The 72,089-nt window shown below is 45.7% G+C and overlaps 1 long non-coding RNA gene across 1 annotated transcript; it reads left to right on the forward strand.

Annotated features, from left to right (window-relative positions):
- The first annotated feature begins 9,653 nt into the window (after positions 1-9,653).
- Positions 9,654-36,316, forward strand: LOC117057032. Its single transcript, XR_004427782.1, has 3 exons — positions 9,654-9,845; positions 14,641-14,758; positions 36,188-36,316. It is a non-coding gene; the product is annotated as an uncharacterized LOC117057032 (long non-coding RNA).
- The last annotated feature ends 35,773 nt before the right edge of the window (positions 36,317-72,089 follow it).

The following is a 72,089-nucleotide window of genomic DNA, read 5'->3' on the forward strand; positions in this document are numbered from 1 at the left end:
TAAACGGCGTTTCCGTGTGCTGCTCTGGTTCGCCAGAAGTGGCTTAGTCATGCTGGCCACATGACCTGGAAAAACTGTCTGTGGACAAACGCCGGCTCCCTTGGCCAGTAAAGCGACATGAGCGCTGCAACCCCAGAGTCGTCCATGACTGGATTTAACTGTCAGGGGTCGTTTACCTTTAAAACGGTCATTTCCTGCATTAGGCAAACAGGATTAGAAATGCTTGTATTTGGAGATCTGCATGTGAAAATGCATACAGATTTCCATGCACGCTTTAAAACAAATGAATAATAAATGGATGCAGTAATGGGGCAAACTGAAGTTTGGTAAAAATGTGAAAATGAAATTGACAGATTTGGCCACCCCCACTTGCAGTGGCTATATGAAGGAGAAATCCCAAAAGAGTACATCCCATTTCCACAGGCCAAGCGCAATTCTGCACAGCAATCTGCTTGTCTATTTCCACTGTTCTGTACTTTTGTTCATGGCTATGCAGAGACGAGCTCTCATCCTCACAGATACCAGCAGATCTTTCATGTGGTGTCTCACCAAAAGAAGGCTGGGACTAGAATGAGGAGCCTGATCACTGGGAATGTTTGAAGAGGCTGCTGGGAGTTGTAGTCAAACAGTATCTGGGCTGGAGGTGGGAACATCTCCATACAAAGGATAATGTGGGGTTGGAAGGGGTTCAGTTAAGTCTGTCTCTCTCTCTCTCCCCTAGCTTATGGATATCCAATGAAGTTCAGTGTTGGAAGATTTAGGACAGATAAAATAAAGTACTTTCTCCATGTAGCTCATAGTCAAACTGTGGAATTTGCTCTCCGAGGAGGCAGTGATAGCTACCTGAATCGCTTTAAAAGGGGATTAGACAAATTCAAGAAGGATACTTTCTTCTTCTTTGGCAATCACTCATAGCTGAGTAACATTGTCTTCCATGAACACGGTCTTAACAAAGAATCTGTTTTAACAAAGAATCTGTAAGTGACTGTGGAGGCCAATTCTGGATCCACATGTCCTTCCACAGTGGGAACATGGGTTTCCAGGCAAGAATTGATCATAGAATCATAGAGCTGGAAGAGACCACAAGGGCCATCCAGTCCAACCCCCCTGCCAAGCAGGAAACACCATCAAAGCATTCCTGACAGATGGCCGTCAAGCCTCTGCTTAAAGGCCTCCAAAGAAGGAGACTCCACCACACTCCTTGGTAGCAAATTCCACTGCCGAACAGCTCTCACTGTCAGGAAGTTCTTCCTAATGTTTAGGTGGAATCTTCTTTCTTGTAGTTTGAATCCATTGCCCCGTGTCCGCTTCTCTGGAGCAGCAGAAAACAACCTTTCACCCTCCTCTATATGACATCCTTTTATATATTTGAACACGGCTATCATATCACCCCTTAACCTTCTCTTCTCCAGGCTAAACATACCCAGCTCCCTAAGCTGTTCCTCATAAGGCATTGTTTCCAGGCCTTTGACCATTTTGGTTGCCCTGTTCTGGACACGTTCAGAGCCGTCTCATCCATTGGGGCTGGTGGCGCGGCGCGCCAGGGCGCAATGGCCTGGAGGGCGCCTCCGTCCTCCAGCCCCGCTGGCAGCGCCTGCCGGCAGCGCCCTCTGCCTCCCGGCAAGGGAGCTGGCCGGCCACACCACGCCCTCTGGCTGCCCAGGAGAGCACAGGAGCTCTGCGCGCCCTTCCAGCGCTTCCGGGACGGGAGGCGAGGGCAGCCGGCTCGCGCCCCCGCGCGCAGCCAGATGGCGCGGCGCAGCCGGCCAGCTCGCGCCCCGCGCGCAGCCTCGCGCCCCGCGCGCAGCCGGCCAGCTCGCGCCCCGCGCGCAGCCGGCCGCCCGCCCGATGCAGCGCGAGCTGCCCAGCCGCGCCGCGCCGTCCGGCTGCGCGCGGGAGCGCGAGCCGGCCGCCCTCGCCTCCCATCCCGGAAGCGCTGGAAGGGCGCGCAGAGCCCCGCGCCGCTCCAGCGCCACGCCCCTCATCCCCCGCTCGCCCACCCCCCTCCCAAGGGGCGGCAAGCGTGGGAGGGAGGCGGCGGAGAGGCGGCATGGCGGGGGCGCCGGAGGGATAGCCGCGCCAGGGCGGCAGATCCCCTTGAGACGGCTCTGGACACGTTCCAGCTTTTCAGTATCCTTCTTGAACTGTGGTGCCCAGAACTGGACACAGTATTCCAGGTGAGGTCTGACCAGAGCAGAATATAGTGGTACTATTACCTCCCTCGTGGTGAGGGTTTGCCAAACATGACTTCCTCTTAGCACGTTTCTCCTTTTCGTCCTGAGTTCGTGTGTCTTCAAAGCCCATGACACCTTTGGTAAAGGCTGTTCTCCAATTGGAGCGCTCGCAGGCCAGTGTTTCCCAGTTGTTGGTGTTTATACTACATTTTTTTAAAGATTTGCCTTGAGAGAGTCTTTAAACTTCTTTTGTTGGCCACCAGCATCACACTTTCCATTTTTAAGTTCAGAATAGAGTAGTTGCTTTGGAAGACGGTAATCAGGCATCCGAACAACATGACCATCCAACAAAGTTGATGTTGAAGAATGGAGGAGAGGACTATCATTGGCTATTAGGCATGATGCCTATTCTCTACCTCCACAGTTGGAGGCAGAAATGCTTCTGAATATCCTATTCTTGTACTATTCTTTTACTATTACAAGACTAGGATAGCCGGCTCTCCTTATGTTCTCAGCAGGAAAGGGCACCTAATGCTGGCATGATCCTTCTCACTCAGCTTCAGGAGGCAAATGGCTAGTCTCAACAGGAAGGGTGAGATGAGGAGGAATTACTGTTAGGCCCATTATGAGTGAGGCCCATGTTATGTATGCATGAACCAGTTAAAGGGGAAACTAATGGTTAATTGTTAAAATGAAGAACAGCTCCTTATAAAGAACAAGGAGGGTTCTTACATGTATAGTAGAAATGGATTCAGTAAGTTGTATTTCATGGAGTGTGGCTGGGTGAGAGATGGTGAGCTGCTGAGGTGGCAGGTGGTGGCAGAGGATAAACAGCTAAGATTACATATATTTGCCTGTATAATGTGTGTCCTAGTGGACTCTGTCCTGTAATGCATTACTGAATAAAGTCTGACCATCTGGGAACTAACCAGCAAACACAAAGAACCTCTGGAACAAAAATCCCTCTTCTGGTACGCTCGGACTCAAGAAGCAAAAACAGATCGGGAGCTCAGGTTTTGCAAAGTGATCTGAACTAAAATTTCCAACACAGAGCACATCTAGAGTTCCTCTTCTTCTATGCTTAAAGAAAGCCAAAACAGAGAAGCAGTTCAGGTTTAGCAAAGCGATCTGAGCTAACTAGTCTCTTTAAAAAAAGGAGCAGAGAGGCAGAGGGAATGAAGTTAAGGCAGCAAAACGACTTTCAACTTAAAAAAAAAAAAAAAGCATAAGGGAAGAAGGGAAATACATTCCATATGATGAATAATAGAATCGCCTGGTGCTGGAAATGGTAAATTAAGCAGACTGGAGAGCGAGGCCTCTCGATTCTCCAGGCTGAAATTTTTTCGGGCATGTCAGTGTCACCTTCAGTCTTGATTAGAGGCGAAATGCCAGATGCCCAGCAAGTAAACAGGCCATGAGTGTAATTAACAATCAGCGCTGAAAATTCTGGTGGAGATGATGATCTCTTCAATCCGAGAAGGGGGCTGGGAGGAAAATCAATCAAACGAGTTAATCGAAGGATGCCCCGATAAGGAAATGAAAAAGCTCAGCACTGTGTGCCAAAGAACAAAGCATGGGGAGGCTTTGAAGGACAAGGCTGAAAAGATAATTTCCTGAAGGCTCTGAAGTTTCTGGAGACAGAGAGAGAGGAGACACTGCTCATATGAATCATCCCCCTGGGAAAAAAGATGCTTCAGCTCCAGAGTTCCCGCTTTTGTGTCCCGGAAGCAGGGGTGCATTGGGGCCGTTTTAGACTCTGGACTCAAGTGCCATCAAAATGAATGGGGCACTGCCCCACTGGCTATAGCACTCCCTTCACCTGCCTGCCGTCATTCTCCGATCCAGCCCAGAGGGTGGCCACGTCTTCCTTTGTAGTGTTATAAGAATTTTAAGGTCTCAAATATAGAATAAATATTCATAAATGCACACATATTTGAATATATGAACCATGTTTCTGAAATAGTATGGGAGAGCAATCCTGAAGCCATTTTGACTCCCCCAATGACCTCAAATATTCCTCTGGAGTAAGGGGAAAGCTTTCCCACTGTCTGTTTGCTTGCAAATCCTGTGTCAAGAGTGTACCTGTATTTGTGTATGAACAGGGTGAGCCTGTGACCTGGATTCAGGAACTAAAGTATTATCCATCACAAAAGAATGGCCAGGCTGCCCAGGTAATGCAATCAGTGACCATTATCAGGTATCCTGGCAGGCAGGATTTTTGCTGTAAACTGCTTCCTTCTGTGATGTATGTATGATGTTTTTGGGGGTGGTCTAGGCTACAGGGTGGGCAATTTCAAATGTCTATACAGTATAAGGTCTTGCACACCCTTGTTCAGGGTTCTCCTCCCTCCTGTGTGTGGTGAGTGGGTTCCCTGTTGCAACAGTTCCTTGAAGAAAGATCAGGCTTACTAGCTGCTTTGCTTCTCAATATACTCTGGTTGGCCTCTGTTACTTTCTCCTACCGACAGGGAACCCACTTAAGGATTCTGTACAGGCTCTTGGATACCCCATAAGGGAAAAGGAGCAGTTTTTCTTATAACAGTTGTTTGCATACACACTGTGCATTTAAAACACATGACTTGCCCTGAAGAACCCTGGGGGCTGCAGTTTGCCCCTCACTGAGTTACAATTCCCAGCACTCTTAGCAAACTACAGTTCCCAGAATTTTCTGGGGGGAACGACGTGCTTTAAATGGATGGTGTGTGTATGTGTCTTAGTCTCATCATTGCCCTTGTAGAACTCAGAAGGGAGGATGGTGAGGGCAAAACTAGAATCTAGGCTAAGTACAAAGTAGTGGCTTAAAATTGCATTTATACCCCTCCTTTTTCCTCCAAGGAGCTCAAGCAGGGTGTACATGGTTCTCCATTTAACCCCCACAACAACCCTGTGAGCTACTGTATATTCTGGCGTATAAGACTACTTTTTAATCCAGGAAAATCTCCTCAAAAGTCGGGGGTCGTCTTATACGCCAGGTAGAGAATCTGCGGTCAAATATATCTCAAACTCTATATTTTAACTGGAAAAGTTGGGGGTCGTCTTATACGCCCAGTCGTCTTATACGCCGGAAAATACGGTAGGTTAGGCTGAGAGGCAGTGATTGGCCCAAGGCCACCCCTTGAGCTTCATGGCCGAGTGGGGATTTGAACCCTGGTCTCCCAGGTCCCAGTCTGACACCCTCAGCACACTGGCTCTCTTGTACAGCTCAGATATGTAGCTCCGTACTAATATGCCTTCTTGAACGCCACTCGCAAAAAAATGCCCATTAATGACCTCATTTAAGAAAATTTGCCGCATGAAACACTCCCTGGCAGAGTAAGGGAATTGCATGAACTTTGTGGGCAGTGTGGTGTTTCAAAAAGCAACATACTCGAAAGCTTATGATAACACATGTAAATACATTTTGAAAGGGGAAAAATTGTAGCAGCTGTTTCTAAGCCAACCTTTTGAAAGTCCATCAAAGCAAATTGCTGACCACTGTGTATAGATGTAGAAGAGTGTGACTACTCTGTAAATGCTTTAAATATTGCAAAGATGATGGCGATTTTTTTTTTTAAGGGGAATGGGGAGAGAGAATCAGGATTGCTTTGTTTTTGATGTTGCAATTAATTCCCCCCCCCCCCACAGGGCAGCAACAGAACCGAGTTGCTCCTAAGGTTGTCAAAAATAGCATGACTGGTTATGATTTAGCAATTTCCTTTGAATTTTTGGGAACGTCTAAAGTGGTACTGAAGAAATTTGTTAGCATATTGTGCCTGCCAACTTAACGTGTGGCCAGTTTAAAAAAACAACAACTGTGGAAGGCTTAGAAAATGAGATCTTGGAAGGCTCTAAAATGCGGATTAAGGTTTCCACTTGTGCTAAATATTCATAAGAGTTATATAACGACGTGTGCAATTAAAATCACTGATCATCAAATGATTGGTCTACCCATTCTAACTACTCTGAAACAGCTGCATAGAGAACGTAGTAAGATATCCATCAATTGTGCAGCAACATCCGGGTTGTGTTTACGTATGTAGTTCCAGTATCCCAAACTTGAGACTTATGGGGTGGAGCGTAGTGATGTCATAGGGAGAGTGCCTTATGATGTCATAGGCTTGCCAGCTCTTGAAAGACAGGACTCTGACACCTAGGCAGCAACTACAGATGTGACTCAGTAGCAAGATGATAGAAAGTAAGGGTGGATAACCTATGGCCCTCCAGATGTTGTTGGACTCCAAATCCCATCAGCCCCAGTCAGCATGGCAGGGATGATGAGAGTTGTAGTTTAACAACAACTGCAGTGCCATGGGGAGCCCACTCCTGCAATACAAATAGAAATGTGAAAGCTTAAGAAAATTGGTAGATTCAGAGGGGGAAAACCGGTTGGGGAGGGTTTTCCCCAATATTTCCAGGTAGGGGAAATGGAAATGTTAGGAAATATTGTGTGTGTGTGTGGGGGGGGGGTGGAGCTCTCTTGTGCAATATTTTCTATTTAGGATGCAAGTTACCATTTCGTAAAATTAAGTAGAAATCTGATGTTCACTGATGGCCCTGAGATTTATACTTGGAACCCTGGGAATGGATCTAAAACCAATGTGTGTGGTCCAAAGCCAGAGACTTGGCAACCCCAGATGAGAATCCTGCCAAGTTGGACACAGGTGTTTGCAATTCACTAAGAAGACACCACAGATTTTAAACAGTCATAAATAACAGGCTAATGGAAACATCTCCTGGTAATAAATGTCTGATGAAATTAAACAATGCACTGACCACTGCTAGTAAGGTCTAACCAAAAGAAAAAGAGAAAGAAAAGAAATATACCATCCAGAAAAAAGCAAAAATAATGTACCCCCCAAACTGAATTTTGGCCCCTTGCCACCCAGCAACAACCTCTAAGCCAGGTCTGTGTGGAACCTTTAGCCCTCCAGATGTTTGTTGCTGATCTACAGCTCCTCCCAGCCCCAGCCAGCGATGCTGGGTGTTGTAATTCAGCAACATCTGGAGGGCCAAAGATTCCCCACACTTGGAAACAAAGCCCCATCCTGGTGATTCTGGGCAACCTGAACAGCTGCCAGGTGGGAAGAGGCTAGAAAAAGCCAGGAGCAGGTCTTGAAGGACCACAACAAGATGGTTTCTGACATTTGCATCATCATCATCATCATCATCTTCATCAGTTGAGTCAGTTGAGTTTCTGTCCCCCTGAGGCCACACACAGGGCCCAGTTTTACCACTCTTGATGCTGTGTTCTGGGCTCACCTGTTTGGCTACAACCTGAGCAGTTCAACAGTGCAGCTGGCAGCAGCGCTGGAATTTTGCTTCCTCTCTTAATTGAGATGCTCCCTGTACCTCCCTGTGCCACGTAGTACCTACTATATGGGTCTCCCTATGAAGCCCTGCATCTCACTTTGAGAGTTGTTGGCAGCCTGCCGGTTTGTTTAGTGAGTCTTCAACGTGACCTTTCCATCAAAAACTGAGGATGGTCTGGACCTTTTCAAAAGTGATGTATTGTAATAATTGAAATCTGGCCAGTGGCCATTTTAAAATTGCTTCGATTGTTGGTTCTTCGCTGAGATTTGGGTTTCTTTCAGGAAATTAGAGCTCTGTAGCCTGAGCAGGGTGCGACGATCACACACTGGTGTGCATTGCCTCCAAGCAATGCATCAGAAAGAGGGCTGGAGTTATAGATCGTAACTCTTAACAAAGTATATTGAAGAATCATTTGATTGCCAAATGCTCATTTCAAGAAATGACCTTCAAATCCAGCTTTTAAATATTGCAGCCACCCTTGTTTTTCTAACGTTGGGTCATTGCTTCAGATGTTTTATTAGCTAAAAATTCAAGCTTGTTGCGGCTGCTATTCCATTGTTTTAGGTACAGTGGTACCTTAGTAGTCAAATGCCTTAGTTGTCGAACAAATCGGCTCCCGAACATTGCAAACCCGGAAATGAGTGTTCTGGTCTGTGAACATTTTTTGGAAGCCGAACGTCCGATGTGGCTCCTGCAGCTCCTGCAGCCATTCGGAAGTCGCAGAAGCCCTGTCGGACGTTCGGGTTCCAAAGAATGTTTGCAAACTGGAACACTCACTTCAAGGTTTGCGGTATTCTGGGGATCCAAGGTATGACTGTAGAATGTTGGTATTTGAATCTGTTTTTTAGTTTAATGCTGATTTTATCTTTTTTGAATGTTTGAATGTTTTCCACCGCTGCGGTACATGAACCAGCCCTTCCACGTGGGGCCAATGCATGCAACTTCTATTGTTGCTTGTTTTATAGTTTCCAGAGTCCTCCTTAGCGTTGAATTACCAACCCTTTCCTTTCCAGCTCCTCTTTGACATAAGACAGGTAAACCAATGACATTCATAGCAGCCATGACACCCCTGCTAGACAAAGAACGGTGTGTTTATTTATGTTCATACAGCTTCTCAATAGTATAGGGCTGAATCTGTGCATTCTCTGAGCAGAGCTGAAAGGTTGCGCAGCAATGGCAACACTAGTTGTGTCTTATCCTTTTTGTGCAATCAGTTGCACAGTTGTTGCGTTTTCCTTTGCACAACAAGGTTCCACAAGTGCACCAGTTAGCCCTGGTGATCATTTGATGTTTACTGACTGGGTTCCCCTCCCCCCAAATGACCCCTGAATTTTTGAATTTTATTGACATTGATGCTGCATTTGTGATGTATTTTATGCTGTTTTTAAGTCGCGTTTTAATCAATGTTTTATATTTGCTGTTAGCTGCCCTGAGCCCAGTTTTTAAACCGGGAAGGGCAGGGTATGTATGTATGTATGTATGTATGTATGTATGTATGTATAAATAAATAAATAAATATTATCTTTTACAAGACTGTTTGATTATTGTTTTAAGGGGGAGAAAAGGGTAAAGTACGAGGACAATCTGAAGTCTCTTAAAGGCTAAGACTAGCCTATCTAAGCTTCCTTTTAAACTGCAAAGGGATGCACTCTGCTGAGCTCACAAACGTGAGGACGAAAGGATAATATCTAATAAATATATCCTCTCCTAGCATCTGTACATATCCCTACAGTATAAATGAAAACCTGAAGCTGAAAAGACCAGGCAAATCTCTTTGGGGAAGCTATTCCATCGTTGGGACACCACCACCGAAAAGGCTCTCTCCCTGCCTCACTTTGTTTGGCGAGGCACTTGTAGCAGAGCCTCTGATGAGGGGGCGGGCATATATGAGCGAGGGCAACCTTTCAGGTAACTGGCAAGCATCATGCCTTGAGTTTGCGACATCGCAGCCAATCAGCCAGTTCCCGCCGATTGATCCTCGCAGCCCGGGGGCTATGAGCATGTTCGGTCTTTGACGGAGACAATCTCCCTCTTGAAAACGGAAAGTTTCCCTCTTGGCGGAACTTGTGTGAGCTCTTTGTTTGCAACAGATGTTGTTCCTTTTATGCCATTCAGCACATTTCTGCTAGGGAATTGCTTTTGTGTGCCTCTCGCGAGCGCCTGGAACGGGCGAGATAAAGGCGTCGGGGATAAATGTTATCAAAGCCCTGCCAGGGCTGTGAGTAAACTGATTTACATGCAGCAGAGGTGGGGCGAAAGGAAACAGTAATTGACCTTGTTGCCCTCTTCTGATTATTCAAGGCACAGCAGCCTCCCGAAAAGCCCATTCATCTCTGCGCCACAGTCTTGGATGACTGAGGAATAATTACAGGAGGATGTAAGGTAAGGCTTGCAAAGATTTGTCACTGGCCACTGGATCTCATCGGGCTCAATAAAATCCAAGCAGTTTATAATTAGTCCAAGCTATCTAATAGTAACCTAATTTAAAAATGCAAATTATGAAAAACATCTATTCCTCCCCACTCTCCTGTCCCCCCCCCAAAAAGATTAAAACTATTAAGGATTCCAATCATAGCGTAGCTTGCGGTTCTTAAAGAGCTCGATGCCAATTATGTGCTTGGCTGCATTAAAATGAATCTCCACTTATTAATACAGACTCAAATGATCAAGTCTACATAAAGTCCAAGCATTTGTAACCTCCCATTTTCATTAGAAATGAACTTTTTCAATTAAGCAGTCTCTCGGCGTCCGGTGCTCCCCCCCCCCAAATGAAGACTTTTCAAACTGTGATTTGATGATAGCAGCTGAAGTTGGTGTTTCATTTTCTCCTGAATGGAAATGAGAGGTTCGCTGCATTCCAACTCCCCAAAGAGTGAAAGAGCTGTTAATTGCCAGCCGAGCCCTATGCTTCTGCTAGGAATGGAGAATTTGGTCCACATTTTAAAGGGAACTGACCTCATTTGCAGCACTTGGACTTATACGCAGCTCAGAACACAGTTATCAAGCAGATTGCACACTTCCCTGAAATTTGCAAGGTGGGTTCAGCTTTAAAAAAGTTCATGTGAGGATGTTTCTTGAGGGAAAGTGTGCATGGTTGTATCCACTGCTGCTGTTCTGCTCATGCCACGAACAATGGAACATCCCTGTCATTTCCTCCCTCCCACAGTCTCTTTTGCAACTTCAAAATGTGCTCAAGAGGGTTGGGGGACCCTGCAGAGCGGGCTTTTGGGGCACACAGAAGGGAGAAGAGGAGGAAGGGAAGGGGCTTTGGTGCAAGTGGAACTCTGTCCATGCAGTGTGGGATACAACCCTTGATTTTTTTTCATAGTCTTTTTAAAAAGCCCCTTCCGCCCATAGCAAAGGGGGGGGGGTTTGCAGGCGCCATGAGCCCTTCACATGCTCAGGGGATGGCTGCCATCCCCTGAGCCATTGGTTGAGCCCCGGGCACAGTGCTGCTCTGAGCGACCAACCTGGTCGCTCTGGTGGCGTTGCTTGCTGTGTTTAAGCAAGCCCGCGGCCGGGGCTCAATCTCTTGCTTCCTGCTCCCACCCACCCACCCACCCACCCTTTAGGCAGGTTTCTCCTGACCTTGCTATGGACCTTGGTTGGTCGCCAATGAAGGGCCTGGTAGGAATTTTCCCACTTGGCAAATTGGCTATGGCCTGGTGGTTTTCGCCTACCCCATAGCAATTCGTCACAACTTTGGTTTTGGCGGTTAGGCATTGGGTTATCTCTGGAAGGCTGAAGGTGGGGGGGGGAGGTTGGGCCATCACCCCCCCAAAATGCTGAAGGGTATTCCGTTAAAGGAGTTTGGGGGGGCGTGGCCCTGTCCGAAGCTGTGGAAGGTGAGGGCCTAAGGCACACCCCCATCGGTGGCCCCAGGGTGAGTTCCTAGTTGATGTGCAGCAACAGGGCTCCCCTGTCGGTGGTTAACCCTTCCCGGACTCCCAGCACAACGGACTGGAGTCAGATATAGTCGGTTGGATCCAATGACTGGGCCAATACCGCTCAACATCCGTAACCAATAAAGTTGTGGCCTTTCTACGCCCATTAACCTTACTTATTGTGTCCTGAGTCTTTATTTCACCACGGGAGGGGTGGGGTATTGCCATGCAACTATTCTGCAGAAAATGGGACCGTAGTCAGCAATTTGACAAATTTATTTATTTCCTTTAACTGTTTGTGGTTTTATTGTATGGTTTGATGTTTCTACTGCTGCAATCCGCTGTGTGTGCGTGTGTGTTAAATATTATAGCAGTACACAAATACTTCTATATTAAAAAATCGATATCCTTTTAACTTCACAGGACATAGCTAAAACTATGGGGCTCCCTCCCACAACAGGCAGTGATAGTCACCAACTTGGTTGGCTTTAAAAGAGGAAAAGACAAATTCATGGAGGATGCCAAGACATCAGTGCATACTAGCCACAATAATAACAATATCGTAATAATTTATTATTTATACCCCGCCCATCTGGCTGGGTTTCCCCAGCCACTCTGGATGGCTCCCAACAGAATATTAAAAACACAATAAAGCGTGTCCTCCATAAAACGCTGAACCTATTTAAGCCCATGTGAGGCTACTACTCTTTGGGGCTTTCACATAGGAACACCCGCCCTCCTCTCCCTATATTTAGGGCTTGCGCTTGACCTTGCTATGCCGCCGTGTGTCGTCTGCCGTTGGGGCAGGGGCATGGCAGGAATTTTCCCCATTTGGCTGATTGGCTGGTGCCATTTGGGTTTCGCCTGCCGCGTAGCAAATCGCCACAACTTGTAAGTTGTGGATAGGCTCTGGTTCAGGTGATAGGCATGGCATGTGATGTGGCCACACCTATGCAAATGCAGGATATTCCGGTAAAGGAATCCAGGGACTCATTGGTTTGGCGTTCCCTGAATGGGGTCCTGCCCCCACCCAAGTCCAGGGGACATCAGGGCAGCTGATTGGTACTCCTCCCAACAGCTGTCGCTGGTGTTCATCCTTGGCTGTCCTACGAACGTGGCTCCGGGACAGGTCTGCCTGCAACGGTGCAGGGAGCTAGTGGAACCAGAACCTATGCAACCACTCACTTGATTGTAATCAATAAAGTTGTGGCCTAATTTCTGCCAAAAACCAAACCAAATATTTGTCTCCCATCTGAATTTATTTGGGGAGGGTAAAAGGTCTAAACACACAAAACATCAAACATTAAAAACTTCCCCGAACAGGGCTGCCTTCAGATGTCTTCTAAAAGTCAGATGGTTGTTTATTTCCTTGACATCTGATGGGAGGGAGTTCCACAGGGCGGACACCACTACTGAGAAGGCCCTCTGCCTGGTTCCGTGTAACCTCACTTCTCGCAGTGAGGGAACCGCCAGAAGGCCCTTGGAGCTGGACCTCAGTGTCCGGGTTGAACAATGGGGGTGGAGACGCTCCACAATGGCTATGCTTTGCCTCTTTGGTTGGAGGCAATAACACACCTGTGCTCTTGTGCTCAGGTCCTGCTTGCTGGTTTCCCATGGGCATCTGGTTGGCCATTGTGAAAATAGGATGCTGGACTCGATGTGCCTTCAGCCTGATCCTGCAGGCTATTCTTACGTTCTTAGGCTCCTAGCCGTTTCTCAGTTGCTGGAAGCCACAGGGAGAGAGAGTGCTCTTGTGCTTGGCTCCTGACTTTGGGTTTCCCACAGGCATCTGGCTAGCTCCATTGGCCTGATCCAGTAGGCAACTTCTTAGGTTCTTACAACCCAAGTCGTATGCTTCATGTTGGTTTTCCCATTTATATACCTCTTCAGTACTCACAATAAGAAAAAAGTTGTCTGAAACCAGGTGTTAAGGACATTTTCTTTTCTCCGCCTCTCCTTCCGTCTGCAGATGATGAAGTCCTTGTTCTGGGATCTCTTTTCACGCTTGGTTGAGCCTCTCTCTTTTTCCGTCCCCCTTGACTTGGCATTTCAGTCCTGAAAAGTGCTCCAGCTGTGTACAAAACATCTTGAAGCAACAGCAGTCAATTCAACCTTCTTAGAACAGTAGATGCTAGTAACCATTTTTGACAGAATGGAGGTCTCGGTCGGATGTCAGGGGATTAGAAAGATATTCTCTGTCTTTAACCATGCCTGGATGTAACATCCAGCAATGGAGAGGGGAAGAGAGAGAGAGAGAGAGAGGGAGGGAGGGAGGGAGGGAGACAGGTGGGCATGTTCCATATTTAAGATGACAAGAGCAATACGGTCATGGAAAAAAATTAGAGGATTCTACTTCTTTTTCAAAAGGGATGAGGAGGACTCTTTGTTGTTTGCTCATGCCTAAGAAGCACTTCTAAGGATTTTCTGCTGCAGCAGAAGAGTCTGAGCAAAGAATGGCGCAGAAAAATAAGACCTTTAAGGATCAAGCGATTCTTTCTAGTTGAGGGACATGTCTGCACAGCAGCACCTGCAATATGGAAAAGAAGGGAGCATAAGAACATTAGAAGAACCTGCTGGATCAGGTCAACGACCCATCCAGTTGAGCATCCTGTTCTCACAATGGCCGACCACGGGGAATATCCTGTGCAACCGAAGCCTAGACGCATTTACTCAGAAGTTGGGATGGGGTAGAAAATTTATTTGGTTTGCTTTGTATTTAAAGGCCAACCAACCAACCAAATTGGCACTTCCTGAAACAATACGCCATCCTTCGACTATTGCACTTCTCCAGGTTGTGCAACAATGTGGTCCAGCCAAGTGACGTGTACAAAATGCATATCTACATCATTGCAAGCAACATGCAAAGATGAATTATATTAGGGGAATTGCTTTGCCCAAATGAATACATTGGGGAAGTTTCATACAAAGCTGTGTTTATTAGAAATTTGCACCAAAATTGTGATGCATTTCCAGGAGGACTGTGAAACTGATAATCAATTGTGCTTTGCATTGCAAGCAACTTTGAGGAAGCTCAAAGAACACCCTGCATCCCACCAGATCAATGGCTATTGCTCAGAGACAATACTGTGGGTGCCGTGGCTTGAGCCACACCAGCAACTAAAACCAATACCTATTGACCAGGTTGCCTGCTGCCATTTGTCTCATCTACACCTTTTAACAATCAGCCAACGTGTTCATTAATTCAGGTTATGTTCACTGCTCTTCCACTCCATTGATCTTTACTGTTCAGCTACTGTCATCTGAGTCTGAATGCATTTTCTTCTTGCTGTTAGGATATGTGAATTGCAAAACAGGAAAGGAGCCATTGGGCCGTGGCCTTCCCTTTCTCTCTCTGTTTATGTTGACAAGTGCGTTGTGTTTGGAAGAAGAACAGCCCCAAAGCAAACAGCGGTAACTTATCTTAAGTACGTTGTGCATGCAAATGTCGTGTCCCTCTAAACCACTGCTAGTTCTCTGGGTCATTAATGCTACAGAGATGAATTCTCCCTTTCCCGTGAATTTATGCTCCTGATATATTTCACCGCCTGCTTCTCGCACCCTTAAATAGTTCTTCTTTCAGCCCCCTCTACTGTTTTAATCATCTTGTTATTTTAGTCAATTGATTGGGGAGGGGAGAAAAAGCAGAGCAACACTTTTCGCTGCTTTAGCACTTGGAAACAGAGTTCAACACATCTGGGTTGCACCAAAGTAAAGGATGGATGGCACAATTGCCGCTTTCCCTCATACAAATTCCCACCTACAAAGAGGACATGTCTCGTAAACAAACAAGATAAATGCAGAGGTTGCCGTTGGGGATTTTTTGTCAGATTCGGATTGGTTTCAGCACAGCTGTCCTTTGCCTAATGGAGGGGCAAGTTTTGAGGGGTCAGCAGGGCCACCTACCTGTCAGTCACCTGATGTGACCCACTTTCTTTTGCCTGCCTGGTTTGGAGTCAGACCAGTCAGGCAAAGGCACAGAGCTTTGCAAGTGCCAATGACCCACTTGTACCATGCATATATTGTTAAGAGTTGGGGAGGCCAGTTTGGATGATGCCCCCGAGTCCCCTCCAGTTCTTGGGATCCTGTATCTGTGGGGATAGAATATATGAGAGCAAGCTTGCCTCCCCATTCCCTTTGTCTAGGCAACAGCTTTGGTGGACTAGTTAAGCACCATGATTAACACAACTCCCTAGTCCTGCGTGGAGTAACTGTGCCCCAGAAGGACCAGGTGTGCTGCCTGGGAGTCAGCTACCTCCCTTCACTGGCAGAGAATGGGAATGCTGGCAGGCAGGGAGAAGAGATAAGGCTGGAATGCAGAACCGAGGAGGAGGCAGGTTGCAGCCCTAACTTGATCTCTGAGCACAGAGATCAAAGAAGGGAGAGTAGGAGTGGAAAATAGAGCCTGTCAGCTCAAGCACTGACTCAGACTTGGGGAGACCGGATATAGCCTCTCCAAAGACTAGTAGGCTCTCCAGGCACAAAAAGGAAAGAAAGCGGAAGTGGAGGTTTTCTTGTTGGGGGGAAAGGGGGTGGAGCTCATTCCCGGCAACTGCTGCCTTGGATGACGATGCTGAGTAGCTGAGCTCCATCATGATGTGTTTGTTTGAGCAATAAATCTGAAATAATTGACTGCTGGAGTTGCCTCGCGTCTGTGGGAGAGACCAAGCCATTACACTGGGAGTCATTTTGGACTCACAGCTGCCCATGGAGGCACAAGTTAATTCTGCATCCAGGGTGGCTGTCTACCAGCTCCATCTGCTATGCCAGCTGAGACCCTATCTACCTGTGCATTGCCATGCCAGAGTGCATGCCCTGGTTATCTCCCGCTTGGACTACTGCTTTGCGCGCTACATGGGGCTACCTTTAAAGGTGACTTGAAAACTACAACTAATCCAGAATATGGCAGCTAGACTGGTGACTGAGAGCCAGGACCATATAACACTGGCCCTAAAGGATCTACCTTGGCTCCCAGTACGTTTCCAAGCACAATTCAAAGTGTTGGTGTTAACCTTTAAAGCCCTAAATGGCCCTTAAGGAGTGTCTCCCCATTATCATCCAGCCCAGACACTGCCATCCCTCTGCAAGGGCTGTCTGGTGGTTCCCTCACTGTGAGAAGTGAAGCTACAGGGAACCAAGCAGAGGGCCTTCTCAGTAGTGGAACATCTGTGGAACACCCTCCCATCAGATACCAAGGAGATAAGTAACTATATAATCTTTAGGAGAAATCGATGGACATAGGACTAATGGGTGTGCATGAATTTCAACAGGTTTACTCTGAGTAGAACTTAGCTAGATAAAACCCAAGGTTGCTCTGTCCACTGCATATGTCCTTCAGATCTCCAAGGATGTCCAATAAGACAGCTTGTGGGGCCGTTTCATCAGCCTACAATTCTCAACGCTGGCTTTGTAAAGAGGAACCTATGGACTCTTCTGTCTATACGTTTGCATTCTATAGACTGGGGAGAAAAGAGGCCGCTTCTTAACGGAAGCCTATTCCCTTTTTTCTTTCTCTTTTTTCTTTAAAAGAACACAGAAACCCTGATATAAATCATTAAGAATTTAATCTGCAACCTTGTCACTTCTGATTTTGCTGGCATATGTTGGCTATGCAAATGTTGCATAGCGATCCAGTATCTCTGGGGAAGCTCGTGGTCCCGTGGGAAGTGAATGAATAAAGTTAGACTAATCACATGGAAAGTAGGTACTTCTGCAAATTGAACCATGGCCTCCGGGGCTTCAAAATCAAGTGCATTTGTTGTTGGTAAATATTCATCACCGCTTAAAAGGAGGTACCATCGTGGTAAGGATATAAATCAAAAAATCAAAGCTACATCGGGCAACTTGAAGGGTAGTCACTTTCCCACCTATCCAGAAATGGCATTCTCAACCTGAGTGCCTTATGATCTTAGCCTGGGGGTGGAGGATCCTCATCAGCCCAAGGGCCACATTTCTGTCTCGTCAACCTTCCAAGGGCCAGTGGTGGGCCTAGTTTGATGCATAAATGTTTAGCTTTGCACAGTAGCTTCTCTGCTCTCCATCCAGGCCAGCAAGGTTCAAGGGCACATTTCAAGCCAGGCAAAAACATTCAAGGAGGGTACAAAGCAGGGCTGGTGAGGGTGTGGCCTGGAGAGAGGCCAAGTAGGCCCCTGGGGCCTAAGGTTTCCCAACCCCACTTTGGTCATGGTTCATGACATTCTGTAGACATTAAGTAGGCGAGCGGGTGGCGCTGTGGTTTAAACCACTGAGCCTCTTGGGCTAGCTGATCAGAAGGTTGGTGGTTCAATTCCTCATGATGGGATGAGCTCCCATTGCTCTGTCCCAGCTCCTGCCATCCTAACAGTATGAAAGCACTCCAGTGGAAATAGATAAATAGGTACCACTGCGGCGGGAAGGTAAACAGCGTTTCTGTGTGCTCTGGTTTCCGTCATGGTGTTCCGTTGTGCCAGAAGTGGTTTAGTCTTGCTGGCCACCTGACCTGGAAAGCTGTCTGTAGACAAACTCTGGGTCCCTTGGTCTGAAAGCGAGATGAGCTCCACAACCCCATAGTCACCTTTGACTGAACTTAACCATCCAGCGGCCCTTTACCTTTTTACCTTTACACATTAAGGCCATAATCCTGTGCACACTTATCCAGGAGCAAGTCCCATTGAACTCAAGAGTTATTTATGTCTGAACTGGCTACACTTTTTGAATCCTGGAGTTGGAAGGGACACATGATGCCCTTAAACCGGCCCTAAGGGGCAGGGAAGACTTAGAAGCATTCCCATTGCCCAAAGGCTATGATCCCATCCCCGAATCTAGACTGATGGGGCAAAGTGTAGCGTGGGATAATGGGAGGAGTATGAAGTTGGCTATCTCACTCTTATAACATCGTTCTGAGGACTCAAGAAAATACATGTGTATGCCTGCCTAAAAGTGAAGTGTATCTCTGACAGGGACGCAGGTGGCGCTGTGATCTAAACCACAGAGCCTAGGGCTTGCTGATCAGAAGGTCCGCAGTTCGAATCCCTGTGATGGGGTGAGCTCCCGTTGTTCTGTCCCACCTCCTGCCCACCTAGCAGTTCAAAAGCACGTCAAAGTGCAAGTAGATAAATAGGTATCACTCTGGTGGGAAGGTAAACGGCATTTCTGTGCGCTGCTCTGGTTCTCCAGAAGTGGCTTAGTCATGCTGGCCACATGACCCGAAAGCTGTCTGCAGACAAACGCCAGCTCCCTCAGCCAGTAAAGCGAGATGAGCGCCACAACCCCAGAGTCGGACACGACTGGACCTAATGGTCAGGGGTCCTTTTACCTTTACCCTTTACCTATCTCTGACTGTGATCTGGAAAACAAACACACCTGTACTGCATGTAAAGATGGGTTTAACTCAGTTTAAAGGTGGGCCTATGTAATCCACACTTTACAGAGCAACGCACAAGCTGATAATACAGCTATCCTTTAACATTTTCACTTCTCTGAATTTTGCAATTCAGTTCTCCAGCCAAGTAATTTGTACAAAAATAGCCACGGACAAGGGTGAAGAATGCAGCAAAGTGGAACTAACGTACTGAATGTGTATATCAGAAGAACTTCAAAATGCTAATGGTTGTTTAAAATGCAAACTGATGTGGAAACATGGGCATCTGAACAGGAAAAATGAGAAACCGAGAGAAACTGAAATGGATAGATTTGTCCATCCCTAGCCAGTTAAACTGTTTAAATATGTTGTTTTGCTGGTCACTGTTCATACACACACGGAACAGAAACCCAGATATTTTAAACTCTTCTAGCAAAACATTTCAGCTTCTGCCTTCGTACTCTGATAAAAATGATGTTGTTTCGAAGGTGGCAGCTACAGAGCTTTGAGGATGGAATGCTCAGAACAGCATCATTTTTTCATCACAGCGGCTGATAAAGGCGGAAGCTGAGCTGTAAGAATTTAAAATTTCTGTTTGGTTAGTCACTGCAATAAATACTACCGCAATCCACAACGAACTAGTCAGAAGGGCTGCTTGATGCCTTTCATTACTATCTGCCTATCTATCTATCATCAGAATCGCACGCTCACATGTGCATGTTAACAGCACTGAGCAGGGCAGGACGTGATAAAAGGCAGGGCCAGGGATGTTAGCAAAGCTGGAGTAGCTGCATGAGCCTTGAAATGCTATTTTTGAAAATCTAAATGTTTGTCACTCTGGTGAGGCCATCATGCCACTTAATGTCACCCAGGCAGCTCCAAAAGGCTGCAACAGGCAAATCCTCTGTAGTTTCTTCATTAAAGTAGTCGAGCTTTAATATCCACTGAGTCTCTTGACAAGCCGTCAGCAGCGGCTCCTGATCTCCCCGGAAAATATCTCACGAATGAGATTGAATCTGTCACTCACAATTGCCCTGTTTATGTGCTGTTCCCCACCCCCACCCCAGTTGAAAAGCATGCCTGTCACTGACTGGTATCCAGGAGCAGGAGAAGTAGGTGAGGAGAGACACCAAGAGACCGAAAGGGCACAAATTGTAGGTGGGCTCCAGTCTTGCTCTGCATTTCAGGGTTTGGAAAGGTGATACTCCCCACCCCACCCCACCCCACCCTGCCACTGCTGACTCTGATTATCCCAAGGGCGCCAGTGCACTCCCACTGTTGATGTTTAAAGCCACCATCCCTTGGCCACAACCCATAGCTATCCTGTAGCATCTTGAGAGGGATGCAGGTGGCGCTGTGGTCTAAACCTCTGCGGCTCTTGGGCTTGCTGAGAAGAAGAAGAAGAAGAAGAAGAAGAAGAAGAAGAAGAAGAAGAAGAGTAGTTTGGATTTGATATCCCGCTTTATCACTACCCGAAGGAGTCTCAAAGCGGCTAACATTCTCCTTTCCCTTCCTCCCTCACAACAAACACTCTGTGAGGTGAGTGGGGCTGAGAGACTTCAAAGAAGTGTGACTAGCCCAAGGTCACCCAGCAGCTGCCTGTGGAGGAGCGGAGACGCGAATCCGGTTCACCAGATTATGAGTTGACCGCTCTTAACCACTACACCACACTGGCTTGGTGGTTCAAATCCCCACGATGGGGTGAGCTCCCATTGTTCTGTTCCAGCTCCTGCCAACCTAGCAGTTCGAAAGCACGCCAAAAAGTGCAAGTAGATAAATAGGTACCACTGTGGCGGGAAGGTAAACGGCATTTCTGTGCACTGCTCTGGTTTCAGTGTTCTGTTGCGCCAGAAGCAGCTTTGTCATGCTAGCCACATGACCTGGAAAAACTGTCTGTGGACAAATGCTAGCTCCCTTGCCTGTAAAGCGAGATGAGCGCCAGAACCCCAGAGTCGTCTGTGACTGGACTTAATTGTCAGGAGTCCTTTACCTTTTAGTGTCTTGCGAAATACTCCTGTCTGATGCATTTCCCCTCAAACCAGCTCCCCTCTGCTTTGAAAACCTGAGGCAAGCTGCAATTCCCAGAGTAGTTTAATAATCAGCTCCCAGGGAACTCTGGGAATTGTACCTCCGTGAGGAATATAGGGCGGGGTCTCCTAACAACTCTCTGCACCCTTGGTAAATTGCAATAAGCCGGTGGTAGCTCAGTTGGCAGAGCATGAGGCTCTTAATCTCAAGGTTGTGGGTTCAAGCTCCATGTTGGGCAAAAGATTCCTGCATTGGAGGGGGTTGGACTAGATGACGCTTGAGTTCCCTTCCAAGTCTATGATTCTATGATTCTACACTTCCTATAGTTCCCATTAAACAAAAACACAATTTCCAGAATGGTTTGACAATAAATCCCTCTTCCCAAGGAACTCTAGCAACCGTAGCTCTCAGAGGGGAGTAGAGTTCTCCTAACAACTCTCTGAACCCTTGATAAACTACACTTCCCATGATTCTTTGCGGGAAGACTTGGCTGTTAAAAATGGTACAATACTGCTTTAAATGTATAGTGTGGATGAAACCTGAGGGAAACCGAAACTGACATATTTGCCCATGGAATACCATCAATTCATGGAGGGTAGGGTCGTCTGGAGAATTCTAATGAAAACAGGAACAGAAATTGCTGGTGTTTAATAGATTGTCCCGTGTTCAGAACAGAAATCATCCCAGCGAATACAACTGGTGTTTATTCACTGCGCTTGCTTTCATTCATCCAAACGATACACAACACCAGGCATAGGCAAACCCGGCCCTTCAGATGTTTTGGGACTACATCTCCCATCAACCCTAGTTAACAGGACCAGTGGTCAGGGATGATGGGAGTTGTAGTCCCAAAACATCTGGAGGGCCGAGTTTGCCTATGCCTGCACAACACTATGCCATTGATTACGGTCTCCCCCCCCCCAATTTGCATTGCATTGCAAGACTAGCAACATACTTTTTGGGAGAAGCCGAACTGCAGCGGAAGAGAAACAGTGCTGTGTGTGACAAACACGGGACGAAATATAAATCAAAGCCTTCTTCAGAGGCAGATTTAGGGCAGCGCGACTGGTTTTTCTGCGCTGGGCAGTGAGCCGAGGAGTGCGCCGCAGGGCGTCACAACTATGACATAGTGCATGCGCAGAATGGAAGGTGAGAGGTGGAAGGAAGTGTCAAAATCTGGCCTTGCATAGGGTGCTGCTGGAATTTTAAAGACCAAAGTTTGCCCCTGCCTTCTTACACCCCTAATGAAAGGTGACAGAAATGGTGATGGGGGGGCAGAGCTCACACTCTCTCCCTGCTCTTGTATCCTATTTACTCTTGAGTATAATGCCCGAATAGGGCTGCTGTGCAATGCAAATGCTTTCTTTTCAATTCAGGTCAGAACTAAATAACTCTCGAGAAGAGAAAAGGAACACTTCCTCCCTCCCCCTTCGCATTATCATTGCCACAAGTGAAAACTTGCTGCCGTTTGATAGATGCCAGCACCATAGCACGTTGCAAAAAAAATATGGAGGTGTTAATTAGGTATTTGCTCTCTGGACATGGCTTCCGGAGAAATATGCAAACAGGCAAGAAGAGCTAGCCTGCAGTTTTGCGGTCCGCAAATCAAACATAGCTCATCAAGACGTGACCTATTCAAATGGCAAATAAAGCAGTGAGGAAAGATCATCACTGCAGCTGGGTACGTGTAAACCCTGCAAAAATTGTCAATGCTTTTTAAAGGCAAACAGCCCATTACTGAAGACAAATGTTGTAAAGCGTCAGCGCTGCCAAAGTAATGTGGGAACATCTTTCCCCCAAACTGAGAGCCCGGCATGAAGGCATTTGATTGCTTTTTGGGGGGCCAATTAGATGATGCAAATTTGAATAAACTGCCTCTGTTTAACAATGGGGCAGTTTCTCTCTTCCATCAAAGCAGCAAAAGTTTTCCAAAGGCTAAATGCTAAAATATGAACATAAGAACAAAGGCCCATTTGGCCCAACATTCGTTTCTCACAGAGAGCAACCAGATGCCTGTGGAAAGCCCACAAACAGAGTAAAAGGTCAGGAATGTACTTTTTCACACAGCAAGCAAGGAAATCTGGGTGTGCGTGCGTGTGCGCGCCCACTTATTTCGCTATTCAGTATTTCAAAGCCAGACTGTGTGATGTAGTGGTTAGAGCAGAACAGAGCTTTCCAAACTTTCCATGTTGGTGACACACTTTTTAGACATGCTTTAGCTGAGATTCCTGCATCGTAGGGGGTTGGACTAGATGACACTTGGGTTCATTCCAACTCTAAGATTCTATGATTTTGAGACAGAGTAATTCAGTTTTCCATCATTTCACGACATAGTAATTCAGTTTTACTAGGAAACCGGAGGTTAAACTAACCCAGTGTTTTTCAACCACTGTTCCGCGGCACACTAGTGTGCCGCGAGATGTTGCCTGGTGTGCCGTGGGAAAAATTGCTGCTGAAGCAGAGAGGGCCGGTCGGGGCTGCTGGCAGGCGCCTGCTGAAGAGGCGGACGCTGCCCCGTGAGTGTGCAGGAGGCGCACAGCGAGCCCCGAGAGCGCAGCCGCTGCCGCCAAATGCTGTGCTTGGTGATCGCCGCGATGAAAGGTGAGCCGCGCGGCGGCGGCGCCTGATCCGCTCGGGCTGCGGCGCTGCTTTCTCCGGCTCCGCGGGACCCGCGAGGAAAGCGGCGCTCTCGGAAGCCCAGGCGCCTTTCGAGCGCGACCAGGCTCTCGCAGCTGCCGGGGGTCGGTGCCTGCGGGTGGGGGCGCGACTGCCTTTTCTGCCTGCCATTTATGGGTGGCTGGGTGGGGGTACGTGAGGGGGGCGATCCGGGGTGCCAGGACGGGGCGTGGGAGAGGCAACTCTGGGTCCGCGAATCCGAAAGGGCTCTTTTGCATTAAAGTAACCCCTCGGAATCTACCTCCCGAAGTTGACCCCATCGTCACATGACACCCCTTGGCTCAGGGTGCAAGCCTGTTGGCGGAAACGTCTGAAGGGGCCTCTCGCCCGCTTGAGCTGACCTCTGGGCAAGTGCCCTATCCTCGGAGAGGGCCGGTCTGCCCTTGGCAGTGAGTGCTTAATTTTTGTGTGTGTGTGTATGCCACTAACCCAGTTGTGGTCTGAAGTCTGCAGAGTGCTGGACTTTTCATGCCACATGGACCCCCCCCCCAACTTTCCAGACCTAGACTCTGCACGATAAGAGAGGGCACTTGAGGTAGAAGGACTTGTAACTTATTTATCCTTCAGAGTTTGAAGTCTTTAAAACGTGATTGTTCTTTTAGATGTGCTCATTGCCTATTGTTAAATATTGAGGGGAATGCATAGTTTCAAAAACATTCTCCTTGCCCAGAACAGACAGAATATTGAACTGAGGGGAAACTTCGAAGCACATATTATTTCTGTGAGGTGGTGATGGAGAGATACACCAGAGGCATGTGCCCATCTGCAAAGTCCTCCTCTCAGCCCTACATGTTTGTGGTTACCTTCCATTTCCCTCATATTTTACTTCCTCACAATGAGGTTGGGTTTGGATTTGAAAATGACTGATAGGACCCAGAACTGGCCAGATGGTCTATTTTGCGATGTAGCAATCCTGTGCATGTTTACTTGGATATAAACCTCACTGTTTTCAGTGGGGCTTATTCCCAGGAGACAGGGCATAGGACTACAGCCTCAGTGGACCAGCGGATGTGGCAGAAAGTGGGTAAGCTTTGGGGTTGCAAGGAACTATTTGTCGCTTGAAAATGATAGCAGGAAACTGAACTGGGTCTGAATGAAAGTGTTTGAAGATAACTACATATCTGTGTGAGATGAGCTTTTCAAGCATGATTGCTATAAAAACTAAATACAGAGAGAGACTGAGAGCTGTTGGCGAAGAGCTACGTGTGTGCCTTTCTTCGATTCCAGCCAGAATATCAGCTTTGTGTTCAGCCAAACAGGCCCTGGTTGTGCACTGAATAAAGTATTTTATAATTTTTCATATTTCTGTTTACTTACTATTATTTCATAATAAAGTAATTATAACATACTTTCTTTGTGTTTATTTGATTCCTATTCAAGAGAATTACTTTATATATAGTCAATATAGGCACAGAGTTAATTTTTTTAACATTTTCTAATGGTGGTGTGCCTCGTGATTTTTTTCATGAAACAAGTGTGCCTTTGCCCCAAAAAGGTTGAAAAACACTGAACTAACCCCTTTCCAGCCCTGGAAGGAGCATGGGGAGCGTTTGCTTGACACACCTACACACTGCAGCCGACACACTAATGTGTTGCAAAACACAGTTTGGAAAGCTCTGGGTTAGAGTGTCAGATGAGGACCTGGGATGTGTGGGTTCAAATCCCCGCTCAGCCATGAAACTCACTGGGTGACCTGGGGTCAGTCACCAGGGGCAGACCTTGGGGTGTCAAATTTCAGGGGTGCCCTGTGCAAAGCCAAAATTCTGTGCCCCCCGCCTCGCACCTTCCATTCTACATCAAAATTGCGGCACCCCCAAGGCTCCACACCCAGTGCGACCAAAGCCGTCATGCTCTCCTAAATCCACCTCTGCAGTCACTGCCTCTCATTCTAACCTACTTCATTGGGTAGTTGTGGGGATGAAATGATGCAGGTGGTGCTGTGGTCTAAACCACTGAGCTTCTTGGGCTTGCCGATCAGAAGGTTGGTGGTTTGAATCCCCGCAACGGGGTCAGCTCCTGTTGCTCTGTCCCAGCTCCTGCCAACCTAGCAGTTTGAAAGCATGCCAGTGCAAGTAGATAAATAGGTACCGCTGTGGTGGGAAGGTAAACAGCATTTCTGTGCACTCTGGTACTTGCCACAGTGTTCTGTTGCACCAGAAGTGGTTTAGTCATGCTGGCCACATGACCCGGAAAGCTGTCTGCGGACAAACGCTGGCTCCCTTGGCTTGAAGCGAGATGAGTGCTGCAACCCCATAGTCGCCTTTGACTGGACTTAACCGTCCAGGAGTCCTTTACCTTTACTTTTTACCTTACATGAAGAGGGGGAGAAACATGCACACCACCTTGAGTTCTTTGGAGAAAAAGATGGGATAGAATTGCAATGATGATGTGACACTGAGGTCCCGCACCAAGGGCCTTCTGGCGGTTCCCTCCCTGCGAGAAGGGAGGTAACAGGGAACCTGGCAGAGGGCCGTCTCGGTAGTAGCGCCCGCCCTGTGGAATGCCCTCCCATCAGATGTCAAGAAAATAAACAACTATCAGACGTTTAGAAGGCAGCCCTGTTTAGGGAAGTATTTAACGACTGATGTTTTAATGTGTTTTTAATATCCTTTTGGAAGCCACCAGTAGTGGCTGGGGAGACCCGGCCAGATGGGCGGGGTATAAATAAATAAATAAGAAGAAGAGTTTGGATTTGATATCCCGCTTTATCACTACCCGAAGGAGTCTCAAAGCGGCTAACATTCTCCTTTCCCTTCCTCCCCCACAACAAACACTCTGTGAGGTGAGTGGGGCTGAGAGACTTCAAAGAAGTGTGACTAGGCCAAGGTCACCCAGCAGCTGCATGTGGAGGAGCGGAGACGCGAACCCGGTTCCCCAGATTATGAGTCTACCGCTCTTAACCACTACACCACACTTATTATTATTATTTCCAGCTTGATAGACTTAATTCTGCATTGCAAAGGTAGGTATGACGCAGAATGCTGCCCCTGCTATTGTGGGGGCAAATTTGCTGCAGAAACCCTTACCTGAGAACCTCAAGGGGTTTCTCCCTGGGGCCTGAGCTAGGCTTTTTCAGCTAGCTCCACCCCCCAGTTCTTCCTCCTCCACAACGTCACCCCTGTCTCTGCATTTACAGTGTGGGCCTTGTTAATCTCCATACCTTCCGGATTCGCAAGATAACTTGTGGGGCGCATATGCAGTGCCGAAACGCTGCCTCTCTCTGTCTGCTCTTCATTATTTTTTAAAAAGCAATCTCATCTGCCTACAAACAGTGAGCAACTGTGCAGCTTTCTTGCTGCCACACATGCTGGGGGGGGGGGGCAGGGGGAAGTCCCTCTGGGAGTGATGGGTCCTTATGATGTGCTGTTATTTTCAGGTGGAAATAAACTTTTTTTTCCAAGTGCTGTTAGAATTTGTTTTAAAATGTATGTACAATTCCCCACTGAGATCAATGGCACACCACCAAGATCCATCGCTCCCAGAGGGGTGTGCTTTGTTTTCAACACATATTTCAACAGGAATCCCATGTGCTAGCCAGCTGCTTGTGGGTGGCTGTAATTATTTATTTTACAGGAAAAAAAGCAGCAAAGAGATCAAAGGAGATAAGCACACTTTCCCCTAAGCATTTTGGATATGTTCAGGGGCTGGGATGCCAACAATCCCATCCCTGTTGCCAAATGTTCCACTAAGGCCAGGCTAGGGAAGTTATTATTTTATGGATTCGAATGCTGTGCACGCCAGTCTTGCTTACTGAGCATAATATATTCCCTAGAAATTGTTCGCTAGGCGAGTGTTCATATAATGAGTCTGTGATTTCCATTGATTCCTACGGGAACGTTTCTAATCGGTGATTTGTCTGATCTCTTTCCCCTCTCCTTCCACTTCCTGAAATGGCTGCAGCCAACCAGCAAAAAGAAGGACAGTGGAAAAACTGATTTGTCTTGTGTCTCCTGCTTTCTGATTTGTCTGGTCTCTCTCTCTCCCTGCATGGTTTCTGCCTGAAAATGACTGCGCTCATCCAGCAAAGCACAAACGACTAAGAAAGTAAGGAGTGGTAAAGCTTTGGTTGTTCAGATATATGAATTTGCAGTTTGTGTAGCAAAGTTTGGGCATAATTCTTTATGTTTGGATAACTACATTTTGGCAAAATGATGGGCGGATAGTGAGATTGCACTTACGCCAGTTTATTAACGCAAAGCGAGAACAAACAGAGCAAGGCACATATGCAGCTGATCAGAGTTTAAACAGACACATATAGCATATTGCTACATAGCTAGGTAAAGGAAAAGGTAGCCCTGACCATTAGGTCCAGTCGTGTCTGACTCTGGGGTTGCGGCGCTCATCTCGCGTTACTGGCCGAGGGAGCTGGTGTACAGCTTCCGGGTCATGTGGCCAGCATGACAAAGCTGCTTCTGGCGAACCAGAGCAGCGCACAGAAACGCTGTTTACCTTCCCACTGGAGCGGTACCTATTTATCTACTTGCACTTTGACGTGCTTTCGAACTGCTAGGTGGGCAGGAGCTGGGACCGAGCAATGGGAGCTCACCCCGTCGCGGGGATTCGAACCGCTGACTTTCTGATCAGCAAGCCCTAGGCTCTGTGGTTTAACCCACAGCGCCACCCACATAGCTAGGCACGACTAAAAGAAATACATGGCGGGGGGGGGGACATAGTTCGTAGCCCTTTGGTTGCTGCTAGGGAAACCCAGCATCGGATCTACCCAGGACAGTGCCAAATGTCAGCCCAGGTCTAGTGATGAAGGGACATCCCTGCCACGATTTCTATGTGTTTCTGCCATACTGGGAGGTTGGTTTTCCATTAGTCCTAGGAAGCTCACTGCGGCTCCCATCACACGAGGGCCTGAAGCCTCTTTCAGAGCTACAGCTGAATTATCAGGAGCTGCCATGACAACATTAAGCTCATTCTCCTTTCAGCGTGCCATTTTTTAAAAATCTGGATGTAGCCATGCTGTGAAATTGTATGATCGCGAGTAATGTGGCTTGAGCACCGATTGAAAGGGAAAAATAAAATGGAGAAAGGCAATGAATACTTTTAATGATGACAGAAAGGTTAATAAGGAAGGCTTTCCCCCTGCAACCATGGTGAGGGAAAAAAAGAGGCGTCTCAGTGTGGGTTTCAGTCTTTCGCGTATAGTTCCCCCTTTAGCTATACTTCAATTGGCACAGCTACTTCTATGTTACATTTTTACATTTACATATGTTTCCATATATGTGGGCAAACTCTGGAATGAGACAGCAACAACACCATTCAATTGTATATTTCACCATTTTTTTTCCCCTGGGCAAACTGGAGGGCTTGAGAGTGTATCCAGAATGTGTCCAGTGCTTTAAAAAAATTCTGTGCATCCCTCGGGAGCTATGAACCAATCCAGGGTCTCTGTAGGGGAGCCATTTTGTGGCTGCTGAGATAATTAATAAGTAATTCATCAAATCCTGCCAGTTTGACCTGTCCTGCTCAAATGAACTAACCTTAATGAATGAGGGAGTTGCTTGTGGTATGTTGGATAAAAGAGGTGATCTTAAACTCATGGAAAAGCAACTGCTAGGACCTGTTTTTGTACACACACCCCTCCTAGTTTCTCCACCATTGCTTTGCATCCTTTTTTTGGCTGGTGAGGAAAAAAAAAGAGAAAACTGCCTCTATCTCCCACTGTCATGCCTCATGTCACAGAAAAGCAGCAGTGGAGCAAACATATTTGTGGGAATACGTTTTCAGGTGCTCCTGCACCTGTCCACTTTAAGGTAACCTTCCGCGCACCGCACGGAAGGCAAGGAGATCCGGCAGAGGTTTGCTGTCTGGATCCCTCCGCGCTGGTAGCAAAGCGCACCAAAAACAGCCTCAGTAATGGCCAGTTAGGAGTTTCCCGCCCAGAAACTCACCCAGATACAACGTTGTGATTGGTTATTGTTAACGTTGTGACGATGTTCAGTTTTCTAATAAATGGCCCCTGCTCTCTGTAGCTGTGTGGAGAGTGCGCGAGACAAGCCAAGAGAGAACATCCGTGCGAGACAAGCCAAGAGAGAAACCGAAAGAGAAACCAAGCCACACAGAGCAGTAGAGCGCAACTTCACCATTGACTGCAGTCTCTTAGTATTTATTTCATTTTATTTCTAAAAGTTTATTTGGCCTTCTTAGTTTTGGCCGCTTCTTTAGTTCTGCCTATCTTTCCTATCCGGAAAACTCCGGAACCTCCGGAACCTTCAGAAACCTTCGGAAACCTTCAGAACTTCCAACAACAATCTCACGACCTTCAGGTTCATAACCAGCGGACCCTTTCACGGCCAGTGGGAGCAGGAACTCCGGGAATTACTGGTCGTCCCAGATGCTGGTTATCCCCACACATATTATTATTATTATTATTATTATTATTATTATTATTATTATTTTCTTTTAACACCTATGGGTGACTTCCCCCGACCTCCCCTTCCTGGGTTTCATTACCTTTCTTCTTTATGCAGTTTCATAATTTATCATAAATTCATCAACATATTTAAATACCTATTATTTTATTATCCAATATAATTTCTTTTGATCATTTATTAAAATCCCAATTACCCTGTTTTATACCAGAAACCTCTAGTTACTTCCCTAGAATTTCAAAAATTTCAAACATTACAGTATTTTTTTTCAAATAAACTTTAAATTTCTTCCAATCTTCCTGCACCGTTTCCTCCCTCTGGTCGCGCAAGTTCCATAAAGTCTATCATTTTCAGTTGCCGTTCTTCCACTGTTGGTATCTCCTGATTCTTCCAGTATTATTATTATTATTATTATTATTATTATTATTTTCAGTGTACAGAATGTGTCGTGCAGTATCTGCATGTGTATCCCTGGGATGAAGTTATTCGTGACAGGAGTAGAAAGCAACAGAATGCTGGTATTTTGAGCATGTCGGGAAAGGGTTTTGACTTGTGAGAGCAAAAATGTGTGAACCACCCTTACAAGACAGGAAGCCACTGGAAACTGGATTGAACCTCTGAGTTACCAGTTGCATAGAATCACACTGAGCATGTACCTGTATCTGTTGACAGTCTTCTTCTTCTTCTTCTTCTTCTTCTTCTTCTTCTTCTTCTTCTTCTTCTTCTTCTTCTTCTTCCTCCTCCTCCTCCTCCTCCTCCACCCCTCCCCTCCCCTCCCTCTTCTTCTTCTTCTTCTTCTTCTTCTTCTTCTTCTTCTTCTTCTTCTTCCTCCTCCTCCTCCTCCTCCTCCTCCTCCTCCTCCTCCTCCCCCTCCCCTCCCCTCCCCTCCCCCTTCTTCTTCTTCTTCTTCTTCTTCTTCTTCTTCTTCTTCTTCTTCTTCTTCTTCTTCTCTCTCTCTCTCTCTCTCTCTGGCAAATGGCACTGATGATTGCTTCTGAAGTTTTCATCTGTTGAATGGATGCTATGCCTTATTACAGATAGTAAAAGTTACCTTGTCAGCAGTCCTCTCACTTTATTGCATCCATAGGGCACTCATAATTCCAACATGTCCCATGACCATAATGCTAGGGGAAAGGCAGAAGGTGACATCATAATGTATCCCTCAGCTTCAATGGAAATATTTAGCAATCAGAAAGGAGTAGAGCCTGGGTAATTTGATATGAACACCAAACTACAGATCCTGGTGCAGGTTTCATTGAGGCTATTTCAGCTTAGGTTTGAGGTTTGAGGAGAGGGACTTCAGAACATATAGTTGGATGACACCATGGAAGTCTCTGAGTCCAACTACTGACTCAGTTCCAGATTCTTGAACTATAGCACCCCTGGCAGATATGGATGATAGATCTGTCCATTTCAGTTATCTCAGTTTTTCATTCTTCCAGTCTTCAGTTCTTCACGTTTCTACAGCAATTTCTGATTATTATTTTTTTTAAAGTCCTCATGAAAATTCATCAGTAGTGAAAATTTCTCCTAATAAATACATTTTTAAATGCAGTTTTGATTAAGGCACGTATTTTCCCCAGTTTCCTCCAATATAATCTATTCCACCCACTAATATATTTTATGCACACTTTCCCTTAAGATGGGGATTTTTATAAACATTTTGCGCATCGCAAAATTCGGAGAAGTTCGATTTTAAGGGATGGCTGTGTTTCAGCTCTTGCATTGTTTCAAAAAGTGCCAGATGGGGAGGTTCTCTTTTAAATGAGTGAAACCATTGGTCCATCTGCTTCAATGTTGTCTACACTGACTGGCAGAAGCTCTTCAGGATTTTTCTGGAGATGCTGGGGACTGAACCTGCGTACAAAGCAGATGCTATACCGCTGAGCTAGAAGATTGGATTTCTGATTTTTAGCAGTCATATTGCACTTCTGTTTCATGTTCAGCTTGTGATCAACCAAGAAAAGATTAGCCTCTTTGATATTACAGCGATGTTGTCATTGGCTTGCACATTCTGATCCTTCAACTTCATGTCAGTGGCAATTATAATTAACCCAGGGTGTTTTTTTCATGTGTGGAAGACAATGAGCCTGCTATTATTGGCAGGGTCTGGGTGCGGCTGTCAGATCATTTGTTATATTATACAGTAATTGCTGGGTTATTGATATTTATAGGAGAAAATGGAAGAAGAAAACTGTGGGTTTTATTTGATGTGCAACCAGTCTCACTGTGTGCGTGTCAAAGCACATTGCAGAAATTAAGATTCCTCCTTTCAAAGGTTTGTTTGTTTGTTTTTAAACACCACATTCAAGTATAGGTAGGGATCTAGTGGTCATGCACATGTTGTACTCCAGATCCTATCATCCCCAGCCAGTGTGGTCCACAGTCAGGGATGATGGGAGTGGTAGTCCAGCAACATTTGAAGGGTCACAGTTTCCCCAGCCCTGCAATAACACATACAAAGCTTCTCACCTCTGGTTGCGATTTAGAAGAATCTCTCAATTCCAGTTCTCTCAGTTTTACCATCTTAAATTCAGTTCTTCACATTTCCGCAGCAATCTGCTGCATGCAGATCATGAGAATTCACCAGCCCTTTAGTGCAAATTTAACCTCATATGCAAGCATTTCATTTGCAAGCAATCTCCCCATATACAATGCATTCTTCTGTGTTCTTTCCCCCAGCATATTTGCACACTTTCCCCATATGTCCTAATGTTCAACTGAAAGCTATCCTTCCATTCCACCTCCACTGTTGGATACCTCTGAGTACCAGTTGTTGGGAGTTGCAGGTAGGAGAGCAATGTTCTCCTCTGGTTCTGTTTGTGGGCTTCCTGGGGACACCTGGTAAGCCACTGTGGGAACAAGATGCTGGACTAGATGGGCCTTTGACTTGATCCAGTTGGCTTATTCTTATGCTTTTATGTTCTTAAGCATGATGCTCGTCAATCTGCTTCACAGGGCTGAAAACAGGTGCCTGATGTCGTCTTCACTTTCTTCCCCCTTTCTCCTTTCAATCCATCCTACAGGGCCTTGTGCACTGGAAATGTTTCTGGAAAGTTCTTCAGGGCACATATTCAGTTCATACAAGGCACTAAGTAGACATGAAATGATCAGTAGATGTGGGCAAGATGTTCTTCTTGGAAGTCAATCCACCATTGCTGATCATTGAGGGGAGAGTATTGTTGTGCTTCGGAGCTTTCCATGGCCATCTGGTTTTTCCATTGTGAGAACAGGATGCTGGACTGGATGAGTCTTGATCTGGTCCAACAGAGCTCATTGCCCATGAAGGTTGATTATCGTCTTCCAAAGCAACTACTCTATTCCGAACTTCAAAATGGAAAGTGTAATGCTGGTGGTCAGCAAAAGAGGTTTAAAGACTCTCTCAAGGCAAATCTAAAAAAAATAAAATAAAATAGTATAAACACCGACAACTGGGAAACACCAGCCTGCGAGCGCTCCAATTGGAGAGCAGCCTTTACCAAAGGTGTCATGGAACTGAAAACGTTAAAACTCAGGATGAAAGGGAGAAACGTGCTAAGAGGAAGGTACGCTTGGCAAACCCTCACCCAGATCAACTCCTGCCCGGAAACCTACATCCCCACTGTGGAAGGTCATGTGGATCCAGAATTGGCCTCCACAGTCACTTACAGACTCACTGTTAAAATTGTGTTCATGGAAGACAATCTTACTCGGCTACGAGTGATTGCCAAAGAAGAAGAAGGTCTATTAGGCCAAATAAGGCACTGACCCACCAACCATGGACTGCACTCAGTTAGCTATAACTGATGTTTACTGATCATTGCGAGGAGAATGTTGTTGCACTCAAGTTCTTCTTGTGTGTTTCCCATAGGTATCTGGTAGACCACTGTGAGAACAGGATGCTGGATGAGATAGGCTACCGGCCTGATCCAGCAGTACTCATTTGTTCTTAACTGAAGTCGCTTAGATCTAATTCTGCCCACTGGAGTCTTTTCCCTTTTCCGTGTAACAGTCCTTCAGGTGTTTGAGGAATACTATCAAGTGGGGCTTCAACCATGCCCCACTGGGCTTATTTGATGCAACATTTGCATTCCCAAATATTAAGTTTTCCATCTGAATTCCAGGAAAGCTTATATTCAGGTCACTGTTAGGTCCTTTTTCAAATGACTGAAACAATATGAAGCAACCAAACTTGAAACACTTTCTTTTTCTTTCTTTTTCTTTTGGTGAAGTAACAGAGCCCACATGTGATGTCCTAATTTCTATTTAAATGCTAATTGGACTATGTCTTCATGATACAGCGAGGCACTATAAAATAAATATTGGGGGTATGGATGCTGCTTATGAAAATGCATAAATTGTCACTGAGGATTATTACATGCAGGATCCTTTATTCTCTGTATATTTGTTTATCCAATTCATTAGAAATCTGTGTCCTTCATTAATTCAATGATTTTTTTAAAGGCTAGGTAAAGGTCGTATTAATCATAAAACGACATAGGTGTGATAATCTCTCCTGTATACAACAGAGTTCCCCCCACTAAGAAAGTCTCCCCCACCCGCACGGGAAATGCAAATGTATGCCATTATGCTTGTTTGTCAATGCATGCAGAAGCTTAGTCTATGCTTGTGTCTTAAGATTTAGCATAATTTTGTATTGCTGCCTCTCCCAACCCCATTTCTTAAACACGACAGAGAACGAATGGGTACACCAGTCAGTTGGGGGCGGGGGGCAGATTTCCCAAACTAACTGCAGTAAAAGTATAGCATTGCCTCTAATGCTAGTCATATTCAGAGGAAGCCTATTGGAATTAATGAGATGTTGTTTCTCAGCTTGGAGAACCAGGAAGAACTGGCCTTACACTAAGTCCCGGGTCAGGATTCATTTGAGGGCAGGGAATCTTGAAGAAGATTAGGGACCCCCTATGCTTACGAGTTGCAACATAGCCATGGTTTTCACAAAAACAGCACCCCTTTTCTTTTCTGAGTAACGGAAACCAAGCAGCCTGGAGAAAAATGTGTAGCCTGAGAGTGGAAAAGAGTTTGTGAATCTTTTGCTTTGATAAGCAGGTCTATTTTTTTTAATCAGAATGTGTTATTTTCCGAGGCCACTCCAATCACAGCGATTTGAAGGAGGGTTGTTGAAATAAACAAACAGCTGTTCTGCATGTGGTCATCATTCTCTGAATTTTAGCTATGAGAGCAGGGAGTAAGCAGACGGATTAAATTATTGTAGTGGTCCACTTCTTTCAAACAGACTTCCTTTTGTGGCATTTTTCTAGGCACAGCTCTAGGCTTTAAAGTGCAGTTTGAACAGGGTTTTTTGTTTTTTGTCCCACACTTTCTCTGGGAAAGCCAGTGTTTTACTGCTGAATTGGAGCAAACGGCGATCAAATTTTCCTCGGATTGCTGTTTGCTCCAATTCAGCAGTCAAACAATTTGAAATCACAGTGTTTTCTCTCTCCCATATCTGCTTAGCAGAGGGTTCTCTCAGGAAGAGAGGTGCAGTGAGAACAAACTGTGATTCTGCCCCACTTTTTATAAAGAAGTTCTCTTGAAAAAGCAACCTAGCACAATAGCCCCAGGAATTATTTGAACTTTAGTAGGTTTCTTACCCAGGGGTGCACGTCCCTTGTCTCCCCAACTTTCAAACTCATTGCCCACAAAAAAGAAAACAAATTAAGAGAGGAAACAGCAGGTTTCTGTTTTCCCTTCCCAAAATGGTAAAGTCTGTTCTTGCAGGAATAATAATAATAATAATAAATAATTTTACTATTTGTACCCTGCCCATCTGGCTGGGTCCCCCCAGCCACTCTGGGTGGCCTCCAACAAATATTAAAATACATTGAAATATCGCAGATTAAAAACTTCCCTAAACAGAGCTGCCTTCAGGAAAACTGCTACACCTATTTTTCTGACATTTGGCAGACTTTATTCTCTCATAAGGGGTGTAATCTACATCCAGTTCTGGCAGAGAGGGGGAAAATATAGACACTTTATCCTTTTTCTTTTTTTAAAAAATAAACTTTAGAAGTTTTGTGCAGCATTGATCAACCTCCACATTTGATCTGCCTGAAATTTGAAAAGCTTAATCTTCTCTTGAAGGCGCCTTTGCCTGCAAATTTCATTCACTTGTGTGAAATCAATAGACTCTCCATTATAGTCAATGGGAGTTAAACAGAGCTTTGGAGTTAGTAGATCAGGTTTGGACCCAAATAATGAATTGAATTTGAGTGACACAGAGCAGATCTGAAACAGATTGGGCTGCTTCCAAACACTACAGATATAAGGGAAATCTTGTGGTTGCTGCACAACCTTAACAAATACTCTCTTAGTGCCATATCCAGGTCAAATGCCAGACTGGAATGATCCACAAAACCAACACCATCCAGGTGTTTCCAAAGCTGCAGGAAGACCTATGTCCTCTTTTGCTCTTTCCAGGCAAAAGCCTTCTTCTATTACCAAGGCTATTTCCACAGTATGCATTAGATCAACCTCAGGAGCCTGAAGGCAAATGGATTTCCCAGTTCCGAAAGTGGCTTTCAGCTCCGCAATGACTTGCTAATTCTGTATTGGGTAAGAAATTTTGTATTTGCAGGGGCGGAAATTGTTTTTGATTTTCCTCTCTCCTTACTCTACTCATAAATCAAAATTGGCTGAGGGACTTTGCTCAGTCTTAAGGTCAAAAGGGGAATAATTCAGAAAGTTTGCAACTGAGCAGACGGGAGCTATAATGGAAAAATTGCTCCGAAGCCCATAGATAGGGTTGAAAATATATTGCCATTTTGGAACTTGATGTCTTACAAGAAGCAATGCAACACAAATAGTAACATCGCCTATAGGTTTGGGGAAGACTTGGTGTAGAGGTGGAGGAGCTTGAATGGTGGGTCCTGGGTAGGGGTGGAAGCATTTCCAGGGGAGATCTGGTGATCCTTTTCCAGCCTAAAGGCCACATCTCCTGGACAACCTTCTGGGACCACATACCAGTGGTGGGCCAGCCAAGAAGCAAAAGTGTGTAGAGTAACTGTTTTGGGTTTTTACATCACGCAGGTTTGAGGCTGAGCTGGAAATATCTGTAGGTCTCCATTGCAAAGAGGGGGCAATGCCGATGGAGTCTCCTTGCACATGAAAACATCCTCTATTTGAAGGGCTGCCTAGTCCAAGCCCAGTTTAAAGAGAAAGGAGAGCAGGTGTCCTGATGCTGGCCACCAGCAGTGGCCATCTGCATAACAGACAGAGCAGGGACACTGGTCTCTTGGACATTTCCACCGACTATGGTGAGATGTACTGTATAGTATAGGGATCCATGCTATTTTTCTTGAAAAATAGGTACCAGAACTCACCATGAATTCCTCCCTTGTTCTCTTACATTGGCAATGGCGCCCACCAGAGAGGTGCCATAACCGAGTTCCAGCGACTTCCGGCTGAAAGGAAGCCCTGATAGTGATTATGTCTGAATTTAAATCTTTGTGTGTATATTGTTGTTGTTGTTCAGTCGTTCAGTCGTGTCCGACTCTTCGTGACCCCATGGACCAGAGCACGCCAGGCACACCTATCCTTCACTGCCTCTTGCAGTTTGGCCAAACTCATGTTAGTAGCTTCGAGAACACTGTCCAACCATCTCATCCTCTGTCGTCCCCTTCTCCTTGTGCCCTCCATCTTTCCCAACATCAGGTTCTTTTCTAGGGAGTCTTCTCTTCTCATGAGGTGGCCAAAGTACTGGAGACTCAACTTCAGGATCTGTCCTTCTAGTGAGCACTCAGGGCTGATTTCTTTGAGAATGGATAGGTTTGATCTTCTTGCAGTCCATGGGACTCTCAAGAGTCTCCTCCAGCACCAGTGTGTATATTAGCACGTGTAAATCTGTCCTCTTTTGCCCTTCTTTTTGCTGTGAGGTGGTTGATGAATAAGTAGCAGTTCCACAAACCCTTCCTGCCTTGTGAGATATGATGCTTTTTGTTGGGTTGTTAGTATTCAAGTCGCAGAATCACTTCTCAGTAGGGGAAGCTTCTGCAGACTATGGAGAGTGTTACCCCAGCATTGTGAAAACCTGGGTCTTGCTATTGATATAAATAGGACTCCCCCCCCCCCCAGTCCCAGCACCTCTCAGGTGGGCACCATTGCCATTTTAAGAGAACAAAGGAGCTGTTCGGCATCATTTTTTCTAGAAAAATAGCACTGGATATAAATATTATGAATAAATTAAGTGAGCCCACTTTGGCAGGGTGACTAGATCTGGTTCAGTCCCCGGCATCTCCAGGTAGAGTTTGGAGAGATTCCTGCCTAGAACCCTGGAGAGTTGCTGCCAGCCAGAGCAGACAATGCTAAGTTAGATGGGCCAATGGTTTGACTCAGTGTCAGACAGCTTCCAGTGTTCACAGTCCTTGCCATAACATGTTCTCAGAAGTAAGTTTCACTATGTTTAACGAGGCTTGCTGCTGGTTAAGTGGACATAGGATTGCAGCCCTAGACACTTCTCCATTTTACAGCGAAATGATGGGCATAAAGAACCGGCTGTCTCCCCCCCCATCCCCATGCTCATCTCATCTCCATAACTGCCCAAGATGTCCCTTTTACAACAAGGCAGGTGAATGTCAGATCTCTAATGCAACACGTAAGTGACAGTGTCTGCGGCTAAATTACAACGGCCCCCCTTCAAAGGCACAACGTGCTTTCTTTTTTTATTACAGCCACTGTAGAGTTTAAGATGAACTTTTAAAAAGCAGGTAACACTCGTGGCAACCTCCTCCCCCAACCACCAAAAAAGCTCTCCGCTTAAACTGTTTTTGTGTTTAATGTCATCATGCCCGAAGGACTGGACTTGGGTAAATGTTAACATTAATATGGGATGGCATGCTAGATAAATAAAATTTATGAATGTCATGATGGCTACTTGGAGAAATGGCTTTGGAGAGGATTAGAAACTGATGCGGGGAGCACGTTAATCAGGAGCTACCGATCGCAGCAGCCAGGAACATAATCTCCACGTTCAGGAATGCCAGCTGTTGGAGACAAATGGCAGGGGATTGGCATGAAGAGCATAGGAAGAGTCCTTGATGGATCATGCCAAAGGCCCATCTAGTCCAGCATCCTGTTCTCACTGTGGCCAACCAGATGCCTGTATGTGAAGCCTGCAAGCAGGAGAGAAGCACTCTCCTACTTGCAAATCCCACAGCTTGGGAACCTCTGTCTTACTGGATTCCAGGCACCATTCAGGACCGACTAGATGAGGAGGAGTGGTGGAAGCCGGCTGATTCCCAGGGAAAGAACAGAGGGTAGGATTTGGATCCTGTTCCCTGGTGGTAGGAAATTGGCCACACCCCAGAGGAGGGGAAGAACTGGGAAGTACTGGAGGCTGGGAGCTTGAAGGATAGTGGAGAGGAGGAAGCAGGCAGGTGCCCCAGCACAGAGCAAGCACAGGAATCAGGCTTGGCAGTTCTACCATTACACAGAATTAAAATTCAAACACACATAATTTAAATACAAGATAAAACAATACTGTTGAAATATAAACACCCATAATTTAAATATGCAAATAAAACAACCTCATTAAAAGAACACAGCAGGAGAGTCAGGTTGAGAGATCAAGGGAATGCCTGTGTAAACACATGAATCTTCAAAGGTTGTGAATATTCAGCACCCTTCGGGGATGGAGGAATCTGTCAGTTCCAGTTTCTCTCAGCTTTCATTTTTTCAGTCTTGTTCAATTCACCCCATTTCCACACCAGTTTGTGAAGATAAAAAATCAAGTGCATGTGATATATATATTTTTTTACTAATTTCCATATGTGTTGCTCCTAATGTTTTTGTACACAATTTTGCAAAACATACTTTTTTGGAAGCACTTTTCCCTAACAGAATGCATTTTTGTACATTATTCTCACCAATGTATGCATTTTTATGGACAATTTCCTGTAATATATGCATTTCCCCACACATTTTCTGGTTGAAGAACCATATCAGAACATTCAGAAAAGTGCAAATCTCAAAAGGTGGCTGTTTTTCAGTTTGTGTATTGGTTTAGTCACTGGAAATAAGGTAGGTTCTCATAAAAAGGCAAACATAAGAATTCTGTTCCCTGGCCATTCCCAGCACCTTTACTGAACTCAAATTTTCATGACTAAGGACAAGAGAAGATCTACAGGAGAGAAGGAGAGAAGATCTACAGAGGGCAGTAGATCTACAGAGGGCTAAGCAGGGAAGGGGAGGTTTTCACCCTCTTTGTGTTGCCTGGTCTGCTCTTCTGGTTAGCAAGAGTGTTTCTGTGTTTTTGCTGCATCATTTTGTTTGACCTTTATGATATCTTCCTGAAGTTAAAAGAGTCTGTGCAGTTAAAAGAGTCTGTGCAGTTAAAAGAGTCCTGAAGTTAAAAGAGTGTGTGTGGGGTACTGCTTGACTGCTGGCTGAGTGAATTCAGCTGGGGTATGGTGAGGTCCAAGGCCTGCCTTGCTATAACAACAGATCAGTCCATAATAAGACCATGCCCATCCATGACTTGACTGTGGACGAACAGGGTGATCTGGCTTGCATTACTGAGACTTGGAAGACTGAGCGAGCTGGGTGAACCTGACCGTACTCAGCTGTGTCCACCTGGGTTCTTGGCACAGCACCAGGCTAGACTGGGGTGGGGTCAAGTGTGTGTTGCTATTGTCCATCTGCTTGACCAGAAAACCTATTGATCTTGTGTTGGGCCAGACAGACAGATTGGGGATCCTGCTGGTCTACTCACCACCCTGTTGCCTGGCAGCATCCTTGGGCTCTGGGGGACTTCGATATCCATACAGAGGCTGCTGTCGGGCGAGCTGGAGACTTCGTGGCTTCCATGACAACTAAGGGTCTCTCTCAAATGGTCATTGATCCAACACATCATTCAGGGCAGACCATTGATGTAGTCTTTGTCCCAACTGATATGAAGGATGGACCAAGGATGGTGAGCGGAATACAATGCATTCTTTTGTCATGGTTGGACCATTATCAGGCTAAGTTTGGGCTGATGGTGACAATTCTCCACTGTAAAGATAGTGGGCCTGTTTGGATGGCCTTTCCATGGAGACTAATGGAAACTGATGTCCCGTGGAGAAAGCTGGCAATCCTGTTCAAGCCTCACTGTGGAACAGCAAGCAATGGTCATTTGACACAATCGCTTCTGAGCATCCTCTCTGATGTTGTGGGGCCCAAGCAGCACCTTGATATTCTGGGCACCTCTGGGCTGTGAAGCAAGCTGGATGTCAGGGACGTGGCTGAATCGAACGCCTGGGAAGAGTCTGACTCTGGAGATGAAGGAATGCCAGTACAGAGGGAGCCAGAGTTGACTTGGGAGACGAAGGAATGCAATCACAGACAGAGCAGGAGTGGGTCAGTTTGCCCCCCCCCCCTTCATCAAGAGTTCCCAGACTCAGAGCAGCAGTGTTGGAAAACTCACAGGCAGAGGGAGAGGAGGAGATAGACGGCATTGAGGGGGTTGCTATGCAACCAGGAGAGAGGCAGCATTTAGAGCGCTCTTCTTTTGAGAGTGGGTGGAGGGAGTCCACCCACCTTCTCCCCGAACCAGAAGAGCTGAAAGTGTTGAAATGCAACAGAAGTACAAGAGAGGAGGGACTGGACTTTGGCACCCTTCGTGCTGTGAAATGGGCGGAGACTCAGAGTGACTAACTCATAGCTAAGAGCGGCAGGCTCAGAGCCGCTTTCTGGATGTTGATTGTAAATAAATGTACCATAAAACTGCCAGACTCATTAATTCTTATCGGACCTTGCTTGCCTGCCTGAGATCATTACACTGGATGAAAACTAGAGTGCAAGTGGTCAAAGTCTCTCTCTGAAGCCAACCAAATGTTGATTAGAGCATATAATCATGCTCACCATGTGGAAGTGTACTCTGAAAAGGAGGATTATTTTGCAGCTTGGATTGAATCCTCTAGTATCCACCTGGCAGAGTTATTTAAGAGATTCTGGTGTTTACTGGCTCCCACGGGTGGGTGGGGGGACTCTGGAGCATCTGAAGACCCACTATAACCAACTGGCTACACACTTCGAGGATAAATTCACTCAATTTCAAAGTGATCTTGACACTGCGCTTGCTGCAGCTCTGGTTAGATAAATATATTTTGTATGAATGGCCCTCTGTAAGAGAAACCAAACCATTGATTAGAGCAATTATTGTGTAAATGCTTTGTAATTTGTTCGATAAACACAGTGATTGTGTGAATGTTTCAAGGAAGCAAAGCTACATTTCTCATGTAAGGTGGCGGCAATGATAGATCTGTACAGTACTGGCAGTACTGAGATGTTTTCCAGAATGAAGTCTGTGTGCAGCTAACATAGGAATTTGTTCAGGCTTAGTTGGATGTTCTGGTTGGAAATGTCAACACCAACAAAGAGTAATGGTTGGATGCGGGGGGGGGGGGGGAGGATGCACACATCAGCTACCATATGGCCAACTCGTTGCTCCAAGTTGCAAGTTGGGATTAATCCTTCCTGAACTACAATGCAAACACAGACAAGAGATGCTCTCCAAAGAAAAAAGAGAGAGAAGGAAAAAAAGGGCTTGATTACAGAGCCACAAATAGACAGGCTCAAAAGCTCAGCCAGCATATTGGCTCTCATAAGTGTGGCCTGGTGGCTTTCTCTGAGCTTGTGCTGCTGTCTTGTTTAATATTCTCACGCCAGCAATGCCAGATGCAATTAACCTGATATGTATCATTTAGGTGCCTTGCCAAGTTTTCTTCCATTAGCAAGTGTCAGACGTGGAAAGGTCACTACAGAATGCTATTCGAAAAAGAAAACAAGCAATGTTGGAGGTGTAATATGTGGCAGCAGGTAGGCAAAAGCTAGGTTGGCAGGTCTATGTATAACTATCTATCCTCTATCTATCTATCTATCTCTATCTCTATCTCTATCTCTATCTCTATCTCTATCTCTATCTCTCATCAATCTATATCTATCATCTATCTATCTATCTATCTATCTATCTATCTATCTATCTCTATCTATCGTTTACCTATCTCTATCTCTCATCAATCTATATCTATCTATCTATCTATCTATCTATCTATCTATCTATCTAGTCTGATGTAGTGGTTAGAGTACTGGACCAGCACTGGAGAGACCCAGGTTCAGATCCCTACCCATTCATGAAGCTTGGACCCATCACTATGGGCTCATCCACACTTCCCCTTTCCCTATGATTTCTAGTCATGGGTGGGGAGCGGTCAGTGCTGTGATCTAAACCACTGAGCCTCTTGGGCTTGCTGATCAGAAGGTCGGCGGTTCAAATCCCTGCGACGGGGTGAGCTCCCATTGCTCTGTCCCAGCTCCTGCCAACCTAGCAGTTCGAAAGAATGCCAGTGCAAGTAGATAAATCGGTACCGCTGTGCAGTGGAGGAATTAGCTGCATGGGCGCCCAGATCGGCGGCTGGGCCATGCACCCGGCAGGTGGGGCGAGCTGTGTGGGGTGTGTCTGTGAAGTGATCCTCCACGCAATACGGCTTGGTGGGGCGATCCGCCACGCACTACAAATGTGGCGGCTCAAGCTACCATGCAAGGGGGCAGTGGGGTGAGCCCCTCATGATGTGCCATTTTGTCACCCCCCTCAGAGATGACACCCGGAGCGGACCGCCCCTCTTCCTATGCCCCTGCTGCTGTGGTGGGAAGGTAAACGACATTTCCGTGCACTCTGGTTTCCGTCACAATGTCCTGTTGTGCCAGAAGCAGTTTAGTCATGCTGGCCACATGACCCGGAAAGCTGTCTGTGGACAAATGCCGGCTCCCTTGGCCTGAAAGCGAGATGAGCGCTGCAACCCCATAGTCGCCTTTGGGATCCTTTACCTTTTACCTCTTCTAGTCATGGCTCTGAGAGGTTCTTTTGTCCTGCTGCTTCCCCTGGGAAAACCCACTGTTTCCTTCTGAATTGGAACAAATGTCCATCAGGGTTACTGCAGATGGATGTTTGTTTTGATTCAGCAGTAAACAGCGGGTTTTCCTGGGGAAAAGGACAAGACAAAATGAAAACCTCTTGGCCCCATGACTAGACATCATGGGCAAACAATAAATAATGGGACAAACAAAGAAATCGTGGGACAAACAGAAGTGTGGATGAGCTCAGTTTAATTTACCTCACAGTTTTGTTTGAAGGTAAAAATGGGAGAGAACCATCACTTAATGCTTTGCTGCTTGGAAGAACCATGGGAGATGAAATAAATTCATTTCTTTGCATTTCTATTTGCAGCTTCATATGTTAGCCATGAACGAACTATATTTCTCAGTGTTTAGATAAAGTGTATTTGTGCCGACTTGTTTGCAGAAAGCTTGTGCGGAGGTTAGACTATATTCTGGTTTAACTGAACATTCATCGTGGTTGGTTTATGGGGGTGGTCATGTGACAATGAACCTTCACCGTAATTTTCTTGCAGGGTGGATAGACATCTTCCAATTTCATCTCACACTTTTCAGTGCATTTCCCAGTCGCTTTCCTAACCACAAAAACTTACTTAATTAAAAATAAATAAATAAAGAAGTGAATTTGTTGAGGGTAGGGTGACAGACTGCTTTAACCCACTTTAGGTGTGCAGACCAAATTTCTGCTTTGAATTCCCCTCTTACAAAATAGTGACAGCCTAGAGACCCACTTCCTTCAAAATATGGCACACCAGACTTAGTGCTTTGACAGGCACTGCTGCTCATTCTGTTGAATGGGGCTTTGGACACCAGTCTTAAGGTCCTTTCCCGGTGGCTCCAGGGCTCTGCCTTTGAGAATCTATGGCTCCTCCCCAATGAATTAGCTTTGGTGGGATTATCAGGCCCCTTTGAACCCAAGAATTGCACGTCTCCAGGAGAGAGGCAGGCTCCGTTCCCGCTGGCAATCGGATCGACTTCAAACAGTTCTGTCGCGCTGAGCTCCAAAAGCAGGACAAATCCTTCTGTTTGCTCTCGTCTTCGTTTCTCCCCCTTTTATGCTTTGTACCGCATCTCAGAAGATTTAACAGTCACCAGGTTTTTGGCTTTCATGCCTGTGTGAAGGTGAGGGAACAGGCACGCTCGTCTCCAAGATGAATAAAGATTCAGAATGGAAATGGCGGCGGAGGGAGGAGAAAGTGAGAAAATGAGCAAAACAGGCGAGGAAAGAGGAGCAATGGGGGGAGACGTGATTGCTTAATTACACTCTGAACTTTTTATCTGCAGAGCCTTGGATTGCACCCCAATGAAAGCAAATGGCAGGCAGAGAGGTTTGGTGCAGATGGCGACCCAGTACAAACAGTTCTGGGCAAGCGATTGCTGGCAAGGTTTGTGCGTGTGTGTGTGGAAACTTTTCTAGGGTGTGCATGGGAAAAGGCAAGGATTTCCAGAGCTTCAGAAAAAAAAAACGTGCGAAATTCTGGTAGTACAGCTTACAGTGGTCAAGGGCTGCATTCCTATGACAGAGCTAGTGTGGCATCATGATGAGAGTGTTAGGCAAGATGTGGCAGACCAGGGTTCAAATCCCCCACTCAGCCATGAATTTTACTGGGTGACATATGACCCGTCACTCACTTTCTAACACTGAGGGTTGTTTTGAGGATAAAATGGGAATGCAGAGAATTTTGTATGCCACCTCGAGCTCCTTGGAGTAAAGGTGGGATAGAGGTGTAATGAATGAATAAATATAAATAATAAATAATGTATTCCATTTTCACAGCGTTAATTCTCACATTATCTCATTTCCAGGACTTTAATGACCATCTACATTAGTTCTGAGAATTTGCTGTGTGAAAGGTATGATCTGAAAGATGTGGGAGGCTGAGGTTCAACAACAACAACAACAACAACAACAACAACAACAACAACAACAACTTATTATTTATACCCCGCCCATCTGGCTGGGTTTCCCTAGCCACTCTGGGCAGCTCCCAACAAAATATTAAAATACAATAGTCCTTCAGATATTAAAAGCTTCCCTAAACAAGGGCTGCCTTCAGATGTCTCCTAAAAGTCTGGTAGTTGTTTTTTCCTTTGACATCTGGTGGGAGGGTGTTCCACAGGGTGGGCCCCACTACCGAGAAGGCCCCCTGCCTGTTTCTCTGTAACTTCACTTCTTGCAGTGAGGGAACCGCCAGAAGGCCCTCGGCACTGGACCTCAGTGTAATAATAATAATAATAATAATAATAATAATAATAATACATATATAAATAAAAATATTGGGTTTTAAGGCTCAAACTTGATTATTGTTTCTGAACTGATTAGTGTGTGCTATTAACTTTAATACAGATTAAGTGCAGTGGGCAGCATAAAAAGCTGGAAAGAGTATAACCCTGGGTTTATCATTGTTTATAAATGATAATGAAGGAATTGAGGGGAAGCCTATCACATTTGCAGATGACACCAAACTGTAACTAACGCCGCAGAAGACGGAACTGGGATTCAAGATGAATTTAACAGATTGAAGAACCAGGTCCAAACTAAGAAAATGAAATTCATTAGAGGCAAATGCAAGCTTCTACACTTGGGCAGTAATAAACGGCTGCACGGATATCAGATGTCTTGCCAGTAGTACATGGGGAAAGGAGCTAGGGGTCTTGGTGGACCACAAGCTTAACATGAGTCAACAATGTGATGCAGCAGCAAAAACAGCTAATGCTATTCTGGGCTGAATCAACAGAGGTTTAGCATCCTGATCATGGGAAGGAATAGTATCGCTCTGTTCTGCCTTGGTTAGACCACACCTGGAGTCCTTCTTAGATATTGACAAGAAGGATATTGACAAGCTGGAACATGTGCAGAGGAGGGTGACCAAGATGACCAAGGGTTTGGAAACCAAGCCTTATGAGGAACAGTTGATGGACCTGGGTATGCTTCGTCTAGAAAAGAGGAGACTGAGAGGAGATATGATAGCCACCTTCAAATATCTGAAGGGCTGTCCCATGGAAGATGGAGCAAGCTTGTTTTCTCCTGCTCCGGAGGGCAGGACCTGAACCAATGGATTTGAGTTGCGAGAGTAAGAGCTACGTATGCAACATCCCAAAAAGAGGCCTGTTTGTATGTAATGAGCATGTGCTGATCTACAGTGGATATATGCAGTATGAAGAAGAAGAAGAAGAGTTTGGATTTGATATCCCGCTTTTCACTACCCAAAGGAGTCTCAAAGCGGCTAACATTCTCCTTTCCCTTCCTCCCCCACAACAAACACTCTGTGAGGTGAGTGGGGCTGAGAGACTTCAGAGAAGTGTGAGTAGCCCAAGGTCACCCAGCAGCTGTATGTGGAGGAGTGTAGACACGAACCCGGTTCCCCAGATTACGAGTCTACCGCTCTTAACCACTACACCACACTGGCATAGCCATCTATTCTAGCAACAAAATCATCAAGTTTGCTGATGACATTACAGTGGTGGGGCTCATCTCAGGAAGGGATGAATCCGCTTATAGGAACGAGGTGGAGCGGCTTTGTGTTTGGTGTGGAGAAAATAATCTGGCTCTTAATACTGCCAAGACCAAGGAACTGGTAGTGGACTACGGGGGAGGGGGTGTGTGGATATTCAGCCCCTGTATATTGGCAGGGATCGGGTGGAGAGGGTGACTGTATTCAAGTTTTTAGGAGTGACTATCGAGCAGGGTATGACTTGGAGTGCGAATACCACTGCTCTGATCAAGAAAGCCCAGCAGAGAACTTGTTTTCTCAGACTTTTAAAGAAGAACAATCTGAGTGAGAAACGGCTGGTGTCCTTTTACCGCAGCTCCATAGAGAGCATTCTTACATATTGTATTTGTGCTTGGTTCTCCAGTTGTATAGTAATGGAGAAGAAGAAGAAGAAGAAGAAGAAGAAGAAGAAGAAGAAGAAGAAGAAGAAGAAGAAGAAGAGTTTGGATTTGATATCCCGCTTTTCACTACCCTAAGGAGTCTCAAAGCGGCTAACATTCTCCTTTCCCTTCCTCCCTCACAACAAACACTCTGTGAGGTGAGTGGGGCTGAGAGACTTCAGAGAAGTGTGACTAGCCCAAGGTCACCCAGCAGCTGCATGTGGAGGAGTGGAGACACGAACCCGGTTCCCCAGATAACGAGTCTACCGCTCTTAACCACTACACCACACTGGCTCTCCAGTGTGCTCCAGAAGGTCATAACCACAGCCGGAAATATTATTGGTCATCCCCTCCAATCTTTGGAAGAGCTATACAGTTCCCGTTGCCTTAAAAAAGTAAAAAATATTTTAAAAGATCAATCTCATCCTGGATATAGTATTTTTGCGCCACTGCCTTCGGGCAAGAGATATAGAACAATTAAATCAAGAACAAATAGATTAAAAAATAGTTTCTATCCAAGAGCTATAACCATCTTAAATGCTGTAACTAGAGAGTTGTGATGGGTATGTATGTATGTGTATGTATGTGTAGCTTAAGTGTGTTCTATGTTGTTTTTATGGGATGGCATCCGATTTCATTGTACTGTACAATGACAATAAAGAAATCTTATCTTACCTTATCTATCTTATCTTATCATCATATCTTATTTAGAAAGAACAATGATCTTTGAAGTTGAAATATGGAGGGGTGGGAGACTTTGTCCAGGTGACCTTTGTGCCCAGGTGTTAACTGTGGATGGGTTGCTTGATGGCCCTGCTGTGGGGCTGTTTAGAAGTGTCTTTGAGAAAGAAACGAGATGCTACACCAGTGCTTTGTTTCTTTAAAAAAAGGGTGCTGGTACTCTGGGTGGTTGCCCTGGGCACAAAATTTCCTCGGGGCCAGGAAAAGAATTACATGTAAAACAATTACATGTTTTACTGGAACTTCACTAAGATTGTGATATATAGCTATTACATGATGCATGATAATTAAATGACTTGCTGCCACAGCAGACCTTTTTCTGTACTCTCAGTACCTAACCCCAGGTAGTGTGGTTGCTGACCAGGTAGTGTGGTTGCTGACCTTGAGCCAGACATCCTGGAGAGTGAAGTCAAATGGGCCTTAGAAAGCCTTGCTAACAACAAGGCCAGTGGAAGTGATGATATTCCAGCTGAACTATTTAAAATCCTAAAAGATGATGCTGTTAAGGTGCTACACTCAATATGCCAACAAGTTTGGAAAACACAGCAGTGGCCAGAGGATTGGAGAAGATCAGTTTACATCCCAATCCCAAAGAAGGGCAGTGCCAAAGAATGCTCTAACTACCGCACAATTGCACTCATTTCACACGCTAGCAAGGTTATGCTTAAAATTCTACAAGGCAGGCTTAAGCAGTACGTGGACCGAGAACTCCCAGAAGTGCAAGCTGGATTTCGAAGGGGCAGAGGAACCAGAGACCAAATTGCAAACATGCGCTGGATTATGGAGAAAGCTAGAGAGTTCCAGAAAAACATCTACTTCTGCTTCATTGACTACGCAAAAGCATTTGACTGTGTCGACCACAGCAAACTATGGAAAGTTCTTAAAGAAATGGGAGTGCCGGATCACCTCATCTGTCTCCTGAGAAATCTCTATTTGGGACAAGAAGCTACAGTTAGAACTGGATATGGAATAACTGATTGGTTCAAAATTGGGAAAGGAGTACGACAAGGCTGTATATTGTCTCCCTGCTTATTTAACTTATATGCAGAATTCATCATGAGAAAGGCTGGGCTGGATGAATCCCAAACCGGAATTAAGATTGCCGGAAAAAATATCAACAACCTCAGATATGCTGATGATACAACCTTGATGGCAGAAAGTGAGGAGGAATTGAAGAACCTTTTAATGAGGGTGAAAGAGGAAAGCGCAAAATATGGTCTGAAGCTCAACATCAAAAAAACTAAGATCATGGCCACTGGTCCCATCACCTCCTGGCAAATAGAAGGGGAAGAAATGGAGGCAGTGAGAGATTTCACTTTCTTGGGTTCCATGATCACTGCAGATGGTGACAGCAGTCACGAAATTAGAAGACGCCTGCTTCTTGGGAGAAAAGCAATGACAAACCTAGACAGCATCTTAAAAAGCAAAGACATCACCTTGCCAACAAAGGTCCGTATAGTTAAAGCTATGGTTTTCCCAGTAGTAATGTACGGAAGTGAGAGCTGGACCATCAAGAAGGCTGATCGCCGAAGAATTGATGCTTTTGAATTATGGTGCTGGAGGAGACTCTTGAGAGTCCCATGGACTGCAAGAAGATCAAACCTATCCATTCTCAAGGAAATCGGCCCTGAGTGCTCACTAGAAGGACAGATCCTGAAGTTGAGGCTCCAGTACTTTGGCCACCTCATGAGAAGAGAAGACTCCCTGGAAAAGACCCTGATGTTGGGAAAGATGGAGGGCACAAGGAGAAGGGGACGACAAAGGATGAGATGGTTGGACAGTATTCTCGAAGCTACTAACATGAGTTTGGCCAAACTGCGGGAGGCAGTGAAGGATAGGCGTGCCTGGCGTGCTCTGGTCCATGGGGTCACGAAGAGTCGGACACGACTGAACGACTGAACAACAACAACAACAACAGTACCTGACTGTGCACGCTTATTTTCACCACAGGATCACACCATCCAGCAATCTGCCAGGACACAGGCTCATGCCTCCAGTGTTTTTCTTTTTCTTTTTAAAGTAAAAAAAGTGCAGGTACTCACCATGAAGTTGTTACCGTAGGTGCCACACTTTTAACTCTTTTTTTGGGGGGGGGAGCTTCCGGTACTGTGTACCCTTGCATACCCCCAGAAAAAGCACAGCGCTTACACCAGTTGGAATTTGCTTGTTGGGGCCAACACAAGGAACTGTGGGGTCCGTGTGGGGCTGCCCCTGATGCTGCCCATTGGGGATTGCAACTTGGAGGATCTCAATATTCTCTGGCTCTGGACTGGGCTTGCCTATCCAGGCTGGCCATTGGGGGCCTTCCTGGACAGGTAAAGGTAAAGGTATAAGGACCCCTGACCATTAGGTCCAGTTGTGGACGGCTCTGGGGTTGCGGCGTTCATCTCGCTTTACTGGTCGAGGGAGCCGGCGTACAGCTTCCGGTTCATGTGGCCAGCATGACTAAGTCACTTCTGGCAAACCAGAGCAGCACACGGAAATGCCGTTTACCTTCCCACTGGAGTGGTACCTATTTATCTACTTGCACTTTGACGTGCTTCAAACTGCTAGGTTGGCAGGAGCAGGGACCGAGCAACGGGAGCTCACCCCGTCACGGGGATTAGAACCGCTGACCTTCCGATCAGCAAGCCCTAGGCTCTGTGGTTTAACCCACAGCGCCACATGCATCCTGGACAGGTAGTGCTGTATAAAAGCTTCCTGTTGAGGCTGGGGCTTGGCCTGAACAACAAAGCTTCCTTGGCTCTTATGTGTTTCTGTTTGCTCTCGGTGTGGACTCCCAGAGTCCTTGCCCCGGCTCACCTCTGACAGCTGCCGAGGGCTTAGCCATGGCAGCGCTCCGTTTTTTTTTCTCCATTGCCTTATATAATCTTTATGTGCAGCTGACAGGTCTCATATTCAACTTGCCAGGAAAAAAGGGTCCCCCCGCTCCAAATTTTTAAAATGACAGCCAGCTAGCAAAGGGATAAATCAAGCTAACTTGTAACATGCAGGATCCTCTTCTGCATTCGTCTCCACCTGCTGTAGAAATGTTTCTGCTCCTATTAGCCAGATACGAATTAAAAGCAACAACAATCCTGCCTCCCTGTATCAGTTCACTCGGCTGAATTCTGCAGACTGTTGCGAGAGAATTACATTTTGTAGCCGTTCCGAGCGTGGCGTCTTCTAATTGAGATGTCTAAATCGCTTCGAGCATCCTCAGTTGAAAACCAATTAATACATATCGCACTCAAAACAGCCCTTTTTGTTAAGGCTCAATTAAGGGAGATATAATGAGGCCATCCCAGGTGAAACTCTTGGCACATGTTGCGTGTGCTCCATTTTGAATGATAGCTGTGACGTGCAGGCTGGCTTTGAACTAGTTTTTTGTCTGTCATTCACGCCCGCAAAAAAACCCTATAGGCGCAAGCATAAATGAGAACTTGATTGACTTTTTAAAAGCTGCCTTAAATAAGAGATGAAGTTTAGTTAACTTCCTTAGAGGCATGGGAAAGCGATGATTTACCTTTGCAATGCTCCCCGTGTCCGTAGTCCTAGCAGACTTCGCCGAGATATTAGCAGTCGCTGCTTGGGTTTCATTCTGACCCCTACACAGTGGTTTCCGGCAACCACAGATGTATTTAATTTTTAATTACTGGTGTGGCAGTTTTTGTTTCTAGCTTAGGAGTGTGTTGAGCTGAACTGAGGATTATCCACGTGATCTGTCAGTTAGTTCATTTAGGAAATTATTTCTGGCTTTGCATTTCCAGCTCATTTCTTCACAATACGTTATAGCAAAATACCTGTGGCAGAGGCACATTCAGGGCAGTGCAAGTGGTGCAGTGGCACTGGGTGCGCAGTCGAGGAAGGCGCCTTCTCAAAGCCTGGTGAGTGCTTGCCTAGCATCTGAAAGGAGCCGTGAGGGCTCTGACAGGGTCTTAAGTCCTCCTGCCTCCTTCCCAAAGCTGGCCAAGTGCCTACCAGACTTTGGGGACAAGGAAGGCTGAAAAAAGTTCCCTACCTATGAGCGAAAATCATGAAGCTGTCTTCAGCCTGACCAGCGAAAAAACAACTGCCCCGTGGTGAAATGCCACTTTAACTGCTATTTACTATATAGATTTTTTTCAATGAATCTGGGGACACTTTTTTTTTGGGGGGGGGGGAAAGCTGAGTAGCAACAGGGAATCAGTAGTGGGGATGGTGAGGCAAAAGACCCTGGGCCCAAGCACACATGCATATTGTATAAAGGTGCAAAGCCCTTCTTTTGCACCCTGTGAAACATAAATGCGAAGAGTTTTTAAAAAACTGGGCAGCGGCCACCTGCCCTTCAACTCCCGAGCCTCCCCTGAGCAGTCAAAACAAAGGGGGAAGGGGGAAGGAGATCTGTACCGCTGGACACCCCCAGTTCCCCTTTTGCAGCAGCGGCAGTCATATGCACACATCATATGGGGACTTCCGGCGAGGAAAAATGGGAGGTGCCATGGCAGCGAGCAGCTCCTGAAGCCAGCCAGAGCCAACTGCGCTACCAGGCTGGCTCCGGGCTGCTGAGGCTGCCGCTGCTACATTTCCCAGGGACAGATTTGCAAATTCAGGGACCGTCCCCGGGAATCGGGGACATCTGGTAACCCTAATTTACTAGGCAGTCTCTTCCATCTCTCTGGTGATGTGCACAATAGACTGGAGCAGTTAAGTGATACTTATAGCAGTCAACCTTCCCTTTTTTTGCAGTGGGAAACGGCGCTGGAATAAGGGAATTTCCCACAAAAAAGGGAAAGTCGACGGCTATGGTGATACTTCACTGAAATCCTCCACAGACACTGGATGCAGCTGCCGATAGCTCGCATGCAAAAGAATGGTGTTTTGTGCCACTTTCAAGAATGGTATTGCTTTACATCTTGCATTATGTATCATATTTGCGGTGCATAATTCTGCGGCAATAATGCCAGGCGCACACAGCCTTGAATTGAATGGCACTTTGCTTTTGGGGGGGGGGTGGGATTGGGGAGAGGCATAGTCAAGATGGGAAGAATGCTCCATGCAGATGATAATGGTCCTGATGATATCCTATTTTTCAATGAGCAGCTGCACCATCATAATGTTATTTAATGTGTGTGTGTGTGTGTGTGTGTGTGTGTGTGTAAGATGAGCAGTGTAGCATCTGGGGCTCTCCTGACTGTAAAAACATGACGTTTTTCTCTTCTACGCTTGCTGAATTTCACAACTGTTGGGGGACATGCTTCTCTTTTGCAGCAAAGCCCTGGGGGGTTGAATCCAGCCCCCCAAACCAAGCCTCTCTACCTGCCCTCCAGGACTCACCCCAGTGCATAGCCCCTCCTCAACCAGTGTTAGGCTTCGGGGAATTCTATCCCTCCCTCCAGTGGCAGCAAGAAGGAAAAAAATAAAAATAAACAAAAATAAACGAAGAAGAGTTCTTACTAATGAGTTTATTCAATCATCACAGCGAGAGACAAGGAATGCAGTCTGCCTTCTGTTAACAGTGTTGTTCCAACTGAGCTCCTCGCCCCTCCCTTCCTAGCAACAGCACTTCCCCTTACAGTAGCTGCCAGGGGTTAATTGTCTCCGAGTCCTTTGCTCTTGCTCTCTCAATGGATGTTGAGTTCTGGGAGAAGGGGGGGGGGTCAGAAATACTCTCCAGTGATAATGTGTCAGCTGGCTGCTCTGTCTCTGTCTCCCCTCTCCCAACACCTCCCAACTCTTCTGTTCGCCTGTCCCTGAGCTGTGACCTTCCTCAGACCACTGCAGTAATTCAATACTGCCTTCCTCTTCTCTGGAAGCAACAAACAGAAGGGCGGGCGATATTCCCCATTCCTCCTCAATCTCGTCTCCTTCAGTCCAGACCCTGACAACCAGTGATAAAGCCAGGGCGGTGTAGCAGTTAGTGCTGGTAGAGGGTTCAAGTCCCCACTCAGCCATGAAGCTCACTGGGTGACCAAGGGCCAGTCCCTTACTCTCAGCCTTGTGAGGATAAAATGGGCAGGAGAACGGACTTCCGGTGGAGCGCCATTCCGATTCAGTCGGGTCCCCTCTCAGCTCCGAGGGGGGGGGCAGTGTTTTTGGGGCCAGGAGTGACCACAACCGCACTGTGGGCTCCGTTTAAACCTCAGGAGGGGAAAGGGAATGGGAGGGGCGAAGTTAGACAGGAGGGGTGTGGGGTAAGGTAGGATTTAGGGATATTATGAAGGCTGAATATGGACTCCGACACCAGAGGGAAAACGGTTTATGAGAATGGAAGAAATGTATAGGTATTTGTTAAGATGTGATTTTTTAATATATCTGAAATTGGAATCAGGGAAAGTATAGGTTACAGCATAACAAAGTTAAGTGAAGAGAGGATAAAAGAAGTTAAGATGTGGAACTTGATGTTTTATTAGATAAGAATAAGTTTTAAAAATTTAAGATATTTTGATTATGATTGTTAAATTAAGATTAGAAGTAAGAAAGTAGATTTTACAATGTTACAAAGTTACTAAAGAAGATTAGAAATGAACGCAGAAGAGAAGATGTGAGGAAGTCCCAAGCTTAGGATTTTAAAGAAGATGAGGTTAAGTAAATAATTGTTTTGTTTGTGTCTATTTTGTGTAGTTTATGTAGTGTTTGTATTTGTTTTTTGTGTATTTTTATTGTTAAAACCCAATAAATTCTTATTTTTAGAAATGGGCAGGAGAACTATACATGCTACCTTGAGCTCCTAGGAGGAAAGCTGGGATTTAGATATAGTGAATAAGCTACACATCATCCTGGCTCTGCTTCATGTCCTCCTTGAGTGCTTCTGCCTGGCTGGAATGTAGCCTTGACTTCTGATCATGCCTCTTGCTTCCCGGGATGGAGGATAGATAAGGGTGTCTGTGTCCCTCTCTGTGTGTGTGTGTGTGTGTGGAAACCAGCCTATAGTATAAATGTAACATATGCATTAATTGCTCCACCCACTATTGTCTCTAGCCCCACCCACCACTTTCTTGTGCAAGGTCACCCAGAGGAGTGTACAACCTTCAGCCTGAAAAAAAGTAGAGAAAGTTTCCTATGGAGACCCGGTACCTACAATTAACAAGAAAGGGGGGTGCTGTAATTCAGAAAGGCCTGAGTCCGAAATCTTCCACCCTGATAGGCTCACTGCACACAATGCATGTCAGTAGCTAAGCAGTAGTCAAATCATGGGTGTGGCTTTTGCTGGATGACACCACTTTGCACCACGAAGAAAGAATAATCTAAGACATTATCCTGTGCATTACTGTTATTGTTATTAAATTTATATGCGCCCCTAATATTTATCACATTTATATCCCACTTCACTTGTAGAGTTGCGGCAATGGAATCCCTGATGTGGACATTGTGCAGAGTAGAAATGAATTTGCTCTTCACCACAATAATGGGTTTCAAAGCTTTGCTGGAAACAGTCTTTAAATAGTAACAAAATAAACGTTGGCAAAAAAATACGAAGTAACACATTGCTCTTAAACAAACAAGCAATGTGTTCTTGTCATATTTAAGTCCATAAAACAGTTGAATAAATCTCCTCTCTCTGGTCCCAGAGAGAGACCCTAAGCAACTTGCTTCTTTATCACCTCTGGCTTCATTTCTGACAAAGTCTTAGGTCCCAGGTTTCACCTTCTTGCTGTGAGAGATCTGTAGCTCAGATTATGGGCAATGACTCATCATTTAGGCTAAAGATTGAAAGAGAAACATCCAACCTTTTCTGCCGAATTTGCCAGAGTGAAACCTCCTGTGCCTAATGCAAACTTCTCTTTGCAAAATGTTTTCAAACACAATGCATACAAACACTGCATATTTTGCATATTAAACTTTTATCTTCACTTCAATGGGGTGCACACTTCCCCCTCACTGTATTCTTACAAAGGGCAAGTTAGGCAGAGAGACTTCAACCTTTACAAGGTCAACCTATGACTTTAATGGCTGACTGGGGATTCAAATCCTAGTTCAACGTGTTAATCACTGCCCCACACTTCCAAAGTAGGCTTCTTAGAAGTTTAGAAGCATAAAAACCCACAGCAGAAACATTAATGTACCCATAATTAAAATACAGTACAATCCCATTAAAACAAGAATGTCACAGTCGTAGCTGTTTCTGCCAGCATGGTCTCCTGTAGAACTTATTAGTTGGGGCACAATATGAAAAAGCTTGCAGATTTTGAGCCATTATGCCTCAGTTGTTTTGCTTCTTCACATAAGGGGAGGGAGGTCTAGATTCCTGTAAACATGCCACAGTATATAACTAATGGTTGGTAGAAGTAAGGACACCTGCAAAATTTGATTTTTGGAAATTCCAATGGGAACCTACCTGAGCTACACCTGCTGGACCAAATTGCAGATTGGAATGCAATATTTGGTTTTTGCACGTCTCCCAATATTGCGATACAGTTATCGGCTTAAAAAAGCACTGTCTAAAATGATAAAATATGTTTAGAAATGCATTGAGATTAAATATTATTTAAACACATAATTGTGATGAAATACAGATTTAAAAATAAATTCTACTGCTGGTTTGTTTGTTTTTTTTTAACCTGAAAAATGCAGGATAATATAGAACCAGTCGCAGGAATGAAAAAATGTAAAACAAACATAAGCTGGAAACAAACCGCTCTGTCTATCCCTAAAACAGAAGTATTTTGAGGTGGTTTAATTTCTCAACACATTTTTTGTTTCAAATATTTCGCTTTCTATTCCTTTGAATTGCACTCCTATTATTTTCCAACTTGTTTTCTTCCTCACAATTGATTTCAAATGTAGATCCAGGCGGCTGTCTGTTCTTGGCGCCGTCTGTGTTTTCCATCCAAATGTCATGACATTTTCAGGCGCTCTGCTACCTGCCCTACTCCTTGAGGGCATCAGATCTGAGAAATTTCAAATCAATAGAAGAAAGGGCCCTAGTTTTAGAGGTCCCGTTTTATACATGTCAATTTCACTGCCCACACATACACTCCCCTGCCTTTGTGACCTGTACAAGCTGTTCCAGAACTGCTTCAAATTTTCATCCCTATTAAAAAAAAAATAGAAATTGAGAAGCAGTGTGGTCCTGTGGATAGGGTATTAGAACAGGAGTGGGAAGAACCTTCTTCAAATCCATAATGAGCCATGGAACTCACTGGGTGACTTTGGAGCACCATTGTTATTTCAGCCTAGCCTACCTCATGAGGTTGTTGTGTGGACAAAAGGAGGAGGCTGTGTGTGGAAAATTCTGTACTCCACCTTGAGCTTCTTAGAGGAAAGATGGCCTACAAATGTAATCAATCAATCAAAATGTGTTGGCCTTCCCCCAAAGTGACGCTGCATTTTCAGGACATGGGTCCACAATGGCCTTTGTGGTTTTTGCAACTGTGGGATTTCCCACATGGTTAGCTTGCAGACCAGCACAGGGGTGGGCAACCCACAGCCCTAGGAAGATAGGTGACCCTTGGCTTAAATCCACAGATCATGAGATAAAAGATAAGAGAACTGAAAGATGCTCCTCAGCAAAACTCCAGAAGCTGCCTTATACTGAGTCAGACTATTGGTCTATCTAGCTTGGTATCATCTACACCAGGGTTTCCCAAACTTGGGTCTCCAGCTGTTTTTGGACTAGAATTCTCATCACCCCTGACTACTGGTCCTGCTAGCGAGGGATGATGGGAGTTGTGGTCCAACAACAGCTAGAAACCCAAGTTTGGAAAACCCTGATCTACACTGATTGGCAGTGGCTCCGCAGGATTTAAGAGAGGAGACTCTCACAGCCCTACCTGAAGATCTGGAGAACCTGGGACCTTCTGCATACAAAGCAGATGCTCCATGACTGGACACCTGTTTTGCCCAACCTCTTGCCCAACCAGCTGTTGGCTGAGTGATGATGCTGGACTGCTGCTCATATAACAATGTCATTTATTTTTCTCTCTCCGGTTGGTGCAGTTCATATAATTCTGAAGACATCCTGTACACAACAAGTTGCCCCTCCTTTTCTTTCATTCCCTTCCCCACTCAGATCTGTGATCGCTGTTCAAAACAACCCTTGTTCCTTTATGTGGGACACTTATCTGTAGCTCCAAATATGTGATTTTTTTAAAACTTCAGAAACAGGAAACCACAGATATTCATTTCATCTCTCCGTCTCGGGGCCTTTAGAGACTTGCACAACCGGGAGCTGCATATCCAAATACATGTTAGTATTCTGCTCATGCCAGCATCTTCCCCAAGGATAAAACCACAAAAAATGAAATGTTGCAAATGGCCCATATTCTTGCTGAAGGAGCAATGGTATAGATCCTGTGTTTGTTGATTAGATCTCTCTCTCTCTCTCTCTCTCTCACACACACACACAGAGAGAGAGAGAGAGAGAGAGAGTTTTGGGACACAACCTAGTGGCTTTTTATTTAACTGGTTGATTCTACCTCTCATATGAAGAGTTATTTGTCAAATGCATGCAGCTTCTTTCCAAAGACCTTTCATTTAAAGTACATGAGAAAGCTTGACATTATTATTGTTATTCTTTAAATTCCATCTGCTCCTTCTTCATTTAAATATGGCGGCTGTTAATGTGATTTGCCATGTACATTGTAATTTGAACATCCAAAGTGCATCATTAAAACCTTAATTTTTATAACTTTTTAATGTAGCTCTTAAAGACATAAGAAGCTTTTCACAAAATGATAAAATGAGCAAGTTCACTTCCCCGTATTACCGATGGGTTACTGAGATCCAATTTAAGCATTGCCCTTGCAGACTCCCTTTTCTCCTGTGACGGCACATGGGTGGGGTTGTAGCTGCCCTCGCTTTAGAAGGAGGCAGGACAAAGCACATTATCTGCAGGCATCCATCATGTCTATATGCAGGCCAGCAATGGGCAAAGTCATGAGTGTATAAAGACAGAGTCTCAAACCTGCTTAGTTTGCACTTCCTGAAACAATACATGAACCAAGGCTCAGTTACCCCTCAAAATTCACACTGCTCCAAATGTTGCAACGCCGACCTCCAACCCTGCTGAGATGCAAATATATATTACGGGAAAGTGTGCATAAAAATGAAGAGATTAGTGAAAATGAAATACGAAAGTGCACCATACCAGTGGAAACTGCTTGCAAAAAAGAATGAAAGAGTAGATTAGGTTATCTTGCATGCAAAAACCCATATACAGTGGTACCTCCAGTTGCGGACGGGATCTGTTCCGGAGGTCCGGCCGGATCCCAAGGTTTTCGCAACCGGAGAAACCGCTTCTGCCCACACATGCACAGCGGTAGAGCGCTTCTGCGCATGTGCGTGCAGCAAAAACCTGGCAAAATACTTCTGGGCTTGCCGCTTACGCATCCCGAAGTTTTCGTAAGTGGAGGGATACGTAAGCGGAGGTGCCACTGTTTTTGGAGGACTGCTGGTGAATTTTCATTAGTGCCTTTTATAAAAATAAATTGCAAGCTGTTGCAGAAGTGTGGCGAACTTAATATTGGAGAGATGAGAAACGGAGAGAAACTGAAATGGGCAGATTTGCCTATCCCTTGTCCAGATAACAGAGAGCAGGAAATACGGCATGGTCACCCTGGACCTGCCATGACCAAAGGGTACACCAGCTGTAAGAAGGCTGGTTGATACTAGCTCAGAGGCATGCAGATCACCAAACTGCCATGGAAATTCTGGAAACTGGTCAGCCGTATATGCTTTGCTGCTGGACGCCAAATGAGGGATTAGATGAAGGCAGGGAGTAAATAGCGGAGGAAATTCTATCCGCTGGGCTGTAAGTAAGAAGAAATGACTGTGGAGTATTCCAGCAGCCACCTCCTGAGCTCTTTCCTCCATTCAGACTGCTGAGAGGCTTTTAAAAGCCCACCACCATCCTGAGAAGGCACTTGGTATTTCCCTTTCTGTCTGGCACGGGGAGCAGGCGGGGAAAAGCTTTTGAAACTTCTCAGCAGCCGGAAAGATTTAAGTGGGCATCCTGGTGGCGAGAGTAATTTTAGCTCCCCTGATTATAATTGGCAGAAGGATGAAAAATGCTCTTTAAAAAACGAGGTTCAATGGCCCAAGCCTATTTGACTGATATTTAATGAGATGTCCACTGGATCTTACAATAAGTGACTAATTGTTAATTATAGACTTGCCAAAGGTGATCTTTTACTGCAGCTCTGCAAAACTGAGCTTGGAGAGTCCGGTTTAGCAGCCTTTCTCATGCCGCTGGAAAAAGAAAAGGCCGCGAGGAGGAAAGAAGCACACAGGTTCTTATTTATTCTCAAAAATCCTCATGCCTCTGCACAAATGCAAGGACCCTTCCCCCTCCTGGACTAGGTGGGTCCGTTGAGTGACTCTGCAGTTCTGAAGACACAAAGTATTCAAACACTAAAAGCTGGTGGAAGGCTGGTTGAAGAGTCATGGGAAGCAGGGTGTCACTTAGCTGTCACTCAGGTTAAGGACCTCCTGGTCTCTTATATCTCTGCCTAGCAGGAATTTTAATGGTTTTATGGTGGCCTTTTATTGTTTTCATTCTCTGTATGGTATATTTTTCGGCACACCACTTAGAAATCATTGTTATTGTTATTTATTAGATTTGTATATACCGCCCTTCATCAAAAGATCTCAGGGCAGTTCACAAAATAAATCCAGACTAAATAATCCGGAGTCCCAGATCAGGTCTCTTGTAAAACTGTGCAGCACTGCTGTACGAAAAGGCAACCCATTAAGGCTCCCATTTTACAGATGAAGGGCACTGAGGCTGAGATCCAGGGGCGTTCCGAGGAGGGTCCGTCCCGGGTACCATTCCAAAGGGTTTTTTTTGGACAAAAATCTGACCCCCAATCGGCTGCACCCTGAGGAATGCGCCGTTCATCATGCACCCACCGGGACGCACACCACGCCCCCTGTGGTTGGCACACCACGCCCCGGGATATGTGCCACGCCCCAGGACATGTGCCATGCCTCGTTACGTGTGCCACGCCCCCGCGGGCGGTGCACCACACCCCCTGGATGCGTGCCACGCCCCTTGGGATGAGCAACGCTCTGAGTACTGGAGCAGGTTGCTTTGCCTCTGCTGAGATCATTAGACCTAAGTAGTAAGGGACAACGAAACTGTTGCCTGAGTGACCACCTCTGGCTGGAAGAGACAAGCCATTGCCCTGACTCAAGGCGATACAGACAAACTGAGATGGGAGGGCCAGACTCAAGGCAGCAGTTTCGGAAACATTTGTGTCTCTTTTCCTGCAAGCACAGAGTGAAATGGCACCAGCCTACACCCAACCCAGGCAGCACTCACTGTAAGAGCCAGAGAGTGCGTGAGATTCAGCCGCATGGACCAGGGCTCCACCATCGTATGAAACCAGGGATCTGTGTGCATGTGCGCAATTTCAGTGAAAGATACGCATTGGCAACCTGGCACTGCCGTTTTCTCCTTGTGCATCGCCATGCGTTGGCTTTTCATCATTCATGCTAACGATTAAGCAGTATATAAATGCCTGAAGTAAATAAAATAAATAGCAATAAATTTGCAGAGGAGGCCAGCAGGCAAGGAAAGTGCTCAACACCACTGCAGCTGCCCCCCTGCCCCTTGGGATCCCAGACAAAAGCACCCCGGGGGGCAGATGTCCCACTGGTGCTGTTGTATCAGTGCATGGTAGGAATGGGAGCAAGTTGGGCCGGGGGCAGGTGGGGAGCTGCACATATATATTGAATTTTGCAATGTGTTATGCAATTAGTTTGTGTAGGGTCCCATTTTTTTAAATTATACAACTCTTTGGCTGGCAAGGGCCATTGGGTAAGCAATAAAGATTTTTTTATTCAGCCTTCCGGGGATTTCAAGCTGTTGCATTCTGCTAACACAGCCCTCCCCCAAGAGAATCCTCCACTATGCAATCCCTAGGGCCAGAGCTATAATCCCCAGGGTTTGATGTTCAATCTCTCTTTCCCAGGGAACTCTGGGAATTGTAGTCCTATCAGGGGAATAGGGTGTCTCCTAACTCCTAACAGCACCCTTAATGAACCAAAATCCCCAGTATTTGAGGGGGGGAGCCACAGTTGTTTAAAGTGACAGGATACTGCTTGAAAGTATAGTGCAGAAGGAGATCACAACTCTTCTCAGTATCTTAATACACAGAGAGGAAATCTTTGCAGAGGACTCAAGTGTGCTTCAGTCTCTTTGGTTTAACCTTCCCTCTAATACTCAGCTCTCTTTTGTCTCCTGTAGCTTTATTTAATTCTCTTTCTCCCTCTTCCCAATTCCTCGCTTCCTTTATCACTGTTTCTGTTCCCTTCCTCTAGGCCATCGCCCCTTCAGCTCCAAAGGAAACGATGAAAGAACGAACGAGACACCAGCAAGGCAGGCGTCAAACGTTGGCGTGCCGTTTTCCCATCCAGAAGAGGACACAAAGAAGATGAACTTGACTTCTTGGGCTCCCATCACTGTGGGCTTGTATGTATTTAGAATTTAATTTCTCATTACAGAAGCAAATGCTCAGTTAATTATTCATGTGCCACCTGCCTCCCTCCCTTTTACATTTTTTTGCATTTCAATGTCCTTTCCAAGGATTAAAGATGCATGGCTTCCTTTAGCATCTTAATCCAGTTAAATACAATAGTCAGCAATAATTCTTTTCCAGGATATTGTTCTTGGTTTATTCATTGGCTGGTAGCGCAGGCTTTCATGGAGGATATATATGTATACACACACACATACACACACACACACACACACACATAATTTGGGAACAGGGGTTTGGGGTTTATTTATTTTATTCTTTTTGCATGGTTCTATTTAGGAATATAGGAAGCTTCAATTGGAGTGCTCTCAGGCCAGTGTTTCCCAGTTGTCGGTGTTTATACTACTTTTTTAATTATTATTTTTGCCTTGGTAGAGTTTTTAAACCTCTTTTATTGACCACCAGCATTACACTTTCCATTTTTAAATTTGGAATAGAGTAGTTGCTTTGGAAGATGATAATCAGGCATCTGCACAACATGACCAGTGCAACTAAGTTGAAGGTGCCATGGGTTTTGAAGATGCTCAAACTCAGGACAAAAGGGAAAAACATGCTAAGAGGAAGGCACGCTTGGCAAACCCTCACCCTGATCAACTCCTGTCTGGAAACCTATGTCCCAACTGTGGAAGGATGTGTGGATCCAGAATTGGCCTACAGAGTCACTTACGGACTCACTGTAAAAACCGTGTTTATGGAAGACAATCTTACTTGGCTATGAGTGATTGCCAAAGAAGAAGAGGAAGCTCAGAGGACACTGAGAACTGACCCATCTAACTCAGTACTGTCTACACTGACTGGCAGTGGCTCTCCAGGGTTGGACAGAAGTCTCTCCCAGCCCTACCTAGAGATTGAACCTGGGACCTTCAGCATCTACCTCAATTCCTACCTAATCTGATATAGCATTGGAATTACTCCTAGAGGGATGCTTCAGTTAATTAAGGCTGCAACCTTATAGAGGGTGTGTGGGAAGTTAGGGGAGGGTAGTACCTCTGGTGGGGTACATGTCATGCTCCTTCTGGGGTTGTTTGTCCACCCTGCCCTCAGCTATTACCTATGACTCCTAGAAGCTGTCAGTGTGTAACAACGGCCACACACCCCACCCCAGAAATGGTTAAACCAGGTGAAGGTAACCGACAGGTTTGGTAAGTTTAAAATGAGTTTACTCACAAATTCTCCAAAGGTCAGATTTATGTGCTTTTCCATACAGCATTCAGAAGAAGTGCACAGGCAGTAAAACTTTAGAGTGGTGAAAGTTACTGAATTATTGGTATAGGATCCCTAGAGGGCTTGTAAGAGCCATGTGCTCCTTCCCAAAGTGAGCTAAGCCTGGCAGGACAGCTTAATCTATGGTGTTAACCCTTTTATGCATTCATTAGACTTACGTATGTTACTTGTATGAGGCTGGTTATCCCACAATAACTACTCCATTATTATACAACAACAGTAAGCAGTCCATACAGTAGAACATCGGAAGCTGGCTTATACTAAGTCAGGCCCAAAGGCCGACCTAGATCAGTATTGTTTACAACATTTGGCAGTGGTACTCCAGGGTTTCAGGTGGAAGATCCTCTCTGTCCAACCTGGAGATGCCAGGAATTGGACCTGGGACCTTCTGCACACTTGCGGTATGGATACTTGTCTGAAAACAACACACCTTGCATAGTTGTAGATGAGATGCACAGTTGCTCAAACAGCTGCACCTCTTACAGGAGGTCATTCCAGAGACACAGGACAACTATATAACAAAAGCAGCTCTGCCTGTGACTTCACTACCTTCTCTGAAACAGTAAGAAGCAAGACTCTTGAAGATGATCCCGAGAGGAAGACGCACCACCTTGTAAGCATTTCACACACCAAGGAACCCCAGCGAATGAGCCATGTGTCTTCCATGGAAGCTGGGGCTGTTCTGAAACAAAGAACATTCCCTTAAAAAAATTATGGGACATCTGGCAATTTCTACTTGGCAGTAAAAGTTACCACATTGTGACAGCAGAGCATCAATCAGCGGCGACTGACTAATGATGTGATTATTCACATTCAGTTATTGATAGGTGTGCTTAGTGCACAGAAGGAATGAGGCTTGAGGAGAATGATAAGCAGTGGCAGAGGGACATGGCACAGGGAAAGGGTGCGCAGGACGAAAACTATGGAAGCTATGGAAGATGAGGGGCGTGGAACATCAGACCACAAAGTGCAGGAGGAAGAGCAAGAGTATGCCTTCCATCAGGAGTTGTGAACAGATGGCTAGGTCTAACCTGCCCTCTCCACCTCAAGCATTCTGAGGTGCTCTGCTAAAGGTTGCAAGGGAAGTGGAGGAAGCAAATAGGCCACACCAGGTGAGGCAAGCAGGTCAAGTCCAGGCGAAGTCAGCACAGGCCTATTTAAGCCAAGGAGGGTGGAATCTTTTCTACCCCAAGGGCTGCATTCATTCATTTTTAAGCAATCTTCCAGGGACCACATGCCAGTGGTGAGGAGGCAGGGGGACAGAGGGAAATGTGGACAGAGCAACGAATGCAAATCTTTCCTTTTTCACTACATATAACCCTCACCCAGAAAAAGCGAGAGTTCAAGGACGCATTCCATCCGGGCAAAAGCACTTGGATTATGAAGCAAGGCTGGTGAGGGGAGGATAAGGAAGCCTGGAGGGCCACATTTGAGTGCTGGGCCTGAGGTTTCCCATTGATAACCCAGGCAGATCAGGTGTGGGCCCTACCGGCTAGGGCTTGGAAGATGCAGTCTCAGTCAGGGGCTAGGCCTAATGTAGGCAGGCAAGTTCCCTCCTGCAGTATGCCCATCTCCCCGAGGAGCTGGCTGCGCTCCCTCCACAGAGCTACAATTCCCAGAGTTCTCTGAGAAGAGGGATTTGTTGTTAAAGCACTCTGGGAAACGTAGCTCTGTGAGGGGATCAGGGGTCTTCCAAGAACTCTTGGTACCAGGGGTAGTGCAGCACCTGCAAAGCACAAAATCTGAATATGCTCATTTATGTCTCAATGCAAATTGACTTCAGCTGCATCAAAGGTGCCAATTCCAATAGATAATTACAACTTGTCACTGGCCTCGCAGGCCCAACAGGCTTGGGGGGCACTTGTTGCCAGATGAACATCATTAGTGACCCATGGCGTCATCACTCTCAAGGCGCTCTCTCTCTCTCTCTCTCTCTCTCTCTCTCTCTCTCTCTCTCTCTCTCTCTCTCCCTTCCTGTGAGACTGGTGTTCTTGGAGGTGCATTCTTCTCCAGATTGGGGTGTAGGACTTCTCCCAACAATGGAGGTGGCACCTAGTGTCAGTTGGCATTTCTTAGTACAGAAAATATTGATCTGATGCATAGAGATCTTTCCTGTTCTGCTTAGTTCAAGAGGGTTCTGGAAGGTTTCTTTCTATGTGAAAGAAACAGGCAGAAGTTTTCTGATGTTTGGGTTATTCCTTCTGGGAAGCTGAGTACAGCTGCTTTAAACTGGTTCTGTTATCTTTCTGACAAAGTCATGCTGACTATAATAGTCAGGTCAGGAGGAGCTTGGGTTTCACTTACCTTCTCTTTCTATCTCTGTGTTCTGGTGTGGTGTTCCCTGTTTAGGGAAGTTTTTAACCTGTGATGTGTTTTAACCTTTTAATGTGTTTTAATATCTGTTGGAGACCGCCCAGAGTGGCTGGGGGGACCCAGCCAGATGGGCGGGGTACAAATAACAAATATTATTATAAATATTATTATTATTCTGTTCTGTATGCTTAGTGTTAAGGTTTAGTCTTATTACAAGCATTTTAAGTTAAATTAAGTCTGCTGCAACTGGATTTTTTATGGACTGTGCCAATCCTGAATGTATTGAATTGTGACCTTTATGCTCATTTGCCTTCAGTAGCATTAAAGCTCTGCTGGATGAAGTACAATTGCCTCTGTTCTGTTTTTTGGGAACTTTGCAACGTATTTAAGTTTTTTCCTCCTCTGGACGACACCTAGTTTTCAGTGATAAGACAGAGGACCCCTCCTCCTGCATTCCAGCCTCCCCTCCTGGTGTGGCGTTGACCCCTATTCAGGGGCGTAGCAAGGTAAATTGGTACCCGGGGCAAAAAAAATGTTTGTCACCCCCCCCCCCCGGCATGGGAAGGTCAGGTGGTACCCAGTGCGGAAAATTTCTTGTCAACCCCCCCATTGATTCCCCCCCCCCCGCAAAAATGGTTTTACGTTATTTCATATTTTCTTACAAAGGAATAATAACAAGTAATAATAAAAAAGCCTTTTATTTATATCCCACCCTCCCCGGCCAAAGTTGGGCTCAGGGTGGCTAACATCAGATACATAACATTGGTATAAAATCAAACAATAATTAAATTACCTCCTAAAAACATCTCAAAATCAAATTAAAATCTAATTAGATGGCTTTCCACAGGGTTAGGGTTGGGAACAGTAAGTGTTCTCTGAACTGAAATTTCAGCCTTCATGACATAGGAAAACAGCCAAGTAAACAGCTATTTTGGTGGAGGAGGGTCAAGATATTAACCAATATGCATGAAATTTCATATATAGCTATACAATCCCTAGTATAGTATGATAAGATCTTCGGAGTAGGCATTTTCAAAAAAAATATGTTCCTTGATAATTTGTCACCCCCTCCATTATGGATCACGGGGTGGCCAGCCCTCCGCCCCCCTTGCTACGCCCCTGCCCCTATTACTAAGGAATCTGTCCTCTGTGTGGATGGGGAGTGACAAGGACCTGGGAGGACCACCTCACACTTCTTGGCCTCTTTGCGCTATGGGGCAGGGTACCCCTCCTGCCTCTCAGGCAGACCCGTCTTTGCTATGTGGTTTAGTGGCGCACCGCACCACGGCGTGTGCCCAGCAGCGGTGTCCAGGAACAGCTGTGCCTGCGCCGCGCGCTGCTCGTGTTTGGGATGGTGAGTGAGGCGCTGCGGGGGGCCTGGTTTTAATGCTCCCGCAGCTGCCGTTGTTGCCAGCATTGGCATCGGGCAAGAGAGGAGAGCGCTGCGCACGCACCCCCAACTCTGCCTCCCAGCTCTGGCTGATGGTGTTCGGCGCAGGAGTGCAGGTGTATCTCTCTCCCTTTCCCGCTCAACAAATTCCTTTCCCTTTCCTTCTATTCCTGGCTCCCCCCCGCCTTAGCCTCCACTCAGCAGGCTCCTTGTTTGCTTCCCCTACCCCAAAAGGCCCGTTTTCTGTACATGGTCTGGCTGTGGCATCAGGTGCGCTCTGTCTCTCCGCTCTCCCTGCCTTTTCTCTTTCTCATCCTGCCACCACCGTTGCTGCTTCCATTGGGCGCCTGTCCCTGCTCTGTTGTCTGTTTTCCCTGCTCAGAGGTGGACGGCGTGAGCTGCCAGACTGTGAAATGAACAGGCCGCGGGAAGACCGCCTCTGCCCTAGGGGAAGGTCGTAGTGGGGGTTGCACAAAGGAAGGAGACGAGGGGGTCTGTCGCAAACTCGTCGTGTTCTCCCAATATTGGCCCAGGTCAATTAATTAAAACACTCCCCTGCACGAAAACGCAGGTTCCAGTGGTTCTTTAGAGGACTTTCTCAAAAGTAATCAATATTTAAGTTGTTGTTTTTTCCAGCAGGAGCTTTAGTTTTGCCCTAACGTCCACCCTACTCCTGAAAACATAAAATTCTGAATTAATTCCCATAACCTTGAGTGTGAACATTCAAGCGTGGTTAAATGAAAGCATGATAAGCTACATCTAGCCCGAGCCGTGAGTAGTAGCAGCTGCTGCCCTGGTTTCTCTCCCTGGAATCGTGCCCTTTGTTTAATGTTACGGGCAACTCTATCCCGGTGAAGGGAAGCCTCCTCCCCTCACCTTTCTTCTTCTCTTCTTCTTCCCTATGGGCTCCTTATTCAAACACCCCACCAACAAGGTCCCTAGGGTTTGTAAAGCAAGCCAGACCATTTAGCACCAACCCCATTCATTCAAGCAGCTGGCCATCACCCCGCTCACTCCAACCCCCACGAAAAATATCATTACTACTACTACTGCCCTCCACCCATAGATATCAGGGCGGCTCACAGCCTGAAACTACGGTACTAAGCACATGCTAAAAACTAGAACAAAGGCAAACCAAACCAAGCCAGCAACCCTCCTTCTCCCTTATTTGTGAAACAAGCCTGTTAATTGCCTAGCCAACTAAACAAAATGGCACTGAAGGTTTTTAAGATCAATGCAAGCTAAAAAGCATTGCATGGGGTTGGGCTAGATGACCCGCAGGGTCCTTTCCAATTCTATGTTTTTCTGAAAAAAACACACACACACAACCCAACTATGGTCCCTCTGCAGTTCTCGCCCCAAGCAACTGTGTGTGAGACTTGCTCCCCAGAAAGTGTGCCTTGTCTTGCTTCCTGTGGTCTTTGGTCTCTTGTCAGCCCCCTCCCCCCAATCTATTCATATCCCTTTCTCCCTAATCTCCAATATTACATTTTCTTCTGGTTGAAACTGAAAACAGAAAGCCCTAATTCCCAAATGTGTTTCTTGCCGCCGCCCTACTGTCTACTCAGAAGTAAGGTCCTATTAGATTCAGCAGGGCTTACTCTCAGGTAAGTGCAGTTAGGGCTGCAGCCTTTGTGACCCAAGTTTTGGGTCCTTTTTTAGGTTCAGGATGTCACTGCTTTACACCCACCTCCACCGCCACAATGTCTGAAAACGTCAGCTTTGTACTTAAACACGAATTGGCCGGGAACTTCATTCTCTGTGTCTTTATTAATTTATTTAAAGAACAACAAACTGGTGATTGCTTTAACTTTTAGATACGCGGTGATTTGAATCATGAGGATGAATTAGAAGAACTGCTGAGTCTTGAATGAGTCTTGCTTTGGAATTGAGGACTCCGTTAGATTTTCTTCTGCCTTTTCATTTTATTTTGTTCTAAGGGCTTGTTAGAGATAATGTGTAAGCATGGTGTCAGCGCCCTAAAAAAAAAAAAGGCTGACAACTCTGGGAAATGGGGTGTGTGTGTGCCGGAGGGATCTTTGCACCACGGCGCTGGATATGCTTAAGACGGCCCTGCTCTCAGGTCACCCCACCAACTGCATTCTCCGCATCCTCCTCCTTTTTCTCATCTGCCAGCAACTGCAATCTTAGCCCTGAGCCTTGTGAAGCAGATTAGTGAGAATCCAGAAGCAGCTGCAGGAAAGGGTGCTTTGCTTTGACAGACCTAATTTATTTGTTGGAAATCTGAAAGTGGAAACCTGCTTCGCCAGGAAATTCCTCCAGGTGATATGTTTTAAATGCAGAACCTGCCTCTAAATGGTGCGATGACTGAATTGGCGTTAGAAACCGGAACGTGGTTCTCCCAGGACAACTGAAGCAAGCAAGCAAGCAAACAAATTAATTGTTTAAGTGCTTTACAAATCTCTCCATGCAAACTGTTGAGACAATGTAAACATCTACCTCCCTCCCCTTGAAGTTTTACAGGCAATTAATTTAATTGGTTATGGCTGGTCTCATAGCTTCTATTATGAACAAGAGCTATTCATTGCAAAGGTCAAGAGTAGTCTTGCAGTATATTAGCTGCAATTCTCTGAGGCATAATTTAGTTATTTATGTTGTAAGTTGATGTGCTTTGAGGTTCCTTCGCTATTGCTCTTTGCTACCCTTATGCAGCATTATAGATATGTTACAACATTGCACACTGCAATGCATTGCTTAGCAAAGGTTGTTTATTCTAATATTAACTATTGAAATCTTCATTAAGAAGATCTGCCCAGAGCCCACATTACCACCTTATGAGCTAAGGTGGGTGGCAATGAGAGACAAGCGCCTTCTCAGTTGTGGTTCATTGTTTGTCATACTTCTAATGTCCCTCTTGGTGTTTGACTGGCTCACTTTTTGATGGCTTCCAGACACCACTTGAAAATAGGGATGAGCGGATCAGTCACTTTCCGGGCCTGGCAAAATTCACATTTATTTATACATAAATCAGTTCTACCCCATTCTCACTTTAAAGTGCCTTTTGGTAGGGTTCTTTTTTTCAGCTGAGAACTATCTTGCAAAATTCAGGGAAAGTGTGAAATCTGAAGGATAATTACGTTTGGATCTGTGTATTTGTCCAGGAGGTGGCAAATCAGCTTGCTATGCTTAAAACCATTGTTTTTGAATTTAGTGTAAAAATGATCCCACCCCCATGCCCCCAGAGTGGTTTAACCATCAATCTAACTTCCAGGGGGACCTTGAATTTTTTAGCTGTGCGAGGGGAATGGGGTGTCCAAAAAACTGAATACTTTTCTTTCTTTCTTATTTATTTGTTACATTTATAGACCACTCTTTCTTCTAAGTATGTGTATGTTATGCCACACTGGCTCTTAACAAATTAGAATTCCCAGGATCCTTTGGGAGAAACCATGACTGTTTAAAGTGGTATGGTGCTGTAAAGCAACCCCCTGCCCACCTATGACTCCTATAAATGTATTTTTAACCACAACCTAGGGACTAGGGTGTCATGAACTGGCAGGGCGAGGGGTGTATCCAGGACTGAGACACACTAGGGCTAGGCCCTAGGCCCTAGCCTGGTCCTTTTATTCTCCCTCCCAGAGTGCTGACTCCACCCCTCTCTGACTTGCTATCATTTTAGCCAATCAGAGAGAGGCTCCAGCCCTCTGGTGGAATTCTGAGGCTCTGCATCACCAGACTCCAGTCTGGCTATGCTGTCCATCACATGCCACTGCAAATATACAGGTGAAACTCGAAAAATTAGAATATTGTGGAAAAGTCCATTTATGTAAGCAATTGTTTTCATTAGCTACTGGAGTTTAATATATGAGATAGACTCATGACATGCAAAGCGAGATATGTCAAGCCTTTGTTTGTTATAATTGTGATGATTATGGCGTACAGCTGATAAAAACCCCCAAGTTGAAATTGTTAATTTGGGGTTTTCATCAGCTGTATGCCATAATCATCACAATTATAACAAACAATGGCTTGACATATCTCGCTTTGCATGTCATGAGTCTATCTCATATATTAGTTTCACCTTTTAAGTTGAATTATGGAAAGAAATGAACCTTTCCATGATATTCTAATTTTTTGAGTTTCATCTGTGTGGTATAGATGGGACAGGGTGGAGCTGTGGTCTAAACCACTGAGCGTCTTGGGCTTGCCAATCGGAAGGTCGGCGGTTTGAATCCATGCGACGGGGTAAGCTTCTGCCAACCTAGCAGTTCGAAAGCATGCCAGTGTAAGCAGATAAATAGATACTGCTGCGATGGGAAGGTAAATGGCGTTTCCATGCGCTCTGGCTTCCATCACAGTGTTCTGTTGTGCCAGAAGCGGTTTAGTCCTGCTGGCCACGTGACCTGGAAAGCTGTCTGTGGACAAAGGCCGGTTCCCTCGGCCTGAAAGTGAGATGAACGCCACAACCCCATAGTCGCCTGTGACTGGACTTAACCATCCAGGGGTCCT

The sequence above is a fragment of the Lacerta agilis genome, chromosome 13, assembly GCF_009819535.1.
Source record: "Lacerta agilis isolate rLacAgi1 chromosome 13, rLacAgi1.pri, whole genome shotgun sequence".
Taxonomy (NCBI): domain Eukaryota; kingdom Metazoa; phylum Chordata; class Lepidosauria; order Squamata; family Lacertidae; genus Lacerta; species Lacerta agilis.